Raw genomic sequence first — 60948 nt, forward strand, 5'->3', positions numbered from 1 at the left:
AGTTCTCGAACTTCCCATTTTATACCTCTTCTTATTGATTCCAGTTCTTTTGTTCTTTATCTTGTTATTAAATTTTGAACATGTAATCACAGTTGTTGTTTTTAAAATGACTCTGTTCATTAATTCCAATATCCTGTATCCCTGTATTTTTATCATCTATCCTATGGCTTTTCTTTTCTCTGCATATGTACGCCTGGTGATTTTTTTATTGTGTATGAAATATTGTAGAGGTTCTGGATGATTATTTTCTTCCAGAGGTTCTGGATGCTTATTTTCTACTTCCAAAAAGCAGATCATCTTAATTTACCCAGGGCTTAAATTGATTCTAAGTTTTATTTCAGTTTTTTAAAAGACCTTAATTTCTAGGATGCAGTCCTTCTGAAGCCTCGGATTGTTTATCTCTTCAAGGAAGCACAGATGTAAACTCCAGTTTTTATCTGCTCAGCACAATGAGATTGCCAATGGTTGTGCTGAGATTATCAGCGTCTTAGCAAGTACTCTTTGTTGACCATAGATGTCAAGTTCACTTTTCTGAGATTTTCCTCTCTATAGGATTTTGGTTGCTCAAGTTCTGATTGAATTGGTAGCCCTGAGCTCGAAATATGTCTTTCCAACCACTGGAAAGTCTACTCAGATTTTCTTCTATTATCCAAGTTTTGCTCAGCTTCTGTCTCTTTGCCTGTATTACTTATGAACCAGCAAATACCTTGAAGGGAAAAACATTGAAGAAGGTTTGATCTCTGCCTATAAAATCCTGGCTGTCTGGGTAGCATTTTGATACTTGCATTCAGAGTTTTCTTCTTTCTTTCTTTCTTTCTTTCTTCTTCTTCTTTTTTGTTTTTTTTTTGTTTTTTTGTTTTTTTAGTATTTGATAAACTTCCCTAGTTATTCTCAGTAGATTTGGTTTTCTCTATGTTAAACCTTTATAGCTGGAAGCAAAAGCCTTTCTAAGCCACAGAAAATAGCACTTGCTATAGATTTTTTCCCTCTTGATTATGTAAAGGATACATTATTTGTTGTAGCCACTGTAGAAGACTCAGAAAATATTAAAATAAGTCATTCATCTTCCAGATAATTACTTTTAACATTCATGTATTCCAAGGACTAAATGTTTGTGTCCACTCAAAATATATATGTGATGCCTTAATCCCCAACATGATGGCATTTGGACAGAGGCCTTTGAGAGGTAATTAAGTGTTAAGGGCAGGACCTTGGTCTGAGGGGATTAGTGCCCTTCTAAGGGAGATGCCAGAGAGCTTTCTGTCTCTCTTCCTTTCATGTGATGACACAGTGAGAAGGCAGCTGCCTGTAAGCCAGGAAGAGAATTCTCACCAGAACCTGACCATGCTGGCACAACCTGATCTCAGATTTCCAGCCTCACAAAACTGTGGAAAATCAATTTCTGTTGTTTAAGCTACCCACTCAGTCTATAATATTTTGTTATGACAGTCTGAGCTGACTATCTATCTATCTATCTATGTAGTCATTATCTCTGCTATATACATATCTTGGTTTTTGACTAAATGGAATCCCATATATACTTTTTATAATCTGACTCATTTAAATTTAGCAATATATCAAATATTTTTTTGTTTCATTAAATAATATGCTACTACATATCTTAGTAATTGCAGAGTATGAATGTGCCCAATTAGATTTTTTCTGCTTTTTTATTATTTGAAGTAATGCTATGATGAACAAACATATGCATAAATTTTTTTCTATTTCTCATATTTCATTGTGATAGATTCTTTGACGTCCAATTTTCTTAAATAAGTAGTTATGTGCGTATATGTGTATGTGAATATACACATATATAAACTTTTTATTCTAGAAAATTTTAAATATATGAAAAAAGTAGAGACAATAGTACAATGAACCTCTAAGTACCTGGAATACAGTGTCATCATTTCTGTAAGCTTTTAAAAATATGATTTAGTCCTTAATTTCAATAGCAAATAAATAATTGATTTCTACATGTTAGGAAACTTCAGGAAGGGTTAGGATTTTGTTTTTCCACTCCAAATATTTGCCTTTTTAATTTCTTATATTGTCAATGTACAGTGGCCTCAAACTTCTAGAAGCCCAATTGCTGTCTATTTTCCAGATGGCCTTGAACATTTGTGGGGCTAAATTTACATTGCTGCTTCAAGAACCCTAGAATGTAACAGCAGGACCTCAGGTATTTTGTTTCTCCTTGGGGACCCCAGAGGGCTTGGGAGAAGAAGAGAGAAACATAGAAAGGGCACGTTGGGCTCAGGTCATGTTCTTGGAAACTAGAAGAATTAAGATGCATACATGCAGGAGAGGGGAAGGGTTCTTGTGGAAGAACTGGGTCTGATTCCTGGAAGTGTGAGTGAAGGGATATATATTTTATTTGGGAGACTGGTCCAGGTTCTGAGAAGAAGTTAGTTAGGAAATGTCATTTTGAATGTTTCCAGATTCAGGTTCTATGGGACCTGAGAACTGCCCCTCAAGGGAACAGATGCAAAGTTCAAAGCTAAGGGTTACCTTTTGAGGGCACAAAACCACTTAGAGCCTGATGACTTAAAACTGGCTGAAAGAGTTGCATCACCTGAGGAAACTTTTTGCTGCAGACTGTCAGGGGCTAAGAAATGAGGCAGTCATCAATGCTGGAGACAGACAGAACGAAGGGGAGGAGTTGGAAATGGTCAACAGAAACAGAGCAGATCGTGATGGAACAGACACTGGAAAGAGTCCTCAGAGAAAGGTAAAGAGCAGCGTTGGTGAGAAGAAGCAAGAGTAGCAGATCAGGGCGACACGCTCCTGAAATTTGCAGCCTGAGAATCTGAGGGAGGTAGGGTAAGAAGGAGGGCTCCGGTGAGCTTCCTCCTGCTTCACAGCCTGGGCTCTGGATTTTCTCCCATGAACAACGGAGCCTGAGACAATCATATGGGTTTTGCTGTTACTGATTTCATTCCGAGTAACTTCAGCCTGTTTTCCTCCACCTGGAATAAGCACATTACTCCTCAACAAAGTAGGACCATTTACACATTAAGAAAGAAGTCAGCTTGCTGGGTCACTCTTCTAGCAGCCTTTCTCCCAGAACGAACTCACTGCCCATGATCAGTGCATTAGATGTGCGAGGGTCGACATGGGAGAAACGGGGGAAGGGCATAGGAAAAATGCGCAAGCAAAAAGTGAGGCATAGAGGTGGCAATGCACAGGAAGTTATAAAGACTGGGGAAAGACATCTCCAGCTGGGCAAGCTGAAGGGGTTTCATGAAGGAGGTAGCTCTTGAATGTCATGTAGGATTATAAGGGTAATGGTAGAAAGAATTCTAGACCAAACTACATGTGCAAAAGCTTAGAGGCACAAAAGCAGGTCAGTAATTACCAAGCAGTGAGATACCTGGTGACTGCACTATAGGTTTTCAATAGGAGGTGAGAATCAACCGGAAAATGCATTTGAGGCCATATAGCAGAAGACAGCAATGCAGCAAGAACTGGGGAATTATCGGAATCATTTTGGGAGAAATTACTTTCTTCTGATTTCTCAGAATAATAATCTGAAATCTCCATCCTCATTTTAAAAAACATTTTCTTTAAAACATTTTTTTCAGTTTATTTATTTATTTTTTGAGAGAGAGAGAGAGAGAGAGGGAGAGAAAGAATCCCAAGCAGTCTCTGCTCCCTAGTGTGGGGCTCAATCTCACGAGCTGTGAGGTCATGACCTGAACTGAAACTAAGAGTCGGAAGCTTAACCGACTGAGCCACCCGGGCACCAAGTATTTTCTTTGATTTAAAAATCAGTAGGAGAGTATAAGATATTTGGGAAAATAGGACACGAATAGAAAAAAAAAAACACCCATAATTTTACCACCTAGAATCAACCTTTTACATTTGCTTCCACAAACTTTCATTTACGTATTTGTGGCATATGAGCATTTATTAAGCTTGAAAAGCTTAATTTGTATGTATAATATTACATCTGAAGCATTTCTTCATGCAAGTATCCTGTTTTCATAAATACCAATTAATAGCCCCCAGTATTCCATCATATCGGTATACCATAGTGTAATCATTTATCTCCTGTTGGATTTATGGGTTACCCTTTTTTTGGAAGGGTGAGGAGCTTGCAAAAGAGTGATTAAAAATGATCGCTACAGTTCAGAGTAATAACTAGAAAAAAAGAAATTTAATAGGAAGGTATAGTTCCTTTAATAAATTAATTTATATTTTAGTTCCAAAAGAATACCAGATAAACCAGTATGAAAAGGACCCAGAGCTTCATTTAACTGGATTCTCATTGAAATGGTAATTGTGACCTCTGATTGTGATTTAAAATAAGAAATATATACTTGGTCTTCATTCCTATTTGTGGCTGGATTTCCTATAAACCTTGGAATTTCCTAAGTAATGAGAGCAAGTAAAGATATCTTTTGTAATGTTAATTAAGTGGCTTTTGGACTTGACTTAGGGTTTGGGGCTGGTTGCCAGTGGAGTGACCAGTCTTAACCCCTTCCCCCCCTCAGGAGAGGAGAGTGGCCCCAAATGACCAGTGTTTGAATTTTTTTTTTTTTTACATTTATTTATTTTTGAGAGACAGAGAGAGGGAGCACAAGTGGGGAGGGGCAGAGAAAGGAGACAGAATCAGAAGCAGGCTCCGAGCTGTCAGCACAGAGCCCGACGCGGGGCTCGAACTCACCAACTCGAACTCAGACCATGACCTGAGCCGAAGTCATATGCTCACCCGACTGAACCACCCAGGCGCCCCGCGAATGACCAGTGTTTAATCAACTATGCCCATGTCATGAAGCTTCCACAAAACTCCAAAAGAACAGGATTTGGAGAGTTTCCTGGTTGGTGAACACGTGCACATTTGGGGAGCGTGGTGAGCTGTGGGAGAGCATGGAAACTCCGTGCCCTCGCCCCATACCTTGCACAGGCGCATCTCTTCCATCTGGCTGTTATTTCCTTTTATGATAAAACGGTGACCTAGTAAGTAAAATGTCTCTCATAGTTTTATGAGCGGCTCTAGCAAATTAACCCAACCTGAGGAGGACTACCCCTTGTTGGGATTTCCAGTTTGCTGTGGGTTGGTCCCACATGCAGATAACAACCTGGCTTTCAACTGGCCTCTGAGGTGGAGGGGGGCAATGGGGGAGCAGCAGTCTTGTAGGAGCGACCCATTACCTGTGGAATCTGATACTGTTTCTGGATAGATACTAACAGAATTGGTTTGAATTGTAAGGCACCTTGTCGGTATCTGGTAGATTGCTTGGTGGCGTGGTGGGGGAAGTCATCCTCCTACCCACATATTGGAATTTGTCTCAGAACCAACAGAGACCAAACAGCTAATGGGATCTTAGATTTTTAATGTAAAAAATAGTGCCACAATAAAAGTAAGTAAATGTCCCTCTGGACTCTGATTAGTTTATTTAGGAGAAAAGAATTACTTGAGAATAGATGAGAACAAGGCAAAGTCAATACATCCCAAGGTGATTGCCTTGGGAAGTATATCTATAATGATGAGCTCGAGATTTCAACCTTTAAAGGTAAATTGGTGATGAGAATGAGTAACATCACTTTCCAGGAATGCTTCCCCCATGACATCATGCTAATAATTGTCTTGGGGTCTACGGTTGTAAATTAAGGAAGTTGTCGCACACCAAATGCTAACTTCCATTTTGCACATTAGATGAATCAGCAGAAGGCAATTAGAGTAAAATTCTTCACATAAAACCTAACCACTCAGGTCCTTGAGCTCCGTCCATGAGTTTATAATGTACGTACAATATGTAGATGTCAGCAATGAAGGTTTAGAGATCTGGTTGAATGGAAATGAGGACCCTGGTGTATTACATAGTATGAAATGTTAAATTATTATTATTGTTAATTCAATATGCTTTTTTGGGGGGAATGCTTCCTAGGAGGCAGGCAAGGTGAAAGTGTGAAGCATACAAACATGATGAACATAACATTCTCTGTTTAAGAATTACACAGTAACATGGGGTCAGCAAGGGCACAGGGGATTAGCTGAGATACAATGGGATGTGTGCTTTAATCGTGGTTGGTACAGGAACCATGAGAACTGAAATGAATGAGGAATTAGTGACTCTCTATTGGAGTATGAGGATAAGAATGGAGTGATACGTATAGGTGACACTGATCTGGTTTTGGGGGACAGAGGATGAATATTCCAGAAAGCAGTTGCAGCATATGAGAAGGCAGAGAGCGATCATGTCTTTGACAAAAGTCATATTCTAGCTAGACAACAAGATAAGAGGTTTCTGGGTCTATTCAGTCTCAAAAGGAGATAAATATATTTCAGAGGTCTTTTAAATAAAGTGGTTGTAATCAAAGACATTTTCTTCCTTTAGGTAGCCAGAAATTTTTACATAATTTTGTTGAAAAGTGTGTGTTACAGGCCAAATATCGTTTATTCTTCGCAATTACTCTGTGACGTAGGCATGGTATTGTTATTTCCATTTTGCCTCTGGGGCAATGAGGTTTAGAGAGTTCTAGTATCTTTTTTAAGGTCACTCAGCCAGACCTGTTATTTGAACCCATCATGCACTTGTCTCTGAGAGCATTCTCTCAACTGCTATTTGTTTTGTGACCATTCTGTTTGAGAGGTTTTCTCTATAGTGTTAGACTTATTTTCAGTGTACAAACCTGTGCGGGCAGATGCACATACACGGTTGTTGTTTATTATTGCCTGACCACATGGATTGTATTTATTATTCATTTTGTATATATCCTCTGGAATCACTAATCCTCATTCTTTTCCTATTCAACTTTTGACAGCAAACATTTCCTTGTGCTGTTCTAAACCTTTTGCCTACATTAATTCATTTAATCTTAAGAAACTTGCCCATAGGCACATACGAGGAAGTTGTGCAGCTGGAGTTCGAAGCCAGCAACTAGCACTCTAGAAGCTCTGCCTGCAACCACTGCAGTATATTCCTATTTAAATCTTAGTTACCCTTCAGATTCCCACATGTGAGTTCATCTTGCCTATTAAACTGTCTCAGACCGTGTGAGGCTGAGATCCCAAGTGTCTAACTTATGTCACTGGAACTATGGTGATGGAACTTTTCTACGTTGAGTAGTTAGTTATTGTACTGCGTATTGTGATTTTTTACCTTCCCCAGACTAAAAGCCCATCGAGGTAAGCATCTGTGACTGACATCATCATAAGCCACATCTTCCCTCCCTTCAATATTTGTCACCTGGAAAATGCTTAATAAATATTTGTGTAGTTACTAAGATCATAATCATGCATATTAACATTTCCTTATTGCATTGTGCTAGAAAACACCGATGATCCCAGGTGCTGTCACCATATGCAGAAATGCTTATCTTGACCCTAAGAATCCCTGCATCTTAATCTTCTAAAAAATTCTTTATTTGTTATATATATAGTATATATAATATATATTATATATGTATTATATATAATATATATTATATATTATTTATATATTAATACATAATATATAAATAATATATAATAATTATATAATAATGTATAATATATAATATATTATATATTGTATTATATAAATATAACACATATACTATATATTATATATATTTATATATGTTATATATATAATATATACTATATATATTGTATATATTTATATATGTTATATATATAATATATAATATATATGTTTGTCTTTCCCTTGCTGGCTGGTGGCCTGCAATCATGTCTTCTTTTAATTGACAAATTCAATTTTTTTTCAGAGCTGTTTTAGGTTCACAGCAAAATTGAGCAGAGAGTACAGAGTACTCATATATCCTCAGACTCCACATAGACACAACCTCCCTTACTATCGACATCCCCAATGAGAGAAGTACATTTGTTACAGTTGAACTTACATCGACACTTCATTATCATCTATAATCCATTGTTTCACTCTTGCTGTTGTACATTCCATGGGTTTTGACAAACGTACAACAACATGTATCCACCATTTTAGGATCGTGCAGACTAGTTTATATTGCTCTGACGATCCATAGTGCTCTATTCTTCCTTTCCTCCCCATATCTCCTTTTTACTGTCTCTATAGCCCTGCCTTTTCCAGAATACCGTATAGTTGGAATCATACTGTGTGTGATTTTTTATTGACTTATTTCACTTTGTAATATGCATTTACATTTTCTTCATGTCTTTTCATGGCTTGATAGCTCATTTCCTCTAACGCTGTATAATAGTCTGTTGTCTGGAGGTACCACAGTTGTTGTTGTTTTTTACCCATTTACCTAATGAGGGATAACTGGGATGCTTCCAAGTTTTGGCAGTTATGAATAAGCTGCTATAAACACCCTGTGTGCAGGTTTTTATGTGGACAATAGTTGTTAACTCACTTGAGTAAATAAGGAGTGTGATTGCTGGTTCATCTAATAAGAGCTTGTTCTGTTTTGTAGGAAACTATGAACTTGTCTTCCAAAGTAGCTGTTGCAACCACTTCTGTTTCTGGGGTCTCTAGTTTTCCTCTGTACTCTTTTTTATTGTAAAAACACATAAGATTACCCTCTTAACATTTTAAGCGTACAGGATAGTATTATACACTAAATGCACATTATTGTACAGCAAATCTCTAGAACATTTTCACCTTGCATGACTTAAAGACTATCTCCATTGAACAGCAACTCCTCGTTTTCACCTCCCAGCAGCCCCCCTGGCCACCGCGATTGTAGTTTCTGCTTTTATGAGTTGACTACTTCAGAGCCTCATATAAGTGATTGGGCAGTAGTTGTCCTTATCTACCATACGACCCAGAAATCCCATGTCTGAGTATTTATCCAAAACAGTTGAAAATAGGATCTCAAAAAGATGTTTGCACTCCATTGTTTATTGCAGCACTATTCACAATAGTCAAGAGTTGGGAACAATGTAAATGTCCATCAACAGATGAGTGAATGAAGAGAATGTGGTATCTGCATACAATGGGGTATTATTCAACCTCAAAAAAGAAGGAAATTCTGTCATATGCTGTAACATGGATGGACTTTGAGGACATTATGCTATCTCTGTACTTTTAATGTCTTGCAATCAAGGAAGCCAGACAACTAAGCTTGTTAGAATCGTCTAAAGTAAGAGTAAAAAGATACACAGATCTGATCGAAGAGGTTTTGTGATGCACACGCACACATCAATAGGTATGAATGTAGAGACTTTTCTTGATTATTCTTATTTTATATTTTATTCTTCATGTTATACATTGTTACAAAATTATGGTCAATGTAGAGACTATAACTAGAAAACAGGAATAAACAAAAAATGTTTGCATGTCACTTGGTGTGGAAGATATATGATGAACAGCAGTAATAGTTTATGTAAAATTTGTAAATAAAATCTATTGTTTAGAAGTCATTATGTCAAGGTTCATGACACCCACTGTTATTAGCTGACTGGCTGTCATAGCTATGTCCCTGATTGACAAGAGAGAAGTTGGGAAGTTTGAGGTTTAAATAAATTTCAGGGCACCTGGGTGGCTCAGCCAGTTGAGCCTCCGACTTCGGCTCAGGTCAGGATCTCACGGTCTGTGAGTTCGAGCCCCGCGTCGGGCTCTGTGCTGACAGCTCAGAGCCTGGAGCCTGTTTCAGATTCTGTGTCTCTCTCTCTCTGCCCCTTCCCCGTTCATGCTCTGTCTCTCTCTGCCTCTCAAAAATGAATAAATGTTAAAAAATTCTTTAAAAAAAAAGAAGAAAAAAAATAAATTTTGAGAGTTGATAGATTTAAAAAATTCTGTCATTATGTGATAACACTAAAAAAATATTTATTTACTTATTGAGAGAGAGAGAGAAGAGAGAGAGAGCAGGGGAGGGGCAGAGAGAGGGGGAGAGAGAGAATCCCAAGCAGGCTCTGTGCTGTCAGTGCGGAACCCAATGCGGGGTTCAGTCTCACAAGCTGTGAGGTCATGACCTGAGCCGAAAAGTCAAGGGTCGGTGCTTAACGGACTGAGCCACCCAGGCACCCCTGTGATAGCATTTTTTCACTGAGTAGAAGTATCAACTGAGGGATTCTCCAGTGATGCCTGAATGGAAACTTCGGTTGCTACTAAAATAGCCACGTCTTAAAAAAATATTTACTTCACTCCCTTATTTTCCTCTTTGAAAGTTTCTGTGAAAGGAAGTATTTCTACACTTTGCTCCTTACAAATCTCTGGAGAGCCAATTCCACGAGAACTTCTACAAATTCCCTTCAAAACACACACCCACACAGCTCTTTTTCAAGTTAAAAAAAAATTGTTTTATCTGACAGGCTTCATGTTTCGTCTATTCACCACACTCGGCATATTCACACATGTGCTGGGAACTTGCACTGGAAGTCATGCGTGTGCCCAGTAACACGTCAGCCCGTTTGGACTCCATGTTCCTGGCTGCTTCACTTGGGCAGGAAGCTGTACAGAATCAAGACTGGTGGCTGGGGTGCCGGCCACCCTTGCTTCATCTTCTCTGAGTGCTTTTAGAAGCTCGTCTTTGGATTCTTGGATGGAACAGCCCTACCCCACCTCCCTGTTGGGACTTAAACTGATAACCCAGGAGAGTTCATGGAATTTTATGTGGTTCAAGCAAGCAATAATAATGTTTAACAACCTAAAATATGGTTGTGATGGGCATAATTGGCTTGTGGACCTACAGTGGAAAATGCTTGTGAACTTAGCTTTTGGGACTGTTTCCTTCCTCATACTCACAAGGCAAACGCCACTATTAGGCAAATAGAGTCCTTCTCTCTCTTCCTACATACATGTGCATACACTCACACAGGTATAGGTTGGGCATAGGGCAGCCACTCGATAAACAGTAGGGCTTATCGGGGTGCCTGGCTGGCTCAGCTGACAGAGTGTGTGACTCTTGATCTCAGGGTTGAAAGTTTAAGCCGCACGTTGGGTGTAGAGATTACTTAAAAATAAAATCTTAAGAAAACCAGTAAGAATTATTACCATCATCACCATTGTTCTTTAACTATCATCTTAGTCATACTCATCGGGTGAAAGAAATTTTCTTTGGGTAGTTGTGATAAATTTCTCCGTGAGGTACTGTTGGATCTTTATTTCTTTTGATAAGAAATTTGTTTTGTTCTCATTATTTTAGAACATGCAGGCCCTTACTGATATTTCATCATGTATGTAGATGATTTCCTGATTAGTTGTGTTTCATATTCTATCACATCATGTTTTAAGCAATTACCTGGAGGGCACTGGGTTCTCCTCTTGGGAGTCACGAATAGCATCTTATGCTATGACTTGGGGCATGTTGTGATGTGAAGGGTCTAACGCTCTTTCCATTTCCTACTCTTTTGATGTTTTGTTACTGCTTACACATAGTCATTTCTGGGGAATTGTTTGCTTTAGGAGAACTCTATCTCATTACCTCATGAGATGTGTGTTCGTAAGAGTCACAAGGGGTGCTTTAAGTATGCATAATGAGACCTGAATTAGAGTCCCCAGTGGGACCCAGGTACAAGCATTTTAACAAGCTTGACAAGGGATTCTAATGTTCAGTTAAAGTTTTAAATCACTGAGCTAAGCCTTCATAATTATAAATTTCTTCCTCCCACTGTTCAATCATTCAGTGAGGCAAATGCCATTGGATACACAATTCCACGGACTGTTCTTTCTTTCAGGGAACATTTTAATGGCCATTGCTGGTTTTATTGTTTTTTCTCTACGGTTTTTGTCTCTATTTTCTATTTCACTGATTCTCATGTTTATTATTACTTCCTTTCTTCTGTTTATATTTGCTTGTTTCATCCTAGTTTCTTAAGATAGAAATGTAAGTCACTGATTTGAGAAACTTCTTTATCAATTATGTGTTTATGTACTTTTGATGAATTCAACCCTTTATCATTATGAAATGACCTTCATTCCTTGCAAGTTTCTTTGCTCTGAAATTTACTTTTTCTGATATTAATATAAGCACAATAGCTTTCTTTTGATTGGTTGGCATGATATATCTTTTTGACCTTTAATTTTTTAACCTATTTATGTCTTTATATTTAAAGTACATTTCATGTCGGCAAAAAATAGTTAGTTTTTGCTTTATTATCCAATCAGACAATATTTGACTTTCAATTTAGGCGTTTAGACCATTTACACTGAATGTGGTTATTGACATGATTAAGTTTATATCTCTCATCTTATTATTTGTTTTCCACCTGTCCCATCTGTGATGGCTAATGTCAACTTGACTGGGCCACAGAGTACCACGTATCTGGGTAAACATTATTCTGGGTGTGTCTACGAGGGTATTTCTGGATGAGATCAACCTTTGAATCTGTATATTGCGTAAAACAGATTGCCCTCCCTAATGCAGATAGGCTCCATCCAATTAATTGAAGACTTGAATAGATCACAAAGGTCCTCCTGCAGTAGAGGAAGATGGCCTGTCTTCAGGCTGGGACTTCAATCTTCTCCTGCCTTTGGATTCGGACTGAAACTGGCATCATCAGCTCCCCTGGCTCTCAGGTCTTCAGGCTCGCACTGGAACTATTTCATTCACTCTTCTGGTTCCCCAGCCTGCCTACTGGAGTTCTTGGGACTGCTTAACCTCCAGAATCATGTGAGTGAATTTTTAAAAATAAATCTCTCTTTCCTTCACACACACACACACACACACACACCCTATTGGTTCGGTTTATCTGGAGAACATTTACTAAGACACCATCTAATCTTTGTCCCTCCTTTCCTCTTCTACTTTTATGATATCTTATTTCCTTTGTTGGTTTATTAGCTGCAACTCTTTGTTTTGTTATTTTGGTGGTTGCTTTAAGAATTATTATATACACCTTTAACTGGTCATAGTCTACCTTCAAGTGACAGACACTTCACATATGGTGTAAGAACCCTACAATATCATATTCTATTTCTTCATTCCTGTTCTTTGTGACATTGTCATTCACTTTACTTTTACATATGCTATACATCCTATAGTACATTTTTATTATTTTTGCTTAAGCAATTAAATGTTTAGGGGATTTAAATAATAAGAAAAGTATCATACATTTATGCTATAACTATATTTCTGTTGTCCTTCATTCCTTTGTAGGCTCGTATTTCAATCTGGCATTTTCCTTCTACCTTAAAGATTTCCTCGAACATTTTTTGTAGTGTGGGTCTGCTGCTGCTGAATTCTTTCAGCTTTTGTTATGTTTCAAAATGTCTTTATTTGCCTTTGCTTTTGAAATGCATTTTCTCTGGTCATAGAATTCTGGGTAAGTACTATCCGTCTCCCCTTACTACTTTGAACACTCTGTTCCACTGTTTTTGCTCTTGCATTTGTTTCTAGTGAGAAATTTCCTATTATCCTATCTTTGTTCTTCTGTGTACAGCGTGCCCTATTTCTCTGTCTGCTTCTAAAATTTTCTCACAATCACTGGCTTTAAGAAAATCAGTTGTGATTGCTTTGATGTAGTATTTCTTCGTGTGTCTTATACTTGGAGTTTGTTGAACTTCTTGGCTCTATGAGTTTAGAGTTTCACTCAAATTAAAAAAAAATCAGTTGCTATGTTTTGGAACATTTTCTTGCCGAAGCAACTCCAATTACACATCTATTAGGCCATTTGAAGTTGTCCTACAGCCTATTGACTTTGAATTTTTTCAAAATTCTTTTTTTTCTATATGCCTTATTTTGAGTTTCTATTGCTTTTTCTTCAAATTCACCTGTCTTTTCTGATCTAGTTTGTCTAATGCACTGTTACTCTGAACCAGAGTTTTTTGTTTGTTTGTTTTTTTAATCTCATTGTAGCTTTCATTTTTAGAAGTTTGGTTAGAGATATTTTTATATTTTATGTTTTCCATGCCTCTAGCTAACCTTCGAACATAGATATATATTTCATACATATGAACCCAGTCATACTGTTTTAGTGTCCTGGTCAGCTAAATTCTAACATCTGTCTCAGATCTGGGTCAGTTTTGATTGGTTGATTTACCTCCTCATTGGAGATGGTGTTTTCCTGCTTTTTAACCTACCAATTCCATCTCTTCAACTCAGGGAGCCTGGATTCTTCCTCCCTGGGTCACACGTGGAAACTCTCAAGGCAGAAAGTAGTGCCAGGGAAGGACACATCATAAACGTGTCATTGGCTAGAGTGACGTAGGAATCTTATAGTCTCATGGGAGGTGAGAGGGAAATCCTCGAAGATGTCTGTGACATGAACCTTCCAGCCACAGAAAGGAAGGCTATTATTTCTGAAGAGGAATAATAAAAATTGAAAAATAGTTAACTATGGGGTGCCTGGGTGGCTTAGTCGTTTAAGCGTCCAATTCTTGATCTCCACTCAGGTCATCATTTCATGGTTCTTGAGATTGAACCCTGCATCGGGCTCTGCATTGACAGTGCAGAGACTGCTTGGGATTCTCTCTCTCTCCCTCCCCTCATTCTCTCTCTCTCTAAATAAATGAATATTAAAAAATGAAAAATAGGTAACTATCATAAGACTTAAATGTTGTACTACTTTATTTATCAAGTAATTTGTTATGGGGCAGGGATATCTGAAATGATTATTACATCCCTTGAAATGATTTAGATAAATTCAAGTTTTTTCACAGCTAAGATGGAAGGAATCCTTCAAAACCATGCTTCCAGAAACTGAATCCAGGCTAACATTGTGAAAATAAAATTTTGTTAGATATGTTATTTATTGTAGTTCAAGCGACTAGTTGGATTACCTCAGTTTAGTTTTTGCATAGTTGTTTTTTTTTTAATTTCTGTATGAAAGGAACATTTATTGAGATGGATTTTTACAGTGATTGCTTTCCTTATCTAAATGGAGGAACAATTCTACATCTTTCTTGATGCCCAAGTTAATGTGTTTAATTCCAGGGATGCAGCATTAACTTGCAACCATCTGCTTGAGTGTTGGTGGTGTGTCAAAATGACAGTCAGAGGAGATTAAGGAAAAATGAACAAACAAGAATATCTTCCTTTATCAAACTCTGGAGCCCGAGGCTAAACACAGAGCTTATAAATAAAAAGCTGTATTGAAGGATCAGAAAAATAGCACCATGACTAATCATCTGAAGAATTTAGAAGCAAGAGAGAAGAGATAAAAGTAAACTCAGATTCCTACTCTTTCGTTTTTTTCATGAGGGGACAAGTGAACACTGGAGAGGATCTTTCACTGCAGAGGATCTCGGCAATGTCATCCTGGTGCCTTACCTCTTGTTCTAATTCTAACGCAGAACTCTTCTCCTTCCCCCTTTTCACCATCCAACAAATATTTACTGAATGCCTACAGAGTATGTTTCTGTTACTATGCGTGGCCTTGAGAACACTGTCAATGATCAAGAGACATAGTCTCTGTTCTCATGAATTTTCCTGTCAGGTACAAGAGACACACATGAAAAAGGTAGTTGCCAGGTTTACAAAGGAGAAGCTTGAGATTATTAGGGAATTTGTAACAGGGGATCACAGTTTAGCGGACCAGATGTTGGAAACTCTTGTCTTGGTGGTGGCATTGGGATGCTTTTGACTGAGACCCTGAGATGTGTAGATGCGCACTGTACATGTTCTTGTCTTGGGTGGATACTGGAGGTCCCAACAGGGGGTGCTTGATCTGATAAAGGGAACTTTGTGCTGGGTATAATGCTTTTACCAACCTCAGTACCCTTAGGAAGCATACCCTCTCACTTCCCTTAGCCTATTTATTTCAGAAATAGAGATTTGTTGCCACAAGATTTTGGAGACATTTTAAATTCCTATTAATGGTTGTTGGTTAGGTACTTGTCCCATTGTAATTAAAAATTTTTGTGTAGTAGAATACGAAAATACTGATTCAAATGGGTATGTGCATCCGCATGTTAATAGCAATATTATCAACAATAGCCAAAGTATGGAAAGAGCCTAAATATCCATTGACTGATGAATGGATAAAGAAGATGTGGTATATATATATATATATATATATATATACAGTAGGCTATTATTCACCCATAAAAAAGAATGAAATCTTACATTTTCAAAGACGTGGATGGAGCTAGAAAGTATAGTGCTAAGCGAAATAAGTCAATCAGAGACACAAATGGCGTATGATTTCACCCATTTGTGGAATTTAAGAAATAAAACAGAGGAACATGAGGAAAGAAACACCAAGAGAGGCAAACCAGGAAACAGATTCCTAACTATAGAGGGAAAAACTAAGGGTTACCAGAGGGGAGGTGGGTGGGGGATGGGTTAAATAAGTGATAGGGATTAAGGAGGGCACTTGTGATGAGTACTGGGTGTTCTGTGTAAGTGATGAATCACTAAATTCCACATGTAATATTACGTTGTATGTTAACTAACTGGAATTTAATTTTTATTACTATTTTTTTAATTTTTTAAAAAGTTTATTTCTTTATTTTTAGAGAAAGAGAGTGAGGGTGCTAGCAGGGGAGGGGCAGAGAGAGACAGAGAGAGAGAATCACAAGAAAGCTCCATGCTGTTAGCACACAGCCCAAAATGGGGCTCGTACTCACAGACTGTGAGATCATGACCTAAGCTGAAATCGAGAGTCAGCACACTTAACCGACTGAGCCACAACCCCCCCACCCCCCCACTAACTGCAACTTAAATAAAAACTCGGAGAAAAAAAATTGTGTAGTGACCTTGCATGTCCATTAAAATGGAAGCTCTGTGCAGGCAAGAATAAACTTTGTCTTTTTTTACAGTTGTATCCTGAGCACCCAGCATATATCCTGGGCTCAAAGTGGAGAAACTGATATTATTTTCTTTTAAAGAGAGAATCTTACCCTTTTTGTCATATGGACACTATTATATTGCATAGATGACGTCAACATCTTCCAAACAATTGGTGTCTTCTTCCTTGGAATTCCGATATTTGGGCCTCTCCTTGGACACTTAACTCTGACTTTCTGTAACCATTAGTTAACTTGTCATATAGACTATAACCCTGGAACTTGGATCTGCTGAATCTATGGTCAGAGATTTCATTTTGTGCTGAGCCTGAATTTATACACAAGGCATAGTAGTTTAGCATTAGCAGAGCATCTGCAGACTAATCAGGAAGTCAATGTTCTTTGTGCTGTTCTGTACCTACCCCTGCCCCCCATCATTTAAACATCTTTTCATTATTCTCATTCCAACATCATTCTTTGGAGAGACATAATGACTTTTTTGTGTGTTTTGTTTTAGAAATAGAGGCAGAGAAACAGGGAGACAATGAAAGAGAGGAATGCTTTTAAGTTTTTTTTTTTTTTAACGTTTATTTATTTTTGAGAGACAGAGAGAGACAGACCATGAGCAGGAGAGGGACGGAGAGAGAAGGAGACCCAGAACCTGAAGCAGGCTCCAGGCTCTGAGCTGTCAGCACAGAGCCCCACGTGGGGATTGAACTCAGGAACCATTGAGATCATGACCTGTACTGAAGTCGGACGCTTAACCGACTGAACCACACAGGCACCCTGAGAGGAATGATTTTAAATGTTTATTTATTTTTTGGGAGATAAAGAGAGAGAGAGAGAGAGAGAGAGAGAGAGAGAGAAAGTGGGAGGGGAAGAGAGAGGGAGACAGAGGATCAGAAGAAGGTTCTGTGCTTTTAGTGCGGAGCCCCATGTGGGGCTCTAACTCACATGACCTGAGCCCAAGTCGGACGCTTAACCAACTGAGCCACCCAGGCTCCCCAGAGACATAATGACTTTTAAATAAAAACAAAAAATCACATATTCCAAGAAAGACAAATTTGTCCTCCAAGACCAGGCTTTTGAAACCTAGGTATCTTAGCTCCAGGTGAAGCATAAGTGGGTGAATGGGAGATGAATTGAAGCATGACTTACAAGAGTCTTTGAAAAAATGGGATCATATGAATAGCCAAGATATGGAAGCAGGTGAAGTGTCCATCAAGGGATGAACAGATCAAGATGTGACATCTATCTATCTATCTATCTATCAATCAATCTATACACACACACACACATGCACACACATATAAGTGTATATGTATGTGTATATATATATGGTATACACATACCATGTGTGTGTGTATGTAATGGAATATTATTCAGCCTTGAGAAAGAAAGAAATGCTTTTGTGACAACATGGATGCATCTTGAGGGCATTATGCTAAATGAAATAAACCAGGCAAAGAGAAATACTGATGGTATCACTTATATGTGGAATCTAAGAAAAAAAGCAAAACAAAACTCATAGAAACAGAGATTAAAAAGTGGTTGCCAGGGCTGGGTGTTGGGAGAAATAGGAAGAGGTTGGCAAAAGGTACAAATTTTCAGCTACGAGATGAATAATGCCTGAGGATCTAATGTAAAACATTAGTTGATACCAATGTAGTAGACAGTTGAAATTTGCTAAGAGAATAGAACCTCAATGGTCTCACACACACAAAAAATATATATGTATATATGCATATGTATATATGTATATATATACGTATATATGCATATACATATATTTTTTTGTGAGACCATTGAGGTTCTATTCTCAGCAAATATATTTATTTGCTATTCTCTTAGCAAATATATATATGCATATATATATATATATATATATATTTGTGTGTGTGTGTGAGGTGATGGAAATGTTAATTAACTCAGTGAAGGGGAATGTTTTCACTATGCATATGAAATCACCATGATGTCCACTTTAAATATCTTAGAATTTTGTATGTCAGCTATACCTCAATAAAGTTAAAATAAAAAAAAATGAGAACATATGATTGGAAAGGCACAATTATAGTGTTGATAGGATAGGATATTTAAAACAGATTATATTGAGGACAACTGGGTGGCTCAGTAGGTTAAGCACCTGAGTTTTGTTTTTGGCACAGGTCATGATCTCAAGTGTTGTGAGATCGAGCTCTGTGTCAGTTTCTGTGTTGGGCGTGGAGCCTGCTTAAGATTCTCTCTCTCTCTCTCTCTCTCTCTCTCTTTCTCGCCCTCTCTCTCGGTCTCTCTTGCCCTCCCTCTACCCCTCCCCTACTCACATGCTTATATTCTTTCTCTCTGTCTAAAATAAATAAATAACTCCCCCCCCCCCCACAAAAAAAACAGATTATATTGGAAAATCTGGGAATATTTCTTTTTGGGACCTGGTCTGAAATCATCTTATCTTTTAGAAGGCTTGCCTAAAATGATTGTGTTTATTGACATGTTACATTTTTTTTCTTTAACAGAATTTCCCACTTTTTTCCGTGAAAACTTATTTGAAGCGATGGTATGTGTAGTTAAGGGCTTCATTGATTTAGTCAGCCAACCTTTAACAAGATTCTACTGGGAGCTGAACGATATGACTTTGTGGAGGTGCTGAATATCTCTGCACCTCAGTAGTCTCATTGACAACAAAAGTGATACCAACAAAACCTTCCTCAGAGCACTGTTGCGGTGTCGTATGGAACAATGCATGGCAAACGCTAAACGCGGTGCCACTTATGGGAGTGAGCGAACTGGTTCAGCGCTAGACATAAGATCCTGTGGCTGCTTAATGTCAAAGAGCCAATGCCTCGTTTTCAATCCTGAAATACCATTAGGGCTGTAACCCAGGTCAGGACACAGTGTGTCAGTACAAAATGATGTGTGAGTTTCTCTTTTCCTATTTTCGTGGTCTTTCTCAAGCAATTATATTAGGTAATCAAAGAGAGTACGTTTTGAATAAAACAAAAAAGGACCTAAGAAGACAAACAATTAACAAAAGCTTTAGGATTTAATTCTTGATTTTTAAACGATGAATCTGAGATGTTTAAAACTGAAGAGCAGGAGCGAGTATATGATATTTTAAAGCACGGCCAGCAAACAGCGCTATTCTAGTTTCTGATCAATATAAGGGCCAGGTAGCTGCGGCAGGTTTTTTAATCACCAAAAAGTGAAGCTTCCAAAAATTGCATCTCTCCTCATAATTCAATAAGATGAGATTATTTTTTCCAAAGATATGATTGGTCCTTTCAGCAGAGGGGTGGAGAGAGTAGGAAAGTCTAGAAAATGAATACCTTTCCCTTGACAACGTTTAAAAGCAGCTGAAGTGCCCGGTGATAGAGGTTGCTTTGGAAAGAACCAGTAAGAAGACATCACAAGATCTGAGCAAACCCAGCCGGAGAAGCCCAGGGAGAGAAACTTCTTTTTGGCAGTCCCTTCAATTGGTGAGTTTTAACCAGGAGATGAAACAGCTAAGAAACAACAGATTCTATCATTTCCTGTTTGGAAGAATAGGACCTTGAATCAAATGGTCGGTTGAAGGGAATTATGAGGATAGGTGAGGCATGATTCACGGGGAACAGACACAATGGAATCCCCCCTCCTCCCCTTTTTCTCTGTGTCTGTAAGGACGGGGAGCAAGTAACAGTCTCCTTCCATCTGAATCTTTCTTCTGAATACCACTGTGTAATTGATGACGTTAATTGGACTTTTTTTCTCCTGTTGAGTTTAGGCCGAAATCTACCAAGTAATGCTTATCAGCTTTATGCTTGGAAGATATCTCAGAAACCCAATTTCAGATCAGGAATAAAACAAGGCAGGCACCGAGCAGCAGAATAGTGAGAAACTGTAAAACTGCAGGTTCTGATCTGTCCCAAATTACTCTGAATTTCTTGCCAAAAACTGTATCTTCTCGTCTACTTGTTCCTCCCAGTATTTTTTTTTTAAACCTTGTGTGGTATGGTTTATTTCTCTTCGAGAAGGAATGCATGGATGGGGCTGCTTAAATTCTGCATATGCTTCACGTTGGCCGTCATAATTACTGAGGGCAACTTCATGACTACATATCACAGCTAACATGGTGTATAGAGATGTGTGAGCTCAGGGCTGGAGTGTTAGAATTTGAGAAGTGAGGAGGGAATTTCCGACCCTTTTGTAAACATTCCTTTATTTCATCTAAGTGTCCTTTTTACACTAAAATTTGAGGTCTGCAGGGGGAAATACCATGTCCCCAGTGAGGGTGCAAAGTTTTCCCAGCCTGATCAGGATGTGCACGTCTGGTGTTCTGTAACGATGCTGACAGTAACCCTGAACTTCTAGTTTCATTTCTCGGGTTTACAATTTTGAGGCCAGGTGCTACCTTGATTATCTGCAGATGTTTGGGCTGTTGGGTTGCTTCCTTAGGAGGGGCTGGTGGGTGTATTGGGTCCCCTGGGAGAGGAAGAGAATGCACCCCAGTCCACAGCCTACAACATTATCTGGAACTTGAGCTGGAGGGGCCTCTTGTTCTGTGAATGAAAAGTGTCACGGGCTGGCAATTCCAAGAGTCATCATTATATGAAATTCGGGCCTCGTCCCTTTTACCTGGGGGAAGTGACTGGGTTGGAGAGAATGTGGGAGTAAATTAATGTGAAACTTATTACTCAGCAATTCAGAAGAGGAGATATGGTTGTAATAAGGAGTTCCATGACGGTTGATACTTAAAGGAATTAATATGAACAATGTAAGATAATATTAAAGCAGGCTTTTCTATGGCTCACAATTTTCCCATTACCCAAGACTTGCCAATTTGCTTCAAGCTGAACTACTTAGGAATAAATTGACTCGGTGGCTATTATTCTGAGCAGACAACTCTGCCCATTTTTTACTTGACTTAGAAGATATTGAGTTGAATTGATTGCTCTCTTGCTGACTTGTTTCTGTAGAGGAACAATATTTTTTTCTCCTTCCTTTTTGCCTCCCTCCTTCCCTTCCCATGTTTCTTGCTGTATTTCTAGTTAAGCGGGTTGAAAAATTTTGAACTGTTTTATTTTCTTCTCTAGCATCATATTTAACTATGGTGGAAAAACCCGAACAGTGTATGTGCATTTCTGTTTGACAGCTAACTTCAGCTGATCAAAAGTTTTCTTTGTGGTTGTGAACAGTTCCCCTGTAGAGAGGGCAAGGATCTCATTAGCACCAACTAATGGATAAAGTTTCCCTCTCTGGAGACCTGGATTGGGGTTTTTGAACCCCCAAATTATTTATTTTGTTTCTTAATTGCTACTTTGCCTGGTGGAGTGTTGTAGCTTCCTTTTTAATGTAGAAGAGAAAAATACAATATCCTTATATAGACCCGGAATCCAAAGATCTGGATTATAGATTTGCTCTACAACGTATTTGTATGGGTATTATTATTGCTCGATGCACATTATGCACCTGTAGCTGCTGACACAGAAAAAAAAAAATCATTATGAAGAGCACGGCTTGTGCTTATTGAATTTACAGAACATCCAGTGAGCAAGAAGAGACACAATTACTAGGGAGAAAAATCCCCAAAGTGTCACCTGGGGCTCTGGCCTTTGGCTGACACGCAGCCAAGGCAGCGCCGGCACAAGATCAAGAGCACGGATTTGAGCTGCTACCTGTGTGGTAGGATTTCAGAGCTCTGAGTAGAGTCCTTTGCAGAGAACTCTATCTCAGCTCCTGTTAGATACACTGTAAATGGCAAAGCCCCAGGGGAAGTAACTCATGGTCTCAACAGGGGCCTGCCATATAATCTGTGGTCATTAAATATTTATACAAATGAATGCATGGATGAGTATAAAATTTTCACAGATGTTATAAATAATCTGACACAAATCCTTTATTTAAAATATGGGCAATAAATATGAAAGTAACATAGCTATGTAACATAATTAGAAAATGGATGGATCATCAAGTACCCCCACCCCCATAAAAAATAAAGGAAAAATTGCTCCTAACATCACTCTACAGGATAAGTCTCCTCACCATTCATAATAAAAATGGAATCTCTCGACATACATTTTTGTAAATATTTCTCTCTCTACTTTTCTTTATAAAAAGTTTTATAGCTCTTCAATAGTTTCTTTTCTTTTCTTTTCTATTCTTTTCTTTTCTTTTCTTTTTTTTTACCAAATATATTGTGAACCTCCTACTATGTCAACAAAATAGATCAACTTCAGTTTTTAAGAGAAGAATTTGACAGGAAAGGAAAGGGGCCATGGCACGAGACACCTGTGTCCAATCGAGAGGCAGAGCGTGAGGTAGAGAGGAGACTGTCTCAAGAGGAGACAGTAGAAGAAAGAGCCAAGGAAAACTCCACTTCCTTGTCCTTAGCAATCTCCTTCCTGTACCATGATGGCCGATCGCTGGGGGTGAGGGGCAGAGATGTTTGGTTCTGTGTTGTTGCTACCTCATCATGAAACACTAGCCTAATGAGTGGCACAAATTTCTGGAGTTGATGTCAAAATGAATCTAGACACAGACCCTTTCTCCTGCAGGCATATTGTGGGTAATCCTTGAGTCAGTAGTAAAAATGGGCAAACCCTTACCTGACAAAGACCTATGGAAGCCATCCATAGGACTTTTAAATTTTTAAAAGAATTGTGTTGCCTTGCATACATTTTATTTAACGCTAAGAAAATTTACCCCTCGAATTTCAACTTTCACTGTTTCATCTTTCTTTGACATCCTTCTCCTAGCTCCTGGTTGCCTCTTTGTTACCTTTTTGGACATTTCATCATCTTCATGCTCTTTCAAAGGTACCCATAGATTGTATTGTTTCCAGCTCCTTTCTCTGGGCTGTAATTGATGACAGCCGTATCACCCCTAATTTCAGCTCTATTGGCTGTTGCAATGTATCAAGTAACTAATTTCATAAACTCCCTCATGTTAGTCTTCACGGGTGCCGATAGATTAAACTTTTTTATTCTCAGATAACATGTATCTGGCAATAAATTTGAGGGTGATAATCCTGTAAGGTAAAAAAATGGCAAAACTTTCAGAGGCCAGAGTAGGATAAAAGCAGGTGGGCAAGCTCTTTTTGGGCAGAGAACTCTTAAAACACTTTGCATGAATAGCCATCCACATGCCCAAGCTTTTTGCCAACTCCTGCCCAACCCCAGAGAAAACTTAGCGGACCGAAGGGAAAATCTATTGCCTCACATTTTTTGAAGATAATCAATTGTAAGACTGAATAAGCTTCAACAGAACTGCACTGTCATCCTTGATACTAATTTATTTGTGTTTATCTCCTCATTGGAGGGGCCTCTTTGCTGTTGTCTTCTCCATAGCTGTTAAATAGCTGTTTTGTAAGTCCATTCGGTTTGGACGTGAGGACTTGGGTCTGCCTATGCCTCGTTACCTTTCAGTTAAAATTTTTTTTAATGTTTATTTATTTTTAAGAGAAAAAGAGAGAGAGAGAGAGAGAGAGAGAGAGAGAGAGAGTGAGAGGGAGCGGGGTTGAGAGCAAGGGAGACACAGAATCTGAAGCAGGCTCCAGGCTCTGAGCTGACAGCACAGAGCCTGACGTGGGGCTCAAACTCACAAGCCGTGAGATCATGACCTGAGCCGAAATCTGCCACTTAACCAACTGAGCCACCCAGGTGCCCCACCTTTTAGTTTTTATTGTGGAATCATAAAAGATTTTTTGTTTCAGGTGAATTTTAGTAACACAAAATATTTAACATTTTTATGAGTGATGAGGAGTGGGGATGTTTTCAGATTTTTCAGTAATAAGGCTGTTATGAGAACAGTTTTAACGAGTATAACTCATGGTCAAAAGGACCATTAATTAGCAAGTGTGAGAGCAGTAGAGTGTATTTTATTGCTTAAAGGCTTATGCTGTTGTGAATAATGTGAATAATAACATATAATTTACTCCAAGAGGTTTACTTTATATCTTCGCAGAGAATCATAAATTCAGGGGGGGATCTTGAGAAGCCATTTATATTTTCTCCACTTTTGGACAGGAGATTTCTCTTGTAACCTTCTCACACCTTCCCTGAAATATTTAGTCCCTTCAAATAAGTACTTACAGTGTTATGCGGTTTTTCCACAGTAGCCAAAAACTTCTGTATTTCAATTTATTTTATTTTATTAAAAAAATTTTTTTTAATGTTTATTTATTTTTGAGACAGAGAGAGACAGAGCATGAACAGGGGAGGGTCAGAGAGAGAGGGAGACACAGAATCGGAAGCAGGCTCCAGGCTCTGAGCTGTCAGCACAGAGCCCGACATGCGTGGGGCTTGAACCCATGGACCGTGAGATCATGACCTGAGCCGAAGTCGGACGCTGAACCGACTGAGCCACCCAGGCGCCCCTGTATTTCAATTTAAAGCTAAGTTTCTCCATATGCCATATACTTTGAGAATCTCGTCACAGATGTGTTATTTTAATCCTCGATTCTTTAATGTGGTTTACTCCAGCAGCATTTCCCTGCGTATGCTGTCTCTCAGAACGCCAATACCAGAAGACGGTATTGTGACAGAAAAGAAGTTTCCATGGTTACAAAATTTGGTAGGCCCTGCATACTATTGGACTCTCTTGGACATGATCTTATTGTAGCTATCACAGTCTCCGGAAGTTGTCCGTGGACCACAGTACTTAAGGAACAACTAGAACGCAGTCAGCAACCAACATATCAAAAAGCAAAAATAAGTGTACAGGGGATTCAGATGTGCAGCTGGGCGAGAACCGTCGGTTTTGATTGCAGGATCCTATCCCAGGGCATGGGAGATATGGGGATGAGGGTTCTGAGTACGTGGGAAGATGGAATGGGAAGCTATGCGTCATGGGTGGTCTTCAAGCATAGGAGGTAAAATGGGAAAACAAGTACCCAGACAGCCTTATTGGATTTACACAGTGACGTAACTCAGTCCTATTCAGTACTGAAAAAGAAATTCCCTAAGACAGATCTTTGAATAAGTAGAATCATGCCTATATGTTGCAGTCATTATTTTAAGTAGTACAGTTAGTGTTCTGCAGACAAACTCGTGATGGTCACATTGCTACATCCTGCTTTGATCCTACTCCAGTGATGAAACATCACCTCCACAGAGTAATGACAGTGATCCCATTGCCAGGGGTGCTCTTTTTCTATGCATTGGTTCCACTACCTTTCTCCTTTAGGGCTAACAGTTATTCTGCACACGGGTAGGTAAACCAGAAGAATGAAGTAGATTAAGCATGATGAGGGACTGCTCAGAGAACTTTAAGGAGTGAAGAGAGGCTCTTTTTTCAAGTAGGTTAGCGAAGGAGGCAGATTCACCTTTCGAAGGATGTGGACTGTGGGCAGGGGCCTGAAGGTCAACTGGAACATAAGTAGACTAGGAAGAAAGGGAACAGATGCTACACGTAGGGGGAACAGCATGTGCAAAGGGGAGAGTTGAGAATGAGCTTGTAGTGTATGAGGAAGAGTGAAGAGTCCCCAGACAACCAATGTATTTAGGGGTTTCTACTTCCTCTCTCACTCTGCCTCAGGAAACTACGTAAGTCATGTTTTTGAAAGGAACCGGAAACACCTACCCTCAAGTGTTTTATTGTCAAACTTGAATAATACAAATTCTGATCAGTGGGTCCAGAAGGAAATAAGCTGACCTATGATGCATCAAAAGCCAGTCTTCTGCCAGGCATTTTAGGCCCTACAGAACAAGGTCCCATTTACCAAGCCATGGTGGCTCTCACTTCTCACCATCACAGACTCTATTCCAACAAAGCAGACGTCTTCCAGTCCTTACACACTTTATGGTCATTTTTGCCTCCAAATCCTTGCTTATGCCCTCCATGCACAGAAAACCCTCTGTGGTTCTCATTGCCCATTAACCTGCCCATCTAGTTAGTTTCTCAGATTATAAAATTATTTCCTTGCCTTATGTTATAAAATATTATTGTCTAAAACCAAGTATGTCAGCATTCCAGGGGCACCAGGGTGGCTCAGTTGGTTAAGCGTCCAACTTTGGCTCAGGTCATGATCTTACCATTTGTGAGTTCAAACCCCGCACTGGGTTCTCTGCTGTGAGCACAGAGCCTGCTTTGGATCCTCTGTCCCCCCCCTCTCTCTGCCCCTCCACAACTAATGTTTTCTCTCTCTCTCTCTCTCTCTCTCTCTCTTTCTGTCTCAAAAAAAAAAAATCAAAAACATAAGTCAGCATTCTACTGTTTTATATTCTTATATTATTATTTTCTGATCATTAATTGCATCTTGTTTTTTTTTTTTTTCTGTCCAAAATGATATAGTCCTTCAGGCTAGCTAAATCTATGATACATATCTCTTATCCTGCCTTCTCTTGGGTTAGTAGATGTTCAATAATTACTTCAATTGTTACCAAAGCATACATTTATTTAGCATAAGACCCTGAGGAAATTTGTCATTCAATAGCTGCATTCTCATGGCTAGGCAAGTTTCAGAAAAGTTAAGTGTCCTAGCACCGCAATAACTAGATGGCACTCCCCATGTACAGCGTGCTTTCATATCCAGTGTCATACTGTTTCTACAAGAAGCATGAATGGTGGGTAAGCATGATATTGCCCATTTTATAGATGAAGTGACTGTGGTCCAGAGAGTTGAAATAATCTGCTCCAGATCAGAGGGTGGATGTCACAGCAGGACTCAAACCCTCATCTTATGGTTCTGAATCTAAAGTGGAGGACAGGACTGGGCAGGCAGTGGGAATGGGGAAATCTGTGGTGAGGAGAGAATTTACCGGAAGGAGGGACAATCAAAAGGGTATTAGGAGTTCTAAAGATGAATTTGGAGGTGGGGCAAGACTTGAGATGGTGGGGGGTGGGGGGGCGGGAGGTTGGCAGCCAGAGATTTCTCCTTCCAGAAGCTCCAGTTCTTACAGCTCCCAACAAGAAGGATTTTGAATGAACACTAACCGTGTGACTGTCCTCAAACTGTGCGTGATAGGAGACAGTAGCTCCAGACTCCGGTTCATCAGGAGGGTCACGGGTGGGTGGAGAAGTCCCATTTAGGCTTTAAGTTGGAAGTTAGGAAAAGGTTAGATCTGCGTCTTTTGGAGAGGTTGAATGGCATCCTTAGATCTCTGCTCATCAGTCTTTCACCAACTGTGGGGCACAGGACTCTAAGTTCAACTTGCAGGCTGATGGGTTCTGTCCCAAATGGCTTCCTAGGGGGCTGAACAATGACATCTATTGGTTCAATTTGACATAGGTTCAAAAGTGGTAGAAACATCCATGCTTAGTATTCCCCCCCCCCCCCAACAAATAATAATAACCATACCAGAGGAAGTTAAGATATCAACAGGATGCTCTATCTCAGGAGCATCGTACCAATCAACTTCCAGCATTGGGGATATTGTGTAATGTATACATATATTTTTTTACAGGGCCCATCAAAGACTTTCTGTAAGGCTTTTAAAATCAAAATTCAGTAGAAACACTGTGTGTTTCGGGAGTTTCTCATTGCTCAAGAGCTCATCCTGGAGCAAGAATAAGATAATTTAGGAAGTGGATTTGAAGGGGTGATGGAATAATGAAATTGCTTTCTGCTTTAGGAAACTTGAACCCCAAATCTTCCTGTGCATGAGCCTTGTGAGTTACAACCAGGATTGCACTCCTCTCTAAGAATGTCAATACATCCTTTAAAATCTCCTAGTTGTTAACTTCACTTAGTAAAGAGTCTACGTTCTTTTGTATTCAATGCTCTAATAACTAATGATTCTATTTCTTCTTTTAGAAAAGTGCCAAAGTCTGCTGAACATATAACTGATAGAGATGCTCTTTTGGGCAATTTGGATAATTAAAAATACATCATACTCTGTCAAATTAAAAAAAACCATTTTATATATTTATAAAATATATATTTAAAAATTAAAAAAAATGTTTATTTATTTATTTTGAGAGAAAGAGAGAGCACACGCACATGGGAGGGGCAGAGAGAAAGGCAGAGAGAGAAAATCCCAAACAGGCTCCACAATGTGAGCACAAAGCCCGATTTCTCACAAACTGTGAGATCATGACCTGAGCCAAAATCAAGAGTCACCCAGTTAACCGATTGAGCCATCCAGGCACCCCTATATTTTAAATATTGATGGAATGTTTTCCCTCTCTTCCCCTATATATATATATATATATATATATATATATATATAATGTATACTTCCTATAATATCTTCTCTTAGCTCAGATCTTTATAAAAATTGCTAAGAAACAGTAAAATGGATGGAGCTTGGTCTTCAATGTCTTATTCACCCAAGGGAGGGGTGAAGTGAAGTGACAAGAGAGTAGCAATGATAAAGAAGTGAGATAATGTAGGCTTGAATAATCTGTACACTGAATAGTTGAATACTGACATATCTGGGTCATTGAAGAAGAGTACTAAAGTACTCACTGGTTATTAGTTGGGGAATCAAGTCTGACCCCGAGAACTTGCTTTGCATTGTAAAACAGGTTATGGGATGGTTCAAGTGGCTTATTCGGGTCTGTTGCCATTTCTACTGATTTGCTTTTCAGGCTCCTGGTCACTTGAAGAGAGCATGGCGCTAAACCACACTGCCCCGCCCCAAGATGAGCGCCTGCCACACTACCTTCGAGAAGGGGACCCCTTTGCTTCCAAACTTTCTTGGGAAGCGGATCTAGTGGCTGGCTTTTACCTAACAATAATTGGTAAGCTTCCTTAATTTTTCTGCGCAAAGGCTGCGTGTAGGAAATTCATGGGCTAACATGTTGACTTTGCACAAGGATTCAGATATTTATGTAGATATTTTGAGTGGAACTGGAGAGTGGGAAGAAGGTAGAGGATGGGGTGGCATTGTGAAATTCAGTGAATGTTTCATAGAAATGACTCTATTATCTTTATTATTAGTGATGGATATTCCCTTGATCATCATAGAAGTTTTATAGCAAAATCACTTATCCTGAGACTATTTTGGTTGCTTTGGGAGTAGGTTTGTCTTCTGAATAATAAAATTAATTATAATGATATCTTATTTAAATACAGTGGTTCGTTTACTTTTTAAAAAATGCTTTTGATATAATCATAAGATGATAGGCTCAGAAAGGACCCTAGAAATCACCTCCTCTTCTCATAATTGAGGAACTGTCCCCGGACTGTGGTGACAACAGACACGCTAAGTTTATTTGCACCCAAAGTAGAGTGGCCCCATGATGGCATCACTAAGTGATTTGGGTGAGAAGTGGAAAAATGTATTGATAATAAAATGGGAGTAAGCCCAGGGTCAAAAAGTTTTATGCATAATCCAGAACATGGTGCACCTGCTTCCAGACTGTGCTTTCCAATGTGGTGGCCATGTGTGGCTGCTGGGTACTTGAATGGTGACTTTTCCAAAAGATGTGCTGTAGTGTAAATATACGCGAGATACTGAACACTTAGCACTAGAGAAAATAATGTAAAGACAGCTCATTAAGGATGTAAAGAAATTGACTACATGTCAAACTCATAACATTTCAGGTATACTAGGTTAAATATATTACTAAAATCAACTTAGTAATTGTTTTACTTTGTTTACCGCGGCTAACAGAAAAGTTTGAAATACATACGGCTCACATTTCTGGTTTACACTGTATTTCTATCGGACAGCAGTAGCCTAGCCGATTAGAATTCAACCACAAAACTTCTTAAATTTAAAACTGGTGTTCTACATTTGGGTAACCAGTGCACAGGTGGGTTATGTCTTTGGGGGTGTCTGCCTTTAATCTTTTCAGATTTGGGTCAAGCTTTGTTTCTCTCTCCTTCTCTCCCTCTCTCTTCGTCTCCTTCTCTCTCTCCCATCTATTTATTACGGGCTAAGAATTTCATTTAACCTCCCGAAATTAGAAAACTCATTAGAAAAGTCTGGAGACACCTCTATGGTCAGTGCTTGAGGCAAAAGGAATTGATGAGATTGAATCAGAAATTCCATGCAGAGGGATTCCCTGGGTCCTTGGCTTGATTGTTAGCTATTATCAGATGATTTAAATTCTGCTTCTTGTAAATGGACCCTCATGTCCTTTCAAACACAAGTATATATTGAGTGCTCATTCTTTGCCACTGTTTAAATTTCTGGGAATACAGCAGTGAACAAAATGGGCAAATTCTCTTTCTGGACAGGGACCATCTGATAGTAAAATCCACACTGCATTTTCATTAAACACAAGTACTTTCAATTATCAGAAAAGGCACAACAATTGACATCTTATAAATTGAATTTGTCTCAGTCAATTGCAAGAATTGGTTTAAAAAAAAAAAAAAGTAGCATCTCTAACCTGACAAATTTCTCCAGATAACACAAAAGAGGGAGGGATCACAGTCCATTCCCTGTGCTGGCAGGGAGGATCTCAGGAAGAGAGGTAACCAGGCTGGGTGGGTTGGGCAATCAGGAAAATTTCTCACTTGTTTTATTTGGGGATGGAAGGAAAATCCACAGTCAGTCTGAAATGGGCATGCTGGGGTGAAGCTAGAAAAATAGGTCCAAAAAGAGTCCCCAAACAAAGGGAATATCAGATGACTCAGGGAGCTGGGAGTGGAGCCGAAGATGTTCCAGAACAGCCATTCAGGGTGAGGCCAGGGTCATTTGGAGGGATTTAGACTCATCCTAGACCCAGTCTTGGATTTGGTGCTATGTCTGTTTTTCACCCCTCCTAAGATAGGTATGGGAATATGCCCAGATTCCTTTCAAGGAACCAGAGTTCAATGACATTCTTGGTGAGTTTGGTTAAATACTGGAAGTCTTAGGGAAAATTGGAAGATGAAAAGACAGATGTGACCTTGGATAGAGGAGAAATCAATTAGAGACCCATTTCCACCCTCAACCCTTTTACTATAGATACTTGGTTTATTATTAACAGTCTGTATATGAGATTTCATTGTTTTGTATTCATAGTGAGAGTCAGGATTTTGATCATCAAAAAACATCCCCCCCCCCCCCCCCCCCCCCCCCGCCTCTAGCTTCTTAATCTTGTTTTCCTTTATCATCAAAAATAAGTTTGCATTCTCTTGATAATCCCCTCCAGAGAAGATTGCCTATGGGAATACTCTACATGCAGCTGATAGTTGACTTTTCTTTTTGTGATAATGCTTTGGGCACTGGGTGAAGCCTTATGAAACATTCGTAAAGATAATTGAAGAAAGAAAAAGTAAGAAAATCCATATTCTCAAAAGAGAAGTAGAAAGACAAAGGGTGTTTAAAGGAGCTTTGTGTATCAAATACATATGTATACTTACTGTTTTTAATCTTCTTGGATACAAAGTAGAAGGCATTTGTTTGAACTTCTTCAAGCCATGTCTTCACGTTTTAATATCCCAGTGTGCCTTGCTAACTGGTTTCCTTTAATGAGATGTAGGCTTCATTTTAGGTGCTTTGCTCTAGAACTCCCTAATCTCTTCTATTTTTTTCCTCTTCTGTCTTAAGAAAGCTAAAGAGGTTTTAACAGACCATTAGGCAGCGCTGACTCCAGGAATTCATAATTTCCTAAGCGCACAATGCAGTTCGTTCCTGGTGGTTTCATACCATCAGCTGAAACACACATTTCTTTCCTTGCCCCTAAAATGAATTGTGGTGGAGAAGTAGAAATTAACATAGAAAAATCTGGGTTTCTCCTGTTAATACTCTCCTTATTCCTTACTACTAAAGGCAGCTGTACCAGATTCTCATTTATACACAGCTACACTATGAAGCAAGAATTCCTGAAGAAATCTACTCTACATGTTAAGCTATGGAAGTAGGTGTATTCTTTTCTTAAATAAAGTCAGTAGGGATTGGGTCTTTTTTGGATTTAAACTGGGTTTGTAAGAACTTTTGAACAGTATCATTGTAATGCCAAAGCCAATTAGTCATTAATAAAAGGATATAAAAAAGTGGGAACACATTTATACCATTATTGGTAGGTTGGAGGGTTGAGGGTCACTTTCCCTCCCTTTGGTGGGAGGGGGAGAGCCCATACTATCAACTGTCACCCACTTCCCCTTAAGACCTAGTCCAGTAGAAGCAGCAGACACCCAGCGTCCATGTGTCCTCAGGAGGCAAGAAGTCCCGGGATGTGTCTCCAGGAGATGACCCTTTCCTTGCAGGGGTTTACGCCAGCCCTATCTGGCCTCTGCCTCTCCTGACTGCTGGTGCTCCCTCAGGAGTCCACGGCGATAGTGAAAGCACCCTGTTTGGTTGGGGTCACTTCAGCGTCAGAATTTATCAAGAGCCAAGGGCTTAACCCTACTTCTTAGAGGGAGGGAGTTCTATAAAGCCAATACTTGGTAAAAGTGGCTGAGGAAGTACTCCATCTTGGGGGCCAGTACAAGAACTGACCATGGGGATTCCCACACCCTCCTGAGCTTCACTGGGAAATTAGCAGTTCCTTTTTCTGGGTAAGTGCAGTCTTATGATCCCTGACTCCTATCCCTTTGGAGGCAACCCATCCCTCGCCTGTCACTCGCAACTCATGCTTTTTACTTCATCTTCTTAATTGAGATTTTTATTTAGAGTCCTCTCACTACCCTCTAAACCTATGGTGTCCATTTTTGAAATTGAGAAGTGTTTCATAACCGAGGGAACCCCAAATCCTAGTGTTAACGGCGGGAATTTATATTTTTCCTTGTAGGGATTCTGTCCACATTTGGAAATGGGTATGTCCTTTATATGTCTTCTAGACGAAAGAAGAAGCTGAGACCTGCGGAAATAATGACTATCAATTTAGCAATCTGTGATCTGGGGATTTCAGGTAACACAACCGTTTCTTCTTTGGGGGTTTGAGCTGTGCCCCATTCTCAAGTCCTCACTGGCCCAGAGATCACCCCTCCCCCATCTCCTTTTGCTCCTCCCTTCACACATCATCTTTACAGAGCTTGTGGTAAGTCGACAGAGTGTGATCAGGCTAAACAGATCATCCATTTAACATTTATTGAGTCCTTTCTGTGTGCTGAGCACGTGAGGTACAAGGAGTAAATTTGGAATAATGCATGATACCTTCTAAGGCTACACCTCAGAGTGTACCAGCTAAATGATTTAGAAGACAGAAACTTACAGATCATGGTTTTGAGCTCTTTTATACCCCTGCTGCCCTTTTGGAAATCTGTTAAACACCAAGGGAGTAGGTCTTAAAGCTTCAGTATGAACGGGTGCCTGGGTGGCTCAGTCGATTGGGCGTCCGGCTTCAGCTCAGGTCATAATCTCGCAGTCCATGGGTTCGGGCCGCATGTTGGGCTCTGTGCTGACAGCTGAGAGCCTGAAGCCTGCTTCGGATTCTGTGTCTCCCTCTTTCTCTACCCCTCCCCCACTCGCACTCTCTCTCAAAAAATAAATAAACTTAAAAAAAAAAAAAGCTTCAGTGATGGGTGAAGAAGTCTGAGAAGCGTGCCCGGGTGGCTCAGTCGATTAAGCGGCCAACTCTTGATTTCGGCTCAGATCATGACCTCATGGTTCATGGGTTCAAGCCCCCATCAGGCTCTGTGCTCACTGCACGGAGCCTGCTTCAGACCCTCTGTCTCCTTCTTTCCAGCTGTCTTCCACTTGCCCTCACTCTTTCTCTCTCTTGCTCTGTCAAAAATAAATAAATGTTAAAAATTAAAAAAAAAAAACAGTCTTGAGATGGTCTGAGAGGTGAGTACAGGAAGAGGGGAGGGCTGTCTTGCTGATATATTGAAATGTGGCTTCAGGACTGATTGATAGTGTAGGAAGCTTCCAGTTCAGTTGTTCTGGAAACTGGAAATTGGCTGCACAAGAAAGTTACTTGGGGAACTTAAACAAACAAAAAACAAAAGCAAAACCCAAAAACAACAAGAAAAAAACAAACAGCAACAACAAAACACACACAAAAAAATCCCCCTTAAAACCTCACCACTGGGTTTCATACCCAGAATGTTTATTTACTTGATTGAGAATGTTACCTGGGTATCAGGATATTTAAAATTGGTATTACCAGGTAAGTTAATGTGTGGCCCAAATTGGAAACCACTGGTTTATTTGTTGCTTCTTTGGATCCTCTGATAACCGAGCCAAGGAGGAATTGGAATCAAATTTCTCTTTAACTGTAATTCACTTTTAAAATATAAATGATTTTGGATAAGTAGCCTCCCTTTGCTTTCATCTATAAAGTTCCAGGGTTGCCTAGATACACTCAAATGTGCCTTTGGATCCCAAATTCTGCTGATTGGAGTATGGTCTTAAGTTACTAGAATTGGGGAAACTGAGTTCAAACAACACACATCAATTCCTCTTTCCACTGGAAACTTTTCAGCAATTTCCCACCTCAAACGTCCCTATTAAAATGTTTTCTGATACTTGGTTCTTCCTTCATCAGTGGATTTTTCTGCGGCTGCCAATCTCCAAAAACAAGGCTCAGTAATAAGCCTCTACTGTTGAGTCACTGTTTATCACCAGATGTGCTACCCCTGAGAATTTGCATGGCCTTCCTTACTTGGGAAGACTTTACTCAGTATGGACAGGCTTAAATATCAGGAGCTCTTATTGGAAATGCACGTGCACATTAAGAGAAGCATATTACGTCATACCCCATGGGTGAAAATCGCCAAGACGAACCCTGGCAATTTGCAAAGCTGAAAAATGGCTGCCATTTTAGCAATGGCCACACGATGGCGGTGTCACAACATAAATGATAGCTTTCCCGGTCAACTCCTCCCTGCTCACCCCCAATCGGTTTCTCCCTGGTGTTGAACATAAAATGTTCAAATGAAACCCGCCATTTCATCCACATCCCTCACCAGAGAATACTACCAGGTTCATGTTTAAGGCCGAATTAGACTAAACTTGAATAAAAAGGTCCTTAATTGCTCTGATACATTGAAAATGCTTCCCACCAAGCAAACCTGCTCTACAATTGCACAAACCACCTCATTATTCTGCATATGTCTTCAGAGTAATTCACCAAGAAAACATTTTCTTCCATGTGTTTTTGCTGACGAACCCAGATCATTTTTCAACTTCTGAGTATCTCTAACACATTTCCCATTCCAGTAAACCTTAACAATATTTGCCTGTTTTATTTATTTTTTCCTGGCCCACTGTATTCCCTTATACGCACCTTGAAGTGCATACTAGAGACCAGGTGTATTTCATCTATGTAACTAATATGGCTCACAATTGTGCATATGAAGTAGAATCACCTGGGAAGCTAAAAGAACAAAAACTATATTGAAGTATATTGATGCCTGAGCTTGTTCCACATAAATTAAATCAGACTTTCTGGGGGTTGGAATCTTGGACATTGATTATTTAAAGTAAAACAGGGGCACCTGGGTGGCTCAGTTGTTTAAGCGTTGGACCCGGGCTCATGACCTTGCTGTTCGTGAGTTCCAGCCCAGCATCGGGCTCTGTGCTGACAGCTCAGAGCCTGGAGCCTGTTTCAGATTCTGTGTCTCCTTCTCTCTCTTCCCTTCCCCTGCTCATTCTTTGTCTGTCTCTCTGTCTCTCTCTGTCAAAACGAAACATTAAAAAAAATAAAAAATAAGTAAAGTAAAACAAAAGGAAGCAAAGCAAGGCAAAACAACTCCCCCAGTGATTTTAGTGTGCAGCCAGAATGCAACCATTTTATTAAGCGGAGAAGGGAGAGGCATTCTAGATGACATTCCGAAGGTTTACCAAAGGCTCTACTCCAGACGGAAGCTTAAAATAGTCCCAGGCACAACAGATACTAATTTCACTCCATCCGAGTCACCTTCACTTGTCTCTTGCAGCCTTTAGCACCCACCCAGCTGACACTTAACCTTAAGCGTTGAGTTCGTGTCTCCTCTGCCTGGAACATTTCCCCTCTAGATACTTGCTTGAGTTCTCTAGCAGTGATTTAGACATCTTCCTAAATGTCATGTTCTCAGAGAGGTCTTCCCTAATCCCCTTATGTAAAACAATTTCTATCTATCTCCTCCTGTTTCATTTTTCCTCACAGCACTAATGACTAACGATCATTCCATCGTGTCGTATCTTACATTACAAATTACGTATTTCTCTTCTCTGCCCTATTATAAAATGCATTTGTCTGTCTTGACCTCCACTTTGTCCTCTAGCACCTTGCTCTGAGATTGTTACATAAGAGACACTGAATCATTATTTGCTGAATAAGAACCAGTTCTTTTACACTCAGTATCCTCACTGACAAGAGGGCAAGACCACTGGGATTGAAAGCTCTGAAATGGGGGTGTAAGTCTAGCACAATGGAGCTGTCATGACCACTAGAGGAGATGTGTGTCTCACTCACAGAGGCACTCAAGAAACACGTGTCAACTGGCTCCACTCTCAAGAACTCGGTGTACCTCTGTCTACTGAAGAAGGGCCACACCTGGGAGGGGGTAGGACGGGGCTGGCACCCGTGACTAGGGGTTCCTCGGTTTTCCTGGTGCAGAAAGGTTAGAGAACCTCATGATAGAATAGATCAGATGGAGGTTTTAGAGAGCTTCCTCAGCACTATTCCCTCTGGGAGCGTGAAGATTGAATGTGATAGCTGAATACGAAGGGTGCAAAAAATAGACGAATGTTTTCTAGAATGTAAAAAACACAAAAACACTAATGGAGGCTGAAGGAATAAATAGTTTAAATCCCGGAAGTCTGGGTCTGGTTGTAGACCAAGGGAACCTACCATCGACTCAAATAGCTGTATCTCTTGTCTGAATAGACTAACTCAACAGGGAGTTGAGGCAGGTGGGTAATTTTAACTGGAGGGAACATCCCTTGACAAATTGCTTGGCCCTCTAGTTGTAGGCAAACCGTTCACCATCATCTCTTGCTTCTGTCACCGCTGGGTGTTTGGCTGGATTGGCTGCCGCTGGTATGGATGGGCTGGATTTTTCTTTGGCTGTGGAAGCCTTATCACCATGACTGCTGTCAGCCTGGATCGATACCTGAAAATCTGCTATTTATCTTATGGTAAGTACGAAGGTTTCTTGTTCCCTGATAGAAAAAACTAGTGGACTGTCAGACTGTACCTATTGTACCGATAGGTCATGAACAGAGATTGCTAATAACCTAAGAGACCAAGGGTATTTCTATTTATAGCTCATTTTGTTCTAACATATGTTTAAAGACTTGAACCTGTGTCCATGTAGGTTTCTCTTAATTCTACTTTTATAGGAAATTCTGGTGTGTGGCTACAATGCTTTCGGAAAGTATCATTTCCTTGTATAAAGTGTCTAAGCTTTGCTGTGCAAACAAAGAAATAAAATGCATTGAAAGGATGTTAGTTCCGAGATGGTTTAGTTGGTTCCCCACATGGTAAGTGTAATTATTAGAAAGATGTTTCTGATCCTCATTGAGGACTCAGGCTCCCCATGATTTCAGAGATAAGGAATTCCAAAGAGTCCGGGTCCAAGTTAGAGAGCTGTGCTGCCGTGGGGGCAAGAAAGGGCATGTGCAGAAATAACACTCAACGTTCTTTTTGTAGTCTTGTAGGTAGAAAGATGAGGGAAGAGCCATAAAAAATTTTTCAGGGACTAAAGTTTTCTTTTGTTCTGTTTTTGTTTTTAATAATTAGAGCATTCAGCATGCTAAAAATACATTTTTATTGCTTTTGCTTCCTGGGTTTCTGCGAACTTATTGAACCCAAAAGAGAAGCATTTGGGCCCTCAGGTTTAATATTGAGAACGAGGCACAACCAGGGAATAATACTGGCCCCCTCTGGATAAAACTGCTCTGTGTGTTAATCTGTCAACTGTCTCATTGACGTTGCGACCATGGAGTCGGAGGATGGCCTGGAGCCTGAGGGGGGAAAGATCAAGTCAACTTGATGCTTTCAGTGTGGTAGAATTTTCCTTTATATTTTAAGAGTTTATAGTCCCAAACTCCAAGGAAACTGTTCAGAGGGAGGGTAAGGTCATGGACCATCATCTTCACGACCTAGCACTTTTTTGTTGTTGTTTTTAAATTTGCATCTCTTTTTCTAAACAGATTAAAACTTCCACTAGAAACAACTTAAATCAGAATTTCCAATGATATAAAAAAATATTCGATTGTATATATACTGGATGACTTCAGAGTCAAATTCTTTCTATAAACTTATTTTTGGTTATTTCCAATAAATTTTAAATATACTTATAGATTTTATAGATGAGAAGGCAGAATTTCCACTTCTTGGGGATATTTAAGAAATTCTACACCTTGATGTCTCTGCTTTTTAAATATTTTCTTGAATGTAGGCGTGGTGTCAATGAAAGAGATGATCCTGCCCACCCCCAGAATAATTGCAGGGCATCTCTCCATATAGGAACTGTATATATTTTTCCAGCTTCTTTTAAGATTGAACCTCAATAGAATGGTTTCACCATTTGCTTTGACTCATGCTTAAGCCCTCTACACGGTGTCTTAAAATGTTGGAATTAGAAGACCGCTTGAGAACATGTAGACCTTTCTCCCATTAATGTGATAAACTGTTTTAAGGCATCCCTGACAGACAGCCACTTGGCCTCTTCTTGAATAATTCCAGTGACCAGTGACGGGGAGCTTACTACTGCACAAGGCAGCCCATTCTCTGATTGGTCTGCTCTCATTGTTACAATGTTATTCCTTATATTGAGACAAAACTGCCTCCCAGTAACCTCCACCCATTGGTCCTAGTTCTGACTTCTGGAGCAACACAGAACCAATCTACTAATCTACTCCCTCCTGTACTTGACAGCCTTTCACCATACTCGAATGTAAGTATCCAACACCTCGCCAAGTAACCCTAACCATAAATGCTTATACGTATGCCTATGCACATCCCCCTAAATATATGTGGTTATCCGTGCCAGTGTTTTACCCATTATAATGGACAAGCAAGAGCTGACATAAATGTGGCTACCTGATCCTTACCTCTATCTGGTTGGGCTTGAGAAATTTGCATTTTGTGATAAAAAAAATGCCATGTGTTTGAGAAAAATAGAGACAATAGAATGCAGATACAATCTGTTATATTTCTTGCAAGAGCTGAGGCAAACACAAGACTGAAAAATCATGCTACTGTAGTCCTTCGTAGTTTGCAAATCAGGCCTGGCATTGTTTCATCGAACTCTTATCAAAACCTGTCAGCAATGTACGTCTTATTTACTCTGTTTTACTGCTAAGAACATGGGTGTCTAGAAAGGTTGCATGAAAAGGGTCAAGTCCTAGAAACGAGAATTAGGCCGTACTGACTTCCCAAACCACGTGGCACTGAGCAGAGGCAGGCTGGAGTCTGTGATGAAGAGATCATTTGGCTTTTGTTGAATGTGTTCCAATATTTCTTCTTTGCTACTCCAAACCAAGGCAGTGAGGATTCCCTTCTCCAGCCCTTTCTCTTTGAGGTGATAAATGGGGTGTGAAGGTAATTTTCCCAGTAGGCTGCAGCACTTAGATCAGGCTACCCTGTCTTTGGTGGGTGTGTTGAACTTTGGAAAATGATCACTAGTGTTCTACAGCGTTTTTTTTTTTTTAGATGACTACATTGTTTCTTCTTCTTGGAATTCTCTTTTGGTTGATGGAAACTATTCCTGAAAACCTAGAGGTTAATTTTTGTTTTCCTGAAAATATTTCCACAGAACTACTCTTTCTTTTTAAAAATTTTTTAATGTTTATTTATTTTGAGTGCACGCACGTGCGAGAGAGAGAGAGAGAGAGAGAGAGAGAGAGACAAAGAGACAGAGCACAAGTGGAAGAGGGGCAGACAGAGAGGGAGACACAGAATCTGAAGCAGGCTCCAGGCTCTGAGCTTGTCAGCACCGAGCCCTACGTGAGGCTCAAACCCATGAACCACGAGATCATGACCTGAGCTGAAGTCAGAGGCTTAACCAACTGAGTCACCTTTAATGTTTATTTGTTTGAGAGAGAGAGAGAGAGAGAGAGACAGAGAGAGAGAGAGAGAGAGAGAGAGAGAGAGAGAGAAAGTGCCAGTTGGGGAAGGGCAGAGAGAAAAGGAGAGAGAGAATCCCAAGGAGGCCCTGTGCTGCCAGCACAGAGCCTGATGCAGGGCTCAATCTCATCACCGTGAGATCACAATCTGAGCCGAATGCTTAACTGACTGAGCCACCCAGGCACCACTCCACCCCAATTACTTTTGCAGAGCATGATACAATCTAACTAAATCCTCTACCTCTCTTGCCATGGCTGTGTGAGCATGACTGCTGTGTTAGTAATGTTTGAAGGTTCAAAATCTGCTCCTGTGAAGCAGGGACAGTCACTTTAAGGTCACAGGCAGTAATGGTGGTGGCCCACCGACCCCCACCAACAAGTGCTTATGAGGACAAATGAGATGAGAGACATGGAAGATTTTAGGCAGAAGGGTATTTAAAGGCACAAACAATGTGTTGCCATTTCCACCTTTCCCAAAGGACTCTATCTTGGATGAACCATTGATACATGGTTTTTGGCGCTTGGTCCTTCTGGTCTACCAATGGGCCTTATATTGGATAGGATCTCAAAGGTCATTCTAGATGCTTTCTTAAGATCCTTCCTTCATTGTCTTCGGCACCCTCTCATCTTTCTACTGCCCCTCCTTCCTCAGCTTTTGTCCCTTCCCCTCCCAAGGCTCCCGTGTGCCTATGGAAACCTTCCCTGTGAAAGCACTTCTAGTTTTATTTGCGTGGAAAAAGGCCCATGCTCTGGAACTTTTCTCCCTTCACTCCACTCTCCCTCAGAACTCAGTTATCTGACCACTTTTCCCAGAATCCAATGGAATAACTCTTTGGATGTGGAATTTGACATATCGAGGGGAGGTATTTGGGTACAGGGCAGATTACATCCCGGTAACGCTTTTCTTCTACCTCCAGGGGTTTGGCTGAAAAGAAAGCACGCCTACATCTGCCTGGCAGTCATCTGGGCCTATGCTTCCTTCTGGACCACCATGCCCTTGGTAGGTCTAGGGGACTACGCGCCTGAGCCCTTCGGAACCTCATGCACCCTGGACTGGTGGCTGGCCCAGGCCTCCGTGGGCGGCCAGATTTTCATCCTGAACATCCTCTTCTTCTGCCTGTTGCTCCCAACGGCTGTGATTGTGTTCTCCTATGTGAAGATCATTGCCAAGGTTAAGTCCTCCTCCAAAGAAGTAGCTCATTTCGACAGTCGGATACATAGCAGCCATGTGCTGGAAATGAAACTGACCAAGGTAACTACAGTAACAGTTTACAGAGGTGTTTTGTAATCACTTAAAACATCGTGGGGCAAAGAGGATAGGGGATGCTAGGGACTGGGAGAACTTAGAGTCCCTATTCTTTACATACTGCTCAACTTTGCTATTATTTATCTAAACCTTTGTAGTGTTTCTTTTTCTTGTGTCTGTCTCTCATTTACACACACATACTTCTAATATTTACTTAATTTGTATGGTGGATCTACTGGTCTCTATTGAATAAGATACTCTTGGTTCTCAAAAATTATTTAAGTTGTAATAAGAATAAGTTCTAAGCATCATGAGATGCCTCAGAGTATTTATAGTTTTGTACGGACGTTGGTGGGTGTGAAGGACATTCTGTCACCTCGTATTATTTACCATGTCTGCTGTCCTATGGGAAGCTTATCTTAATGCAACATAATTCCTGCAGGGTGGAGTTTCTTGGTAAATGCTAACGTCAAGAGTTGACAGCTGTTTAGGCATTGTAGTGTAAGGAAAGGAACACACAGTTTGAAAACAGACTGGGGTTTTCATTCCATGACCAACACCTGTGAAGTTTGTGACCCAGAGCTAGACACTGAAATTCTTTGAATCTCTGTTTCCTCACTTGGGAAACAAGAATAGTACCAATGATCTCATTGGATTGTGGTGGAGATTCAACGAGATAAAGCATGTTATTCTGTCATTTGGTGCATAGAAGGTGTTGAAGAAGCCGCAGTTCCTTTATTCTCTTGTAATTTTAAGGAATTCTGGGAAAGTATGAGGCAGTGGTCTTTCCACTTTCATCCTGTCTTACCCTTACATTGAAAAATATTTTTTCTGCACACATGTCAATATAAATGACATGCAGCTAACACCGTCAAACTGTATATTTGACACTAGCACATGCTAATTTCCATTTTACTTTTAAAGATGAAGAAATAAATGCAGATTAAGGTTCTAACCCTTCCTTTTGGTCCCAACCAATCCTATTACTGATATCCCACTTTCACGTGTCCTCACAACCTACTTGGGGACCACTTGTCTCGGGACCTATAGTAACAGTTCCCTCTGAACCCGGGGTCGCTTCTAAGAAGTCAGGGCCTTGGTTCTAGTAATATTCCTCTCTTCACACTGCAGATGTTTCGAGATAGTGCAAGGGTGTCTTGGTTGCAAAGTGTGAGCTAGAGATTCTTCATGGTTCTGGTTGACTTTTCCTTCCTGAGCTCCACCTGCTGAATAAAAACAAGCTCTGAGGGAAGTTTTCATCACTGCAAATCTATGCTCATAATCTAATCATAGAGTAATTCTATTGGGATGAAAATGCAGAATCAGGAATCATAATCTACTTCTCTCTTATAATTGGTTGTAAATGGAAAGAAATGTTTCCATAAAATCCAGGATCAGGAATTCAGTTCTTCATTTCTAGCTCTCCTTTGTGCTCTTATCTGTGATTAAAAAAAACACACACACACACACATAAAAATTAATCCAAATAAATTAATCCAAGTTAATTTCGGATTACATTTAATCCAAACCCTACTCAGGACCAAGTACTGTTTTCGGGACACAGTAAATACAACAATAATAAAAATTTCTCTTCTCAGTACTTTATGAAAATACCCCCAGAGAAACATCGTAACATCCGTCACACTCGTAGGTGGATTTGAGTTCACCTTGCAGCCCCGTTATTTGGCATAGCGGAAAGCTGCTCAAATGTCATCTGACTTCCTCTCACTTCTTGCCACCCTCCAATGGTATTGGCTTCAAGGCATTTTGATGGTCTTGGTCACTGAGTCCAGATCCTGATTCCCATGGGGTTCTTCTCCAGTTTCTCTGAGTCTGTTGTTATTCATCATCTGGTCTCTGGTTAATGGAATTGCCTAACTCCGCCCACAGCCAACTTTTATAAATACCCTGGCATCTTGTTTTTTGTGTATTCTGGCGGGTGGGCAATTTGGTGAATGATTCTGAAAATCATTTTGCATAGGAGGTGAAACTCGGCACACACCATTTAATTCGGGTTGTGGTCATCATTCTCCTTGACCTGGACTGGACTGTATAGATCAAGTATGCAGGCTTACTCAGCCCAGATCAACCAGAGAGATATTAAATGAAAAATGTAGGCATATATATGTATGATTTTATTTTATACGCATCTTCTTCTAACATACACTAAGTGCCATTATATTACATATAATGTCTATATTGTATATGTTATATATTATCCAATATGTCTGCATCTCATTTGTATATATAAAACTTATATTAAAATAGCCTGAATATAACATGCTTCTAATTACTTACACTTAAACACAAAATAATGTAAATCAAAATTCAACCCACATTGATAAACATAGCTTTCTATTTTGGCATCTTCTGTGCTAAATTTGAAATGTTTTCCATTACTAGTTAATTTTGATCTTGATTTTTTTTTCTACTGAGTAAAAATAAGTAAAAACAACCTCATACTGGGCCTTTTCATTGTCTGAGAAAGCTTTTCCTCCATTCAACTACCTCTTAGGGCTGAGCGGTTTGCTCATTCAGTTGGTGCTTCTGATCTTTTAGAACAGCCTGGTCTGAAAGCTTACTACTTAAAGCCCACTTCCTTGGATTCTGGGGTCAAAATCATTTACTTTTCTGGGGGCTCTAATTATTTCCAGCTGGGTTATTATCTGGGCCTGCATTTTGCCAGGCTGGTCTTATCAACCTAGAAATTGACATTCCATTTACAAATATCTCTGTAGTTTGTAGTTTTCCTCTAATTAATTTTTTAAAAATGATGCTTCTGCCAGCCCTTTCTGGTAGGCTGAGATTTCACAAGAGTGCAAACAGAGGTGTGCAAAAAAAGCCCAAGAAATAAAACAAACAAACAAACAAAAGCTCTTTATATTTCTATGACTCAGTATAATCTCATTTTCGTGCCTACATTTGACTTTGTAACACAAACTTAATATTAGACAATCAGCATAAGTTCAGTTGCTTTGGGGTTTTCCTCCTTCTCCCAGGGCTGTGTATAAATTCCAGGGAGATTTTCAGAATTCCGTAGTGTCAATGGGTGGGGGCTCTTGGTCTGGTTGTTCATTTATTGACCCTGGTATTGCTGAGATATTTAGGTTTCTTTCTGGTCTCAGTCATCAGCCGTCATGGGTCACTTTGCATCCTGCTTGTTCCAGTTAGAAGGTCTCTTTAGGCTCGTCAGCAATTCTAGTTACTTCCCTGTCCTTTGACTGCAACTCATCATGTGTATTTTGGGAGCTTGGCTGGGACCCTGGGAAGTTTCCTGCCCTGGGACCCTGGGACCCTGGGAAGGACCCTGGGAAGATATCCCTAAATGCATTAAGGGTCTTTTGCTCCCCCAACACCAGCCCTGGCCCCTTGTGTGTAGTTCAGTGGAGTCCCTCAGGACAATTTCTAAAGGTCAGTTACCAGCTCCTCGGCGGTCCCTTCACCTTCGAGCTGTAGGCCTTTTACCCACTCTTGGGTGGGAAACCTGTAACCACGTGCATGCCTCTAAAATTGTTCCCATTCAGTAAGATTGATGCTTCCAGGCCTGCAAGTTTCTGGCTGTGGATGCTTGATGTCATTTTTCGCACATCCGAACCCCCTTTCTCTCAAGTATTTTCTCTCCTGTAAGTTTCAAATTTCTATTTTAAAACTCACAAGCTGAGAAATGAATGTTTTACTTCTTTGGATATTTCTGCTTGAAAAAATCTTCACACAATGCACTGAACACTCTTGCTTCTGCTTTAATGAGGGGGGTGGTGGAGTAACAGGAAGAAAATACCAGAAGCACAGACTAATTTTTCCAAATATTATTATGTGGTATGGATTAGTACTTCATATTTATTCATTTAACACATGTAGATCATCTATAAGTTTCAGGTCTGTAATTAGTATCTAGATCCTTTGGGATCTGGATTTCTGCTCATTTCCCTTATTTCCACCAAAACGCCTTCCTGATTGCCCCTGGCTAGTTGAAGTCCCTCTGTAATGAGCCATAGGAGCACTTGGAACACTTGCTTTATTGAATCACACACTGGTCCCTCTTCTTTGCTAGTAGGTAGGTGATCGCAAGTGCTATGCGTCCTGTGTGCTTCTGAGCCTCACTGCCTAGGGCCTCCTAGATGCTTAATCATGATCACGATAATGAATACATAATTGAATAAACTAAGTTCATCTAATTACCTTGATGAGCGGTAAGTGGTCCCTTGACCCCTGGCTGGAGATCCTCCGTCCCTTTCATAACTGAGAGGCATTTTGTTTTGCTTTGTTCTTTCACCCTGAAGTCTTTTTAAAAATCACAAATGTAAATCTCTGCTTTCCTCAAATGATTATCTCTTATTGCGCATCGAGTGTTATTTATCATGGAGGGGTCATATTCAGAGACCCCCCCCCCCCCCAGGAGGCTTCTAGGGTCAGTTTGTGGGAAAGTTGAACGGCATTGCTTTTTATTTTTTAAACCGATTAATTCATTTCCTCTGGTTCTTCATAAGTGCTCTTAGTTTAAATGTCACTTCTCAGAAGAGCATTTCCCGAATTGAATTCAAATCTTCCTATTACAACGTGTCACTGCTGTCTTTACATTTTCTTCTTAGAGCTGGTTCTGACTTATAATTAATTTATGATTGCATATTTATTTTTGTGATTATTTGCTCAATGTCTGGTTTTAACATTAGTCATTAGTTGTTACTGTGGAGTAACAACTATATCATTTTGTTCGCTTTGTGTCCCCAGGACATAGCACAATGCCTCAAATATATATATATATATATATATATATATACACACACACACACACACACAAACAATTATATATATATTATATAATAATGTCATATGGTATAACATATAATTGATTGTAGTATATTAGTGTAAGTTAAATATAAATAAATATGAATAAAGATGTATACATAAATATATGTTAAAAATATATATTTGTTGAAGGAAAGAATTTCAATTAGGAATCAATCCCAGTTTTGCCTGTGGCCCACTTTAGGGTCTCAGTGAGCTGATATTTGTTATTTATTTTGGCTGCCAGTGGCTGAACCCCTTTCCATGTTTGGAATTTCTGTGTTAAGGAACCTCCAACATTTTGAGTCTTGCTGGGGGGTGGAGGGGAGGAACAATATGTCTGAGCAAAGGATGACTCCTAATTTAAAAGATACAGAAGGACCAGTCATGAATTTTCCCAGATTCCCTTGCAGCTGGAGTATAGCCACAACCCTAGGCTCCAGCCAGTCTGTCTCAGGAGCCAGTGACACCAGCGAAGGGGCAGGGAGATGTCCCCTGGGGGCATGGCTGCAGCAGCAGTGGTTTCTGCATCAGGGCCAGCTCAGGCCATCCGTTTTGGGCGTCATTTCTGTGTGGTTGGCCTCAGTCCTATGTCCAGCATTCCCAGTGACACTCTGTCCTAATCAGCCCATTCCTTTTCTGTCTCCCTTGGCCAAAGTCAAGTTCTGTTACTTGCAACTCAGAATCTTAACTGATTCACCTCGGAAAAACCACTTCACCTGGCTGGGCTTCGGTTTTCTCATCTGCGAGAGAAGGTGGGAGAGGGGAGTTAAATGCTGTCTAAGTTACCTTCTAAAACTCTCAGGTTGTATCAAAATGGCTAGATTGGTGGATTAAGCACCCATGGCGATCACTCTTATTGCTAAAACCACTTTACCTCTCCACCTCAGTACGTTTTCCCTCTGAGTAGCAGTTTCCTCACCTTAAGGGCTTGGTTTATCTGTAATGACCAGTGAAGTCTCCCTTGTTTTGCAGAACCAGATAGTGAGAGTTCTTCAAGCCAGCCGCTGCCTCATTGAGGAATGTTGTGTTCAGTTTTAGACCAAAACCCCAAAACACAGATGTACAGAGCGATATGACCTAATTTACATCCTCTCCTTTCAATCTCAGCTTTTGCTTGTTTATAGAATAGTGGTATTTTAAGATTTGAGAAAGTTGCAGCTGGGAAGTGCAGAACACTCCTCCTTCTTGTATGTCTTTTTTTTTTTTTTTTTAAGTACAAATCAATATTTTCTACTTGGATCACAACCAGGGCTCACATGATGGTGGACACATCAAAGCTGTCAGAATTCTTTTCTTTCTAAGTGCATGAAGAAGGGCCTTGGATGGTTGGCCTTAGTGGTCATTCTATCGATTAAAGAGAAGGGAGGAAGAAACTCAAATGAGACATGCTTAGGGTTGTTGAATTCCTCTATTTCTTCAAAGGTGGCGTGCAAGCTATCACCACCCTTATTTTTGTACCTGTCAGGAGCTGAGGTTCCAGTGAAGGTAGGTCATGGTTAAGTTTATCACCTTCCTTCCTCCTTGCCATCAGTGGTGTCACTCAATGGCAGGCTGCTTGCGTGTGGGGGGTGGTAGTCGCGTACCTGGCATTGACTCTTGCATTAGCACATCTTTTATTTATTTTTTTTAAACTTTATTTATTTTGAGAAAGGCAGAGAGTGAGCAGGGGAGGGGCAGAGAGAGAGATAGGGAGAGAGAGAATCCTAAGCAGGCTCCACGCTAGGCATGGAGCCCGACATGGGGCTTGAACTCACCAACGGTGAGATCAGGACCTGAGCCAAAACCAAGAGTCAGACGCTTAACCAATTGGGCCACCCGGGTGCCCCAACCATCCATTTCATTGTTCAAGGTAGTACACAGATTCAAAATGAGAAGGCTTACTCATATCTGGGCAAAGGAGCCTGGTGGAAGGAACTGAAAGGACATTCTCAGAGAACCCGGGATTCTGTCTCACTCACACTATGGAGCCGAACACAGTTGGAATCCAAACCTGAGTACCTCTCCATCTGTGATATTTGCACTTTTGCACACTGCCTCAGCAGAGAGAAGGCAGGACATCCCTTTTTGGAAACCATATCTGCTGGACTGGTGAAGATGAATTGGACCCACAGATAGAGCCTTACGTAACTTGGAGAATTTACTTTCAATTCCACCGTTCTATTATTGCTTTAATTGATCGATTCACTAGAATCAATCAATTATGGACAGTCCTGCTTCTGGGACACTTCAATTAATGCCCTTGAATTTAGCTGGAACATACAGATATCCCTTTGTCTTCTGCAGCAAGGTATGTTTAAAGTGAACTGGGTTGCAGATGTGTGATTTTTTTTTTTTTTGTAGAAGCAGAACACATATTCTGTGAATTTCCTCCCACAAAAATTGCCTAATTTAAGAACTGAAGTTTTACTGTTTTCCAGTAAACCACAAGGCAGTAATAAAAGTGAAGCGATTAAAAAATAAACAACTTAGAAAAAGCTGACAGGTACAGGTGTCTGTGTTAGATCTGGTTTAAGGACACCTGGAAAAGAAAATTTGGAAAATGGAAATGAAGATATACTCAGAAATGAGGAAAGCAAGGAACAGGCTGATGAAAAATTAAACACGTTCCATGTTGAGTAGAAAGCACTGGGAAAATGAGTGTAACATGCGAGAATTCTGTAGGGTGTATCTTAAAATGCCTTTAATATTTAATGTTTTAATGTTTAATATTTTGTGGAGTAGATTTTAACATGAGAAGATGGTAAAAAATGAATGTGGCTTCTGTTAACTTTGTATTCACTTCAAACATATAAGTAACATTCTGCAGCGCTTTTCGGTCTAGGCTTTTATCCCTCCTTCTGCTTTAAACCTGATTTCTAGTCATTTAATTTAAAGCACTTAGCTTAATTCTAATCAGAAAAGCCACGATGATGCATTTGCTCTGTGTTTAAAAACCACAGTACAGTTAATTCGCCTATGTTCTTTTAAAAAGGATAACGTAATGCTAATGTTTGAAGTCCTTCGTCTTTCCATTGCACACTCTCATAAAAGTAGAAGATACATAAAATGCAGAAAACATTATGGACTGAGTGCCAATCTATTTTTTGTCAATGACTTTGACGGCAACCCAGAATGCAGCCTTTGCAATACTGTGAAATCATCATGTGAGTCACCAAAGGATAAAGGCAAGAGCTATGTTAAGTTCCCAGACATCTGCTAAAGCAAGTGTTGTTTATACAGTTATTGTTTATTTGGGGATTTAGAAAAAGGCCCTTACTTTGAGCCCTGTGGCATCCTTTCTATTTACAAATGAAGTCACACAGGCCAGACCAAACCAAATACGGTTTCTCCCGGGGAACCCTCTGCAGAGAGGTGGGAAAACAAGCAGCGGGATTGCATGTGCGGTCTGGGGCTGGTGGATAATTGTTAAGCACGGGCAAGTATTTTGAATCAGGACCCTAAAGGAAGGCTGCGGGACCCCAACACAGGGCTCAGGGCTTGAAGGAGGTCCGCGCTCACTTCATTCATCGCTCTGAGATTTAGACTCCATTTGTAAAATGGAACGAAATGAATGTAACTGATGCGTGTCTCAGTGGCAGTTCATTTTTAGAGATGAGCCTTGAACTTCTTGGGTGGAATTTTATAACGTGAGACTTCCAGTAGGTGTTTCAGACTTCTTTCTTGACACGGCCCACGAATATGGGGGTCTCAGGGCAAACAGCCTGCTGCTGGCTGTTCGGAGGTCAAGTAGGGGTAGGACCATTCCCTGCATATAATAGCTCTGCTCTCATGCGTATTGAAATGCACATGTGCTCAAATGACTTTGTTATAAAACAAAACAAAACTTATCCAGTTGAATTTCTAAAACAAAAAAGCATGCATGAATGTTATTGCTTTAACTATTACTAATAAAGTATTTTGTGTCCCATTCTTCATCCTTGATCCACTACGCTAGCTTGTCATGACCTTTATAGCGGAAGCTGTTATTTTCCTTCTTGAATAAGAGGATGGGGGTGAGGGGCGCCTGGGTGGCTCAGTCCGTTAAGCGTCCGACTTGTCTCAGGTCATGATCTCACCGTTGGTGAGTTTGAGCCCCGTGATGGGCTCTGTGCTGACAGCTCCGAGCCTGGAGCCTGCTTGGGATTCTGTGTTTCCCTCTCTCTGTTCCTCCCCAGCTCACACTCCCTCTCTCTCAAAAATGGATAAACATTAAAAAAAAAAAAATTAAAAAAAAAAAAAAAGAGGGTGGGGAAAGAGGTGGTGATGCCTGCCTTGGATAGTTCCATCTTTTCATCTTCTCTGGGTTTTGGGGAACTCAAGGATAAAGGAAGCTCCACTTTTCCTACAAATCCCTTATAAAATCACAAAGATGGGTCTGATCATGCTCTTTCTGGCCATGGACTCATCCCTGTTCTTGCTATGGTGGCCAGGGGCCTGCAGGCCTCTGCTCAAGCTTGGGTCACGCGAAGCCAGCTCCATGCAACAGGGGTAGAAAGGATCCAGACGATGCTGAAGTAGAAGGTATACGAGGCAGAGGAAAATAAACAAAAGCAGATGTCCACTGCACAGCCCTAACGTGAATATTGTTTCATGATTTCTCCTACAGAAAAAAATACTCTGGTAGATAATAGTGTAAAGAGACTTCGAAGTTCGTGCACTCTGTCTCAATTAGGACGTGAAATGGCTCGTGTTTAAAATGGACACCAAAGCTCGGACCTCATTTGCCAATGTTAGTACTCGAAGCGAGAGCCCTTCTATTTCTTATTTACGCTGCAGCCTAAACAAACTGTTACAAGTGGACATTCTGTGTGGCCGGGGATGGTGTCTGCTTTGCTCATTGCTTTATCCCCAGCACAGAACATGCGGGAATACTCACCCTTGTTGATTCAACGAATGAGCAATGATTTTTCTACCTCCTATTTCTTCCTGCCCCAGTTCATTTAGCAGAGGTTAATCTTCCATTCGTTAAGTCTCCCGCTCAAAAACCTACTAGTGCCTCAAAGCACATGGAATGAAGTGCACGCTTGGTAATATGCTCCACACACCCCTGAATATACGCATGTTGTCTCTCTCTCCAGGCTCATCTCATGTGCCAAAGTGAATTGCTTGCTAGTTTCTGTACAAAACTCACACATACCTGTGCCTTTGCTCACACTGATCGTACTGCTATTCCTTTATTTTAACTTACCAACATGCAGGTTATATGCCACGTCTCCCGTGAAACTGTTCTGAACTTGCCCCGTGCCGTGCAGTTTGGTCCTCCTCCGGGCTGGCACTTAAATCCTACTCTGCCGTGTACTGCAGTGGTTTGTATTCCAGAGGGATACAGCCAGGCACTAAGGTGTACTAGTGTCCCCGTTAGCGCTTGGCATTGTGTCTGACACAAGGCACTTGCTAAAAAGGGGTTGTTGAATTCAAGTGAGATAATCCATAGGGTCAGGCAGATAGTTACAGGGCACTAATTAGGGCTACGTCAGTAGGGGGGCTGGGTTGCAGATGGTGAGAAACTAGTGAGAGCATTTTAAAACCCTGTCTCTAATTATTCTTTGATCTGAAACTTTAGAGGCTCCCCAGGTAATTATAATTTTGTGAGAGAGAAAAGTCCTTTCTGGAAAAGTCTTGCTTAATGCAACTCTGTCACTTTGGTTAAAGCTTGGTGATTCTGTTTACTTTATATCTAGTGAATTTCCACTCTCTGAGCCTCACACTTGAGAAAATGAGCCAAAAGAAGGAACACTTGATAGAAATCTCTGAAGAAGATTCATATTGAAATTTCCAACAAGAGCAGAGTTTCTGTTTCCTGAGGCAAATGAGTGATTTCAAATTTCTTCAAGGTGAACATATTTATTGCCCGTGTACCTCTGTGAAAATACGATGGAACATATTTTCCATCAACGTGGGTTGAGAAGTCTTGGAAATTTCAGGAGCACTGATGTCTTCTTAGCATGAGTTCATGCCCAATGTAAAATCGGACAGCGTTTATAGGGTTAAACTTTGGGTCTCTTGGTACATTCCAATTCTGGAGTAGAGATTGGATAGGATGTGGTAAATGGGACAAGGCATTGTAATAACTTCTTCTGGCTGAACATCTCTGAAGTCCATCTGAAATGTCTCTCCTATGGGTGAGATAAGTGAAAAAGGTAATAGACTTTCTTGGGTGTAATTGGGCTGCCGCTCCTCCTCCCACCCTTCATTTCCACCCAGTATTTTGACTCTGTTCTGTTACTTGCCCTCACCAGGTGGCGATGCTGATTTGCGCTGGCTTCCTGATCGCCTGGATTCCTTACGCGGTGGTCTCTGTGTGGTCAGCTTTCGGAAGGCCAGACTCCATCCCCATCCAACTGTCTGTGGTGCCAACCCTACTGGCAAAATCAGCAGCAATGTACAACCCCATCATTTACCAGGTCATCGATTACAAATTTGCCTGTTGCCAAACTGGTGGTTTGAAAGCAACCAAGAAGAAATCCTTGGAAGACTTCAGGTAAAATTTCGGAAGCTGGGAATGAATGATACTGTTTCACAATCCAATGGGATTCAAGCCACTCCGATATGCTATCTTCTTAGGCTTAGAGCTCATCACTTAGGAGTAGTGTAATGAGGACTGTATTTTCTCTTCATCAAAATTCCTGAAATCAAGCCATCAGATATGTAGGGTTGAATGTCATGGGTAGATGATACCAAACGGATGCTCTATTTGAGCAACCACCATTCATCCCTCTTCCTTACCTAGGACCAAATCCATTTTACCCTAAGAGTACAGTTCCACATGGCAATGATCCAAAATTAAGTTCTCACAACAGAACAGATTCTCCTGTTTGAGATGTTTCTGCCATTAGCTAAGAGTTCTAGGATTTGGGCGGGCAAAGGAAGGAGAGAAGGGAGGTGACATATTCTGCTCTCTGTTCAGGTTCTTTGTGTTATTCCCACAAGAGCCCCATGTTGTCCCTTCTCTTTGTCAGACAAGGAGATGGAGGTAAGGTAAAACAAGTAAGGTTAAGGTTAAGCGAGCTGCCTGTATTTACGCAGCCAGCAAGTAGCAGAACGGAGGTTTCAATTCGGGTCCCCTGGGTTTCAAAACAGTCTACACTGTTTCCGCTACGAAATGAACAGATGAGTTTGGGGATCCTGCACCATAGTTCCCAAAGGCTCCGTGTGAGTAAAGAGTTGAGAGTGATGTGTGGACTTTGCGTCCAGTTAGGGCCAGTCTTAGTAGAGTGTAGATCAGGCACCTGAACGCATGGTCGGAGGTGAGGGGTGTTGAGAAGGAATGGGTTCTCTGATTTCCATTAATTCTTACTCACTGGATGTCTGGTTGTTTCCCAATACTATTTTCCTGTATCAAATAGGAAACAAAAGGGGGAAGAAATGTAGAACTAGCTTTGAGAAGATACGGGTCATTATCTTGTTCTCTCAGTGTGCTGGAGCAAAGTGGTTACGTTTTTGACCTTTAACGTCCTCACCATGCAGGGTACAGATCAAATGAAAAAAAAAAAGGCACAAAGAAACAGTATTGTCATTGTTGCTGGTACAGGAGAAGAAATACACAATTTGGAAGTAGAAGATCAGTGTTTGGTTCATTTTTCTGTATCTGGGCAAATGAACTACTTATAACTTAAAATTGGGACGAGCTGCTTGTAACAGCCATCATTTGAAACTGTAGGAATTACACCAAATGCATGTTTGGAAAGGGCTAGGTGACAACTGTTCATGGTTTTTGTTTTGTTTTGTTTTTCTTTCACGTTGTTGGTGGTTCATGCCTTTTCTGTGGAATTGGATAAACTCAAATGCTAAAATGCATCTATTTTGGCAGTAACAGCACTTTTCCCTTATCAACTATTAATACTTTATTATGAATGCAGGTTAGAGAGAGTGTTCTTCATAGAGCAGTTGCGGGAGAAAATAATGGGCATTTCTTCCTCTGAAAGAGATGGGACTTTGACAGGAATGGCTGAAGGCAGATTGCACCTACCTCATAATCTTGCCTCGGACTGAGTCTGTGTTCTGTGCCTTAGCTCTTCAGGGTAGGCAGCACATAAATACTCAATTGCACAATAATGGAAAGAGAGAAATTTATGAGGAAGGCAGTGACTCGGGGCCTCAGACCTTCAGAAAAGCCAGCCAGCCAAGAGTCAGTTCAGTTCACCTGCTCCTGTTAGCCGTTGCTATGAAATGCAACAGTTGGTTGGCTGAAGGGCAAGTGCTGTTTTCTTACTCCGGGGTCTCAGCTTTCAGTGGAAAAAGCAGGCGGTAGCGCTAAAAAACCCTTGGGTTTTAAAGTTTGGAACATCTTTAGAAAAGGAACGCAGAAGCGGTGTGAGGAGTCGCCGATTTTTAGAAGGCTCTCTTCAGAGAAGAACCTTCCAAAGAAGCGAAAAAGCAAACATTTTGTCGTCGTTGCTCTTGTTATTAAAAAACTAAGAAAGTGGGTAACGTAGATGCTTATAGAATGAGACGAAGTGGTAAGAAGCCAGTCCAGAGTGGTTAATGCTCTGCCAGAACAGTTCAAATTGAATTTAAACTAGATTAATTGATATCCCTGTTTTTTTTTTCCTTTTCTGAGCTCTGGAATGAATTTGCTTATAATGGGACACCCTCTTGGGAAATATTTTGCATTCAAATAAGAAAGCTAATGTGTTGAATATGAGCTTGTGGAAATAAATTTTGAGTGGTTTTTACAGTTCATTTAAAGTTAACTAATTCCCCCCGCTGAATTGAGTCCTCTTGAGATTTTGGTAGAAGCTGATGAACTAAAGCATGGCCAAGAGCCCTTTTTTAAATTTTTTTTTTTTTAACGTTTATTTATTTTTGAGACAGAGAGAAACACAGCATGAATGGGGGAGGGGCAGAGAGAGAGGGAGACACAGAATCAGAAACAGACTCCAGGCTCTGAGCCATCAGCCCAGAGCCTGACGCGGGGCTCGAACTCCTGGACCGTGAGATCGTGACCTGGCTGAAGTCGGACGCTTAACCGACTGCGCCACCCAGGCGCCCCCAAGAGCCCTTTTTGACAGGCTGTCTGTTATTCATCTCATCTGGGTATCAAGATGAGATCTCCTGTATTTCGCAAACAGTGCTTTTCTGCCCTGTTTGTGTATTGGAGACACCTGGGGAACGTGGAAAAAAACTAATGCTCCCTGGAAAGAGATTTGGCTTCCACTGGTCTGGATTGGACCTTCATTAGTTTGATTAGTTAGCTCTCCCAGATGGTTCTCGTACCCAGCCATTGTTGAAAGCCGGTGACCCAGAGCCTGGAAAAGGAAAACATTAATAGTTCAGAAGCCTCTCACCCCACTTACACAGAGACCAATGAGGTCATCTACATCAGTGACAGGGAAACCAGACTTCAGGAGCTAGGCCAATCTTAGATGCAATAAAAACGTTCAAATGACACGGGGAATACATAGCGAAGGATGGAGGCATTTTATATTCCTAATAGTTTAGTGAAGATAAAGTATAAAAAAAGTACTAAATTCTGGCATTGCCGTTGTAATAAGCCTTCCCTCACCACCTTAATTTGAATGCTGTCCTTCACTCTTTGTAGGTAAGATACAGGGCCCAACTGACTGGTTGGTAGATAGGTAGGCAATGTAGTTTGTTCTAGGGACAGAAAACTCACTAGGCCACGCGGAATGTGCCATGAATAAGTGGTCTGGTTTTGGAAAGCTCCACTCAAGGGATTTCTTGACTTTGACTATTTAAAACAATTTTCTAATGTTTATTTATTTTTGAGAGAGAGTGAGAGAGAGAGAGAGAGAATGATAGAGTGTAAGCAGGGGAGGGGCAGAGAGAGAGAGGGAGACACAGAAACAGAAGCAGGCTCCAGGCTCTGAGCTGCCAGCACAGAGCCAGACGTGGGGCTCAAACCCACAAACAGTGAGACCATGACCTGAGCCGAAGTCGGACGCTCACCCGACTGAGCCACCCAGGTGCCCTTTGGTTTTGAATATTTTAAAGTGATTTATTATTTGCCTTCTCTTTCTGGTTCAAGTCTTGTGTGTATAATCTTCATGATAGACAAGACCGATGTGTATACATAGTATGTGTATGTGTGTGCGTATATATATTAAGTTGTGTTTTTCTTCTCCTGTATCTAGGCTGCACACTGTAACCACAGTCAGGAAGTCTTCTGCTGTGCTGGAAGTCCATCAAGAGGTATGAAGATGGGCACGGCATCACTCACGGACATAATTATTCACTTATTTGCCTCTTCACTGCTGTTGATGTTTGATTGTGACTACACTTTTCTCTTTATATTATATTTTTATATTTTGTACACTTTCCCTCTTTTTCCTTCAGCCAGGATTTGCTGGGGAATGCCAATGGCCAAGTGGAAATTAGAGTGTAGGATACTATGTAAGGAATATTATTACCAGGATGAGCCTCCCTGGAATTTCTTTTTATTGTAATTTAAAACCTAATTGTCATGCCCCAAAGTATGAAGTCTGAGATACTGAGAAAAATGTTTAATGACTTTATTTATTAGGATGTTATTTAATTTCATTATGTCATCATTATTATTTCTTAATGTAGGGCCAGGGTGGCAGTTTTGGGGTTCATTCAGGTGGGTGATTGTTGGGACTGTGGTTCTTTGACTGGTATCTGCTTCTGGTTCTTTTTTTTTTAAAAGAGAGAGAGAGACAGAGCATGAGCAGGGGAGAAGCAGAGAGAGAGGGAGACACAGAATTTGAAGCAGGCTCCAGGCTCTGAGCTGTCTGCACAGAACCGGATGAGGGCCTCGAACTCACAAACTGTGAGATCATGCCCTGAGCCGAAGTCGGACGCTCAACTGACTGAGCCACCCTGGCGCCCCTCTGCTTCTGATTCTTGTAACCATTCTCTTCTGATGTTGGCAAAGAGTCATACTAATGGTAGTGATTCCACGGAACAGTCCTCTAGGGAAATCAATTTTGCCTTAAACCCCTAAATGGAAAACTCTCTCGTGTCTCCGAATTTGAGGGCAAAAGCAATTCTTACTGGTAATAATTTTACCCACATGGATTTTCCTCATGAAGCTGTACATACTAGCAGTGGATGTGACAGGGTATTTATTGCGAGCTGTAATTATTCAAGAAACAAATTTAGTGAAAATAGCTCTATGGAAGTATTTTTTTGTTTGTTTTCCGTTACCTTTTTGTTTCTTTTGTTCATTGTTTTCAACAAATACCGTGTGAGGTTTACAGGTGAAAGAAATGCAGATAAGAATAAATTGGAATGATTTCAGTTGCAGATGCCTGCCCCTTAAGAACTAATGCAAGGGGGCAGGCATGTAAATACTAGGTCCAAACTGGCCTTTAAGACCTGTCTATCCGGTCTTCTTTCCTAATCCAAGGAGGATTGGGTTAGGGCCATCTTCCTTGCAGTTCTTTTCATTGAAGCCCTAGGCAGGGATCCCCCATGCTCCCTACTCCATTCACCTTCCTCTTCTGCTATGACCCTAAACCCTGCTCAACAATTCTGATCCCACCTTTCTGATAATGGCTGGTGAGAGAAGAGGGAGAAAGAAGGGAGAGGCCCTTCCAGAACCTTTGATAATCTTTCCAGTCCTTCCATCTGAGGATTTATAGAGATCAGACCCTCCTCCAAGTCCTCAGTCCTCAGTACATGGTACCTTGGGTTTCTTCTATTCGTTTTCTCCAGAGTTGGGGTGGAGAAGGAGTTGATGAGTGTGAAGGGCTTATGATAAGTGCTCAATAGATGTGTATGTAAAACACTCTCCAATTAAAGCAAAGGGAGTGACACTCCTGTGTGGGGCTTGGGACTGCTTACCTGAGTGCGGACAAAAGTGGCAGGATTATCATTAGAATAAGGAGCAAGGGACTTTGAGGCAGATGAGTAAAATACAGAGGTGTGGAAGAGCATGGCACGGTGGAGGGGGACACAAGTTCAGAGCACAGTCAGACTGCCTGTGTCTACAGCTCACTGCCCTTCAGCAAGCCTGTAAGGTGGGTATAGCGACAACAGCTTGATCACAGGATCTTTTGAGGCTTAGATGAGAAAATATCCACATAAATCACTTAGCACCAAGACAGTAACAGAGGGAGCAGCCCCTACATATTAGCAATTGTGGTCATTACTATTAACGTGGTTGGTGGTGGTCACAAGCGGGGCAAGAAATTGTAGTCAGGCAAGAGCCAGATCAGACCCCAAGGGCCTTGTCGGTGATGTTATGTGATTCTTACCTCTAAAGGGATGGGGACCCTCTGGGAAGGGTGTGATGAGGTTTATGACTTTTAGGAAGACCAGTCTGAGGGCAGTGTGGAGAGTAGATTGTTCTGCGTGGCGATAGGGTTCAAGAGTAGAGGTTGGGAGACCAGTTGCGTAGCTGTATAAAGACATGACAGTTTATGAGGGCGTGAATTAAGGATTGGTATCAGACACGGAGATGAAAATATCAGACATGGAGATGAAAATATAGGTTTAAAATATTTTAAGTGGGAGATCTTGACAATTGATTGTGTGGGAGGTGAAGGAACCAAGGATGACAGGGGCGCATCTGCTCAGGAAACGGTGAGGTTAGTGGTGACTGCATCGTGCAAGAGGGCAGAGGGATGGGGGCAGACAACAAATCAAATTTGGGATATGTTGACCCTAGTGTCCAGAGCACAGGTGAAGATATTTTAAAAAATAGGCAGTTAAAAATAACCTAAAAGTATACCTGATGTATGGGGATTGGAATTTTCAAGTGAAGCAGGTAGGAAAAGAATGAACGTTAAGGGAGAAATTGCCTGTTTCAAAAGACCTGATGAAAATGAAGTGAAGAATTTTTTGTTTCGTTTTGATTTTGAAGGCATGATTATGGAAGTGAATGATGGAGGGGAGTAGAAAACAACATTCCAATTAACATCTAGAAGGTAGAATTTAACACTGACATTGTACAGAAGCTCCTGAAGATAGACCCATCCTGTCATTTTTTTAACTGTTTAACTAGGGTGTAGTGTTTCCTGTGGCTTAGAAAAGCATCTATTAAGAAATGATTAGCATAGCTATTGGTGGGGAGTGGGGGGAGGGCAGGGGCAGGTGGAAGAGTGTAAGTACTAGAAATTTTGGGAGAAAAATATGACTTAAGAAGTGATTCTACATGCTCTGGTTCCACATTTTTTTTTGGTGATACTTTGGGAGCTGGGAGGCACCAGAATTGTTACCAGTACTGATAGGGAAAGAGAAAACTTAGGGTAGAATAAAGGAGGAAAAGAATGAGCCCTTGAGGGTTGGGCTGTTGTTGGATGATTGACCATTCCCTGGGGCTTCCAATGATTTGAGAAAGCTCTGTGTAGTCCCCAAACACTTCAACAAATTCAGTTAAGCTTACTTTAGCTTAGAAGATAGACATATCATATTTTGTGCTGATAAGGCTGCGTGAGATAATCTGAAACCTTGAGCAGATACTATGCTTAGTCTCCTTTAGACTCTGGTAGCTGTTTCCATGGTTCTATGCCAGGCACAGGAAAGGCACTCAGACATTGAATGGTTGAAATCAAAAGAGTGGCTTTCAGGTTTGAACTGGGAAAGATCTGGAAGCATGGAATAAAGTACTGAATTAAGAGTGTAAAATCCTAGATCCCTAGTTTATGCTTTATTCTAAATCCACTTGTTTCTATGTAGCTGTTTTAATATGACTGTCTCACGAATGAGTGAATGAATGAATGAATGAATTTGTGAAATGGGGATTAAGAATAGAAATGCCCTAATAACTTGAAATGTTGGGTGCCAAGAATCATAATAAAATCCAAAAATATTTTGATTTTTTTTCCCAAGTAGAATGAGGGAATAGGAATATATTACACAGTAAAACCCAGCTTTTTAACTCTTAGAAATTTAATTGTTTGGAGAATCAAGCCTTATATTTATTTCGAACTGAATGGTAACTCAGTTCTTTTTCCAGGGAAAAACGCATTGCATCTTTAATGATTCTTAAAAATATGAACCCCAAATCTGCCAGTGGGAGTGCTTTTCCATTAAGTTAGGGAACAACAAGGAAGGGGAAGTAGAGAGGAAGAGGTGGAGAGTGAGTGGGATATTGTATTGCCTACAGAATAAAATGTCTTAAATTCTGCCAAACTGTCAGAGGATGATTTATATGGAGTGAGGGTAAATGCCATTGTAGAAAAAAAGGTCAGTGAAAGTAGAAAGAGCCTTTGATTCAATAACTAATTTTGTAGAAAACAAGGCAGACCTATTGCCCGGAAGGCCAAAGAGTTGACTTTTATGTACTCTTCTTGCGAAAAGGAGTAAATGGCAAGAAATATAAGAGCTATAAAGGATATGGTAAGAAACTGGAGGGATGTCCAATGTCAAGCCATTAGCCCCACCGCCAAACTGCTGGTCGCCACCATAACCTTGAATGGTTTTTCAAAGATGGTACAACTTTCAACATATATATATTCATTAGGTTGTGGAACTCTGAAGAATATATACGCTCTAAGCTGGGTTCCATCCTCAGAACAGAGGGATAGTGTGGCACCAGGTGTTTTGGAGGGAGAAATCTAAGAAAACAGCCCCTTGTGGAATGCTGGCACCAAGGCTCCCAGTCTCCTCCCTGAGAAACCAGAGG

At 40.5% G+C, this 60948-nt stretch overlaps 1 protein-coding gene across 1 annotated transcript; it reads left to right on the forward strand.

Moving 5' to 3' along the window:
* Nucleotides 1-29119: 29119 nt before the first annotated feature.
* On the forward strand, nt 29120-56555 carry OPN5 (opsin 5). Its single transcript, XM_047860911.1, has 6 exons — nt 29120-29249; nt 33177-33296; nt 37280-37450; nt 41302-41636; nt 52637-52878; nt 56492-56555. Exons 1-6 carry the CDS (start codon nt 29120-29122, stop codon nt 56553-56555), a joined length of 1062 nt encoding a protein of 353 aa, XP_047716867.1.
* Nucleotides 56556-60948: the final 4393 nt, after the last annotated feature.

The sequence above is a fragment of the Prionailurus viverrinus genome, chromosome B2 (genome assembly GCF_022837055.1).
Source record: "Prionailurus viverrinus isolate Anna chromosome B2, UM_Priviv_1.0, whole genome shotgun sequence".
In the NCBI taxonomy this organism is placed as follows: domain Eukaryota; kingdom Metazoa; phylum Chordata; class Mammalia; order Carnivora; family Felidae; genus Prionailurus; species Prionailurus viverrinus.

Coding starts and splice junctions, on each gene's coding strand:
- OPN5 (XM_047860911.1), top strand. CDS start 29,120: ATGGCGCTAAACCACACTGCCCCGCCCCAAGATGAGCGCCTGCCACAC. Junction 41,637..52,636: donor TGGAAATGAAACTGACCAAG/GTAACTACAGTA, acceptor TGCCCTCACCAG/GTGGCGATGCTGATTTGCGC. Junction 52,879..56,491: donor AAATCCTTGGAAGACTTCAG/GTAAAATTTCGG, acceptor TCCTGTATCTAG/GCTGCACACTGTAACCACAG.